The sequence below is a fragment of the Leptonychotes weddellii genome, chromosome 6 (genome assembly GCF_054177405.1).
Source record: "Leptonychotes weddellii isolate Sample4059 chromosome 6, ASM5417740v2, whole genome shotgun sequence".
Taxonomy (NCBI): Eukaryota; Metazoa; Chordata; class Mammalia; order Carnivora; family Phocidae; genus Leptonychotes; species Leptonychotes weddellii.
In genome coordinates, this window is record NC_138374.1 from 8,213,783 (window position 1) to 8,265,878 (window position 52,096).

The 52,096-nt window shown below is 45.9% G+C and overlaps 1 protein-coding gene across 1 annotated transcript; it reads right to left on the reverse strand.

Annotated features, from left to right (window-relative positions):
- Positions 1-849: 849 nt before the first annotated feature.
- LOC145722006 (uncharacterized) lies at positions 850-22,173 on the reverse strand. The gene is made up of 6 exons (XM_081823058.1): positions 22,112-22,173; positions 13,068-13,124; positions 12,647-12,706; positions 5,850-5,879; positions 2,553-2,600; positions 850-899 (listed from the first exon to the last, which is right to left on the reverse strand). The coding sequence occupies exons 1-6, from the start codon at positions 22,170-22,172 to the stop codon at positions 850-852; spliced, it is 306 nt and encodes a 101-aa protein (XP_081679184.1). The 5' UTR covers position 22,173.
- Between the last annotated feature and the right edge of the window lie 29,923 nt (positions 22,174-52,096).

Sequence of the window (52,096 nt, forward strand, 5' to 3'; positions counted from 1 at the left end):
TCACCACAGGTAAAGGAGCAGAGACATCTCAATCGGCTCAAGGCTAAGGACTTTCCAATGGAAAGAAGCACCCCATGACCTGGATGGAGGTGACGTGGTGGACAGGCCCAATCGACACTGGGCACACCCAGTACGGAGCTCTAAATCTACTGGTGCATGCCAAGACCCTTGCCTTCATTGGCAAATTATTGGCTTCTGTGGCAATTTGAGTTGGTTCTGCCAAAATCCAGGACATGGTGCACCTCGGCATGCAAGGTACAGTACCCCACATGTCCATCCTCTTCTCAGGTCTATACCCCATGGGGCTGGGATCCACAGGAGAAGCCTGGTCACAGCCCTTGAGAGGCCTCCAGGGCTTACACTGAGCACCTGGGTGAGGACCTTTCCTGAACATAAGCCCAGGATCCCAATGGAGTCAGCAGGCCACCCTCTAAGATCACACCCAGGATCTGATATTCAGAGAGTTCTCTCTCTATCCCCTAACTGTACACACACACACACAGGGACTAAGATAAGGAAAGACACCTGTCCCTTCCAAACCCAAACTTTATCTAGAAACTGAGAATGATCCTTTGAGGTTGGAATGAAATATTTATTTATCGGTTATGTTGAAATTGCAGAGGTGGGGATCCAGGTGATGGCTGGATATGTCAACAAATGCAGAGACCAGAGTTAGACATCATGGAAGACAGTGTTTGGAAACTGTTTTTGTCCGGGCCACATGGGATCTTCCTTTTTTCTATCTGCATACAACACCCTCTCACCCCAACCCCTAGAAATCTTCCTGAATAAGTGTGAAATCCATGTATACAGTTCCATCATTACCTACGGAGAAAGAATCAAATAAAATTATTCATTACCTATTGCACTAGTAGCCATCATATTCTCTGTAGTGCTGTCTGCATAGACAGATTGTAGAAGGAGGGGAAAAAAACAGAAAATGTATAGTTAAGTCCTCTCTGAGGAGAATCAAAGACTCAAATTAAATTAGAATCTGCTAAGAATATGTTTTCTGACCTGGATTTTATCTTGCTATGTGACTTTGGAAAAGGGAACAAACCTGTCTAGCTTCAAATTCTTTCATTCTACAAGGCTATTTTGGGGGAAATATCTCTTTATCAACCTACTGACCTTGATTCTGACCATTCCACATGTGACTTATGCAGAGCTCCACGGATAGATGCAAAAATAACTTTTCTAATCCTTATGCTTCCAATTGATTTCTCTTGTTTAATTGTATTGGTTAGTATCTCTAGTATACTGTTAAATGACAGCAGCCTGAAGGCCATTCTTGCCTTTTTACTTTAGTGATAATGTTTCTATGTTTACCCATTAAGTAAGATTGTAGCTTTAAACCTATGATTTTCAAACTGCTTCAAGAAACTGTGGTGCTTGCCCCAGTCCCCAGCAAGAGCCTACTGGGTGCTGGGGCTTTAAGAAAGAAGACCTGAGAGCTCCTCTTAGTCCACTGCCACCAGAGCATTCATTGCATTTCTGAAATCCCTATTGGGTTTCTACATGAGGTCTTTTTTGATCTAGAGGAAATGTGACCCCCACCTCTACCCCACAGTCGAGGTTCTGACAAGAGTAGCTCTAGGTAAGTCCTATCTGCAGTCCTGTGTCATAGTCAGATAGCCAGCCCCTGAGCCCATCGCTTGCACCCTGGATGGACTAGTTGTACCAAAGAACTTGTCAGGTTCTTTGACAGAACTAGCCATATCTATGGCTAAATTATAATAAAGTCAGTCTCAACCTCAGCTCTAGTGACATCTGTGGAAGAGAAAGTGGTAAAGTCAAACCTCACCCCATGGGCTTTAGGGACAGGAAATCATAACATCTGAGGAACGGAAATGCGTGACATATGTACCATTAAGATTCCCAACTGATCCATGCTGACTTCTGGTCAGGGGCCTTCATGGGGAGGTTATCCTTCTCTTGTCCTAGGGTCAAAGTTTCCCATGGGATATAAGTAGTGACTTTCCTTCCCAAAGCTCAGGTTGCCAAAAACTCGAGCTCTATTGACTACCTCCTAGCTCTCTCATTGGAGATGCCCCCAGGGGAGGTACATGGGACCTCTGATGTCCATAAGCTGAAGGACCATGGCTCCTCATATTGAGAAGAAACCAAGGTGGCCTGATATGGGCTCAGGAAAGGGCAAAGGCAGGCAAGTATGCTGCCCCATCAGGTTTGCTCCTGCCTTTCCAGGCCCTGCAGCCAGAGACCCGGCACCCCAGCCTGGCCAGGCATCAGCATGCAGTGGTGAGGACCACAAGGGTAGGCACTGAGCATGAGCAACAGGACCCCCCTGGAGACTGGACACCAAGATCCACCTTGGAACTCCTTGGAAGTACCTGTGCAGGTTGATCCCTCCCCAAACTCAGGGACATGGTCCATGGAAGGTTTACCCATTTAGGCCTGAGGCCTTATTCAGAGGTTCCCTCTTGGGAACTGAGCACCCCTATCTCTTATACCTTTTGCACCTCTTCTGGATCAGAGATGACCTTATGGGTGCAGGTAATGAGCCCATAAGGATCCCACATAAAAAATGTTACCTTCTGCCTCAATTGTTGCCAGGGATGCCTCTGTGGGAGACGAAGAAGCTACAGAGGGGAGAAAAAAAGAGGTCACTCAATGTTGTCCCTCATTTGAGAAGAGCCAGCCTTCTGCTTCCTCAGCTCTGAAACAAGGGCTGGATGCAGAGACCTGGAAACCCTACCTACTGCTAAAAGGTTGTGTTTCTTACTTACAAGACAGAATTCATCTCTCTGTCATTTTGCCAGCCCTTATTCAATACTGAAATGACATCAGAGATGTTCTTTGCTCCTGCCATCAACCTCCCACCCCTCTGCTTCCTCAGCCTCCAACCAAAAAATCACTCCATTGATTAACAGCCCCACCTGATCAACAAGATCACATTTCAAATACCAACTACCTATTTCTGTAGCTCACCCACACCCTCAAATGACAAATACCTACCATTGCTGAGATATTCCTTAGAAGGTGGCCCCAACGAAGAAGAAAGGCAGTTTTCAAAGATGCATCCCCAAATGCTAAAATAAACCCACTCCAAAGTGATTGCTTGGAGAGCCATACTCTCTAGGGGAAGCCATTCTCATGTGATAGTTGGATTATCAGGGTCACATCCCATGCATGGTGGCATGTGCACAAACCAATCCACATAACAAATGCCAGAGGTTACTCTAAAGAAGGACAATTTAGCCAGGAAACCCCCTTTGGGGGACACAATGATTGTTATCCTCAGAGTTTCTTTGTGGATTAAAAGAAGTTTTGGTACTTGAACACCTACCAGCCCTCTCTAAACAAAGGAGAAACTCAGCATTGGGTTTTGCTAAGTTGAGTCAGGGAGAATTTCTCTCTTCCACTGCGGGTGTAAATATCTTTAGCTGGTCATTTAATCCCCAATAAAGAGAACATACCGGTTACTTCTCTGCTTGATTTTTGTCTATATTTAAGTTTTAAGGACCAGAAGTCTCTGATCCTTCTCTCCTGACTGTAAAAGGAGGAGAAAATGCCACATAGGAAGGTATTTTGTCACCCCAGGGCAGGGATCATCAGAACAATACCACTGGGTGATTACATTGGCAAATTCTGGAGGAGGCTGAGATTGAAACCCACCTCCACCACTTCCCAGCTTTAGGATTCCAGGCAAGCTACTTGCCCTCTCTGAGCCTCCATTTATCTGAAAAGGGACCTGCCCTCTAACATCAAATAAGACATGACCTAGAGCAAAGCATGTAAGACGCAAAGCACTATGCCCATGCAAAGTGATGTAGAGGTCAGCAGGAGCCCCTCTCGTCCGAGTGGCACAGGTGAGGTGAGGTCATCTCTACCTGAGCACACAACTCCGGCATCTTCCCTGTGGCCACATTCGTGGTTGTACCACCCGCTGTGGGAGCAGCTCGACAGGTAGGGCTTCCATCCTGAGCAGTATACAAAGCCCAAGAGAATGTTCCCTGAGCCCTGACCAAAGTGGGCCCCTCCTGGTGCCGACACTGCAAGGCCACACCCAAGCTGCCGACAGACAGCAGATATCCATCCCACCATCCCAAACCCAACACAGTCTCTTTCTTCCACTTGAATCAAGCCGTGCTCCACAAGAACTGTGTTGGAAATCTGGTTGTTATATTTGATTCCTCCCCTTCTGTACCTCTTATATCCAACTTATCAACAAGATTGTCTTTCCTTTTATTCTCACCACCATTTTGCTAGGTTAGACTTTCCTTCTCTTGAATCTGGCCTACTCCAGGGGCCTGCCCGTGGATCTCCCTGCCCTGGCCCTTCCCTCTCTAATCCATCTACATTGATAGATTCAACAAGCATTTATGGAGTGGTTACTCTGTGCCCACTCCTATGCTGACAGGATTTATCTGTCTCCCCTAGAATGTCCCAAGTTTTATCTTTACAAAATGTGGATATATTCAACTCACTTCCCTGCTCAAAAGGCCTCAATGTACTCTCCACTGCCATCAGGGTCAAGTCTCAGGTGGCATTCATCCAAGAGTGGGCTTCAACTCACCTTTCAAGCCTCTTGTGAGGGCTGACAAAGCCTGAATGCCACCATAATGAGCAATATGTTCCAGCCTGACATGATCCTGCTAAACCACCTGCACTGATTTTGCAAAGAAAACAGGGAGCAGCTCCCGAGAGATCAAGCCAACATCATGATAGCAGGACCTGAGTCCTAGGTATGGCTTTTCAGTGGTTAGTTTGAGTTTATGAGAAATCTGTGGTCAGGCAGTGACCAGAGAGGTTGGAATAGGATGTAAGATCAGGGGGCAGGTGGTTTCTGTTGTTGTTGTAAGGGAAGGGTTCAAGGAAAGAGTGAGGAAAAGCCAATTGGGCTGTTTCTAGGGTGTTCCCAAGGACCTCCACAGCCCTTCCTGCTGCCCTCTTTGGTCACTCCTGTGAATGCCCCTGCAGAAGAGCTCTCAGTCTCCCTGCCTCAGCCTGCCCTTTGCTGGATGTCAATCACCAGAAAGCTCCACTAGAGCCCCTCCCAGGCCACTTCTGGACTCTCAGAGCATGCTCTGAAAGGGCAGGGATTGGCCTCAACAGAGCCAAGAACTCCATGGCAGGGTCCACTGTCCTAAGTGAGCACATCAAGGACTCTGACATATCAAATTCAGTGCAAAGTGTGTGCATTCACTCAGAGGTTGGGGAGAGATGGATAGATTTAGTAGGAATAGTGGACAGAGGCAAAGGTGCCTGTTCTTGGTTCAAATTTCTGCCCAGACACTTAGCCACCATGTGACCTGGGACATATAACTGTTGACAAGTGACCTAACTATGCCACAGTTTCCCCATCTGCAACTTGGGGGTAATAATATCACTTACCTCAAAATGTTGGAAAGATTTCATGATAATAGCGCATATTATGTACATTAGTTGAGCACTTATTATGCACCAAGCAGTATTTTAAATGATTTTTTTATACATTAACTCATTTGGTATATGAAAATAATTTTGTCCAGGGTACATAACAAGTGCTTGTGGGATGTTAGCTATCTTCAAGATAACTGTCACTAGCGGTAAGAAGAGGCACTGGCTTTTTGTCACCCATCTCTCCTGACACCAAGCTGAAGCTAATCCCATGCAACAAAGGACTGAGAGGCAGAGAGAGGAAGGAAGGAGAATGACAGATGAGACTGGCTGAGTGTGCATCTGATACATGCCTAAGGTCTCAGCATCCCCTGACCCCTTTCTTCCCATCCCTGCTTTCTAAAAGGCAGGCTGTACTCAGCCTCAACAAGCCAACAGCAGCAGAACAACTGGCTGGCCCAGCCAGTAAGCAAAACTCCAGGAAGACAAGTAAATAAAAAAGGTCTTACCATAGTCTGTAGTCGGGGAACTCCCCAGACCTAGGAAGAAACCAAATTCATCTTGGAATGGAGGTTCCACCGTTTGTAAATGATCTACAGTCACAGAAATTGGCTTGAGCATCACCTTACGATCATGCCAGCGGGCACTGTGGCTAACTCTTGGGTCTGTGTGCCTCCAGCATTCTTGCAAAGTGTTCTGGATTTTGCAATAGATTTCAAGTGGATTGGATGTGGGGTGTTGAATAATTTTGGATGTAATAAAGTACATGTTTCTTCACCCTGCCCCATAACGCTTACAGTTTATAGTTACAGGATGTAATCTGTGCTCAGAAGGGCTGGAAAAGAAAAGGCAGTTCTGACTAGCTGTCAAGGATTCCGGATGCCAGTTGAATGGTCCCTCCAGTTTGAAATTTGAGTGGAGTTAGCACTTGGAATAGACACTCAGAGGCCCCCTAAATAAGTATACATTTTGTCATCAGATATCCTGTGCCTTCTGATCCATACCCTGAGAAATTTTTAATCTATTTTGAACAAAACCAACATCTAGAGGACCCTGGGTCTTTATCATTGAGGCCACTCTAAAGCTCTCTAAGCCCCTCCACTTCAAGTTAACCCTTAGGACACCTTCAAGGTCCATCAGACTCAATTTTAGTTCTTGAGTTTCTTTTTTCAGCAGGCTTTACTCTATTTGTGAGGATTGATATTTCATGACTTTTACATGTTTTAAGAGGTCTTCCAAAGAACAAAAGGAATATTTATTTGTGAAAAGAAAATAGAATAAAAGTCATTCTATCTTATAGTCACTATATGGATTCATTGGATCTTTTTTTTTTTTTAAAGATTTTATTTATTTGAGAGCGAGAATGAGAGACAGCATGAGAGGGAGGAGGGTCAGAGGGAGAAGCAGGCTCCCTGCCGAGCAGGGAGCCCGATGTGGGACTCGATCCCGGGACTCCAGGATCATGATCTGAGCCGAAGGCAGTCGCTTAACCAACTGAGTCACCCAGGCACCCTCATTGGATCATTTTACAAATCCAAAATACATTACGGGCTCTCCGTGATCTCATTTTTTCCTATAGCTTGAAACATTTTGCTATTTCATCATTCAAAGAATTGGTTCATCATTACTTGTTAATTATTAACTATCATAAAAAAGAGTTATATAATAAGACAATGAGAGAATGGTGGCATTATCTAGAAGAAAGATGAAGTGGTAAGATACGTCATCATTCTTCAGTGCCCCAAATACTGCATTACCTTTCAAGAAGGTATTTTTTAAAAAGACTGGAGACACTGTCTTTGTAAGATGCTTTTAGCTTTCACTGAATGTAGTTAAAAATTTAGAAGTTTTCATTGTCTATTACCAATGACAAAGAGAAGAAAATTGACATTGAAGATGTTTCACAATAACTAGATGAATCAGAAGAGGAATGTAAAGAGATAGATAGTAGCCCCTAGATGCTAACAATAATGGTGAAATTGCTTGTACAATTGAAATCTTAGACTCTGGGCCTTCAAATGATGATATACTAGATGAATTTCCTCAAATTCAAAAATCAGGGAGTCAGTAATATAATTCTAAGTACAAAAATAAAATATAGTGCTCTCGGGGTGTCTGGGTGGCTTACTTGATTAAGCATCGGACTCTTGATTTCAGCTCAGGTCATCATCTCAGGGTTGTGAGACTGAGCCCCACATCAGGCTCCAAGGTGGGCATGGAGCCCGCTTAAGATTCTCTCTCTCCCTCTCCCTCTGCCCCTCCTCTCTCTCTCTCTTTTTCTCTCCACCCTCTCTAAAAAAATAAATAAAATATAGTGCTCTCACCTGACTTCAGTGGAAAGGATTTCACTGGTGATATTTTGCAGCAAGAATTCAGACCATCTCATTTTGCTAAAAGGACATATGATGGTTCACTTTTATTTTTTCTAATGCTTATATACCAAAATCTACTTGATAAAAGGAGATCTGCTATGTTTAAATTCTTATTAAAAATTCCAATGAGGTTGCTTTCATGATCCCGTTTTTCTTACTTCTTGGTATAAAGAAAGTTAAGGCATTCGATAAACTTCTCAGATTCCTTGTAAATGTGAGTGCTGCCAGGAACAGCAGTCAGAGGTTCAGAGATTGGAATCTCTCGAGCAAAACCAACAGGCCAGTGAGAGGCCTTGATGCCAGAGAACTACACCATTTGTCTCAACACCTTGAATGTGGGGTCCACAATGGACTTCTCCAGCTGCCCTGCTTTATGTTCTTGATGGCCCAGTAAGAAGGCAGGTGAAGCCATGGGCTGCACAGTCCTGAGGATGAAGAAGCAATTTGAAACAGAAATAGGCAGCTAGAGCATTCTTTCAACACAGGCCACAAACCTAGGAAATGTGTGCACCAGAACATCCCCACCTCATTTCTGACATACTATCCCTGCTCCCACACTCAAGAACACGCTGACAGACTTGCCTGAGAGAGTCCTTCATTCAAAACTTGGACATTTAAACACAGTACCAATGACACCACACAATTCCCATTGTCTGGTTCCAGGTATCTTGCTTAGTCACATGGTGGTCGATGTCAGAATCTACATCTAACCCAGAAGCTCTGAGCTCCAAAGTCCCAACAATACTCAGGCATAAAACCCCCAAACAGAACGTTGGAGTTATCTCTGGTTGTGCTGTGTCCACACAGTTTGAACAGACTCTTTTCACAAATTTATTGGGACCAACTTGCTTTCAAATTCCATCAATCAACCACATAGTTGTAGATGATGTCAGCTGTCATTTTGGGAATGATGTCTCAAGACAGTTGAGACATCAGAATGGTTCAACCAAGGAAAAGCCACAAAAAGATCTTGCAAGATATTTCCCCAAAGACCTGGTCACTTTCCAAGGGAGCTGGTCCCCTCCCATTTAGGCTAAAGCCATTGCCCCAAGTCTCCCAGAGTACCTATTGTGTACCTTTGCACATTGTATACATTATTGCTTTAGTGGGGAGAAAATTGAAGAAGAGCTTGAGTATTAAACCAAACAAGGCATCATCAAACTAGCCATATCTACTGGGTAGGCCACTCCAGTTATTCTAGAAGAGAAGCCTAAGGAGATTGTGTGGTGACTCCAATGGCACTCTGGAAAGTGCCCTGGACCTTAAACGAACATTTAATAAAAATGATTACATTTTCATGATTGATGACAATACCATGTTTTACTATTTACATGCACTACCTCAGTTCATCTTTACCCCAACCCAGTCATCCCCACTTATAGACAAGGACACTGAGGCACAGACATTGAACAAGTACATCCAAGGACATGCAGCCTCCTCCTCTACTGTCAGTGTTCTCAGCTATCATCCTGCTCTGCCTTTTGTCATAGTCACTGCCTGCCACCAACCCTTTCCTTGTGGTTCTTGCAAGGAAAGTGGTCCGTGCCAACTGACCTTCCATAAACCCACCAAAATGGGTTTTCAATATGAAGTCACCCAGTAGCTTTGACTGAGATTCAACATTGTTTTTGTGCATACAACACGACTCCAGGATAAGAATGCTTTTGATTATTGTGGTTTTCATCTTTAGGACTTTCATCTTAAATCTGTCACATGCACCCAGATTATTTCATCCTTTCAGGTACCATCTTCTCTGCCATATAGTCTGCATTTGTCTCAGTGGAGTTAAGGATGTTGTGGATGGGAGCCCTATATGAGTCCTCTTCATGGAGTCTCACTGTTGCCAAGCAAATGGCCATCCTAAGGTGTTGGTACAGAGGCATAGGATGCCACAAAGCAGAGATCGTGCTAGATTGTTCATTGTTTAATGTATCAGTTCAAGATATGACCAAATGATGAGCTTCCCAGAGGTTTGTTCACGGACACATCTCTGGATTTGCCTCCACCAACTCCATCTAGATTTAGACAAGAATTTAGAAGGCAAACAAGAACGAGGTCCAGCTGTAGCTCTTCACCCATTTGCCCCAAAAGACAAATGACATTCTACCACCAAGGGCAGGCAACACTTCAAAAACTCCATTAATCAGAAGTCTTTCTTTTTTCCCTAGAGCTTTGAAAAATGTGTCAAGGCCACAGTTTGGAAAATAGGACCTAGAGATAACCTCCCATCAGGGTACTACCCTGGCTAGATAAAGTATTAGCATAGCTAAGCATGGAGGAGGGGAGTATCTGAAGGCTGGGGCAGGGTAGCTAGAGTCAACATGAGTCTCTATCAGTTCCATTCCTGACAGCAGTGCCAGTGAAGAACAGAAAAACACTCTTCCTCTTTGCTCTGTCTGCCTAATTCCCACACCAGCTCTAGACCTCAGTTCACCTATGTCTTTCGTGGGGCTACTCTCTTTCTCATATCTTGGTCACACCTCTCATGCCATGTACCTCCTTTCTCCAGCACTTACCACAGCTGTAATTGTAACTATATATTAGTTGATTACTGTCTATCTTGCCATTAGACCATAAGTCCCTGAAAGCAGGGAACACATTCCCCTGAAACAATACAGAGAGAGCCCACACTGTAGTCTCCTGCACAGAAGGGTCTTGGTAGGGCTGGTTCTTGTCAAATGAGGTAGCAAGGACATTGAGGCCATTTTGCAAGGTGTGCAAAAGTTCAGTGTTAGCAATGTACTCATGGAAAAGTCTTTATATCTACAAGTCAGACTTATGATGTAGCCATGAACCATTTGGGAAAATGCTACAAACCTAAATTCACTTGACATTAAGCAAAATATAGACGTTAAGAAAAAATAAGTAAAAAGAGCACTTAAAAAATATATACATATCTCTGTCACTTTCTTTGGAAATTCTTAGCAAAGTTGTGATTCCATAATTACATTATAAACACAAAAAACTTGATTCAGGACTGGGCCATGCAGCATGGTTGCTCAAAGTGAGGTCCATATTTTCAGTTATATAAAAATTCAGATTCCTGGGCCTCAACCCAGACCCTCCAAATCAGGGTCTCTGAAGGAGAGGAAGATAAATCCCAAGGACCTGCATTCAAAAAAATACCCTCATTGATTCTGATGTACATGGAAGTTTGAGGCAAAGGCAAAATACAATTGAAGAAGAACATAACAAGGTAACTACAAGGTCCATTTATTCTATAATTGAAAGAAGTTTCTACTGCCTTTGTATTTATATAAAGGACACAAATCATGTTTTTGTGCAGACTTCATACCATTCACTAAAGGCAGTGTTTATGCTTAAGATATAAATAACTGCATAGGATAATAAATAGATTTTAAATCAAATTCAGGATATTGTTTTTAAAGTATTCACCAGTTGTTGTGACAGGATCTGATTGGGAAGCTATAAAAGAATAAAAGAAAAATCAGACACGTGTGTGTTTCATCCACAGGGATCCTCACCAAGAAATCCACCTTTGAACCATTGCTTTTTTTCTGGTTGACATTAAAGTAGAGGTACAACAATAGCATGTGGATCAACATCAACAGATCTGTAATCTGTCTTTGAAACTTAATTCAAATTGATAAAGATTTCTTGAGTCTCTGGTATGTGGAAAACAAAATGCTAAACTAGTCCCAAGAAACATGGTGATTAAAAAAGTGGCTTATTATATCTTAAGAATAAATTCAATGAAATACTCTTTAATTACTGGTGCATTTGTTTCTGTGTATTTACTGCTGCATATATGCCTTTATTTCATTACAATAGAAATTGACATTTCAGCACTGTAGAAAAGCAAATTAGGCTTGTACCTAATTTGGTACAAATGGGGACCCATTACTTTTCTTATTTCTTTGAGAAAATTTAGCCTAGCCAGTTTGTAGGAATGGGCATGAGGAGTTGAATGGGCATGAGGAGTTGAGATTGAGAGCTTTGACTTCCCAGTTCTCAACTAACTGAAATCACTAAAAGCATGGATTGGCAACAATTTGGTACAAAAAACAGTCAAGTGACTTTGTGTTGACAAAGGCAATAGGAGATGAAAATGCCTTTCCTTTCCCATAAAATGACAGATGTGGTCATTTACTGAGACTTACTGACCCTGGGTCAGTAAGGGCTATTGGGAAAATTAAATGAGAAATGTAGATCAAATGTGTATCAGACTGACTGGTGCGTTTTCAACATAACAACAGGTGTTAGCTATCGCAGCAATAAGAATCATGGTGATGACCATGATCATACAATTTCCAATACTCACTGTCTTAAGTGCTTCACCCACATTGTCCCCTTTGGTCCTCATGGCAACCCATAACGGTAGGGTTCCCTCCTCTTACAGAGAAGTAAACTGAAGCACTTAGAGGTAAAATAAGTTGGCCAAGGTACTACTATAATTTCCATTTTCCTGATGGAGAAATCAGTTTGTAGAACAGGGGACATGGCTATTATTACTCTGCCCTGAGCCATGTAATACGCATTATCTCCTGGAGCCAACCCCCGCCCCCCCCAGCAGATGACGCTGGTGTCTTCCCCATGGCCATAGGTAGGATTCATTTCCTGAGCAGCGCACGTCATCCAGGACAATCTGTCCTGAGCCCTTACCAAACTGTGACTTCCTCAGATCCTATTCAAGAGCTTTCCATGTATCATCCTAGTTAATCCTCAAAATAACCCGTGGGAAAACCAAGGCTCAGGAAGGTGACCCAAGACCAACCGACTGATAAGTGATAAAGGGCAGGACTTTGTACTCAGGCAGTTGCGCTAAACCATTTCACAGTTCTGCGTTTCAGTATATACCTATTTAACATTTGAACAATGTGGCCCAAATCATAAGGTTTGCACTCTTGCACAAGCAAACACATTCATGCACACACAGGACTATAATAAGATCAAGAAATGGCAGAAGAAGTTACCGCTTAAAGCATCGACGGCCGTAGAGGTTTCCACTGTTTTCCCAACATGTGATAAAAATCCTAGAAAAGAAGAGGAATAGTAACTGATTATATCCAGAGAGCCTTAGTTAGATGATCCTGTCCCCACCTGCCTCTGCTTCCCTGCTGAGTGGCTGCAGCCCCCGGGGGGATACCCTGGGGGACAGAGATCTTAGGAAAGAGGTGTGGCTGGGCACAGGCTGACATGGAGACTCAGGGCCTGTCTTCTGGTCAGTGTGGAAACTTGCGAGGAAGGGGCTGAGTGCCCAGGTGGACCCCATCAGAAGAGGTCCTTCCTTGTCCTACATCTAAAACCCAGTAAGATTCTCTGCAGCAGTCCCTCCTGAGTCCTTGCGGGTGGGGATGGGTCCCACAACCATCCAGTCCCAGAGTTTAGAGTTACCAGTTGGTGTATGTGTCTCCTCAAAAGTGGTTCCTTTGGTGGCTGACACTGACCTTGCTGAGAAAGACAAAGAAAAAGGGCCAAATGAGAGCTCTTCTGAAAACAAACATTAGATCTGACCTCCTTGCTAATTCAAACAGGGGAGGGGGCTGCATCAGACTTTACTTTGGAGGTTTAGCTGGGCCTCATTCATTAAATATTTCACTCAGCAAGTATGGACTAATCTCTGACTGCCCGGGGGCACTGCACTGAGAGTCAGGGAGGAGGGAGGAATCCATCAGAGAGGGCAAAGCTCAGTCCTCTGGAGCTCAGAGGCGACTCAGCAGCCAGACTTGGTAGCCAGTAATCCGGTCTTTCCCTGGGAGGAACACGGAGGGCAGGGGAGTGGGAATCTCAAAAGGAGAGCAATTCTTGGCTTTGGAAGAAAAGCAGGAGGATTCCAGACAGGGGCAGATATTTCCTCTAGACTTGAAAGAAGGCATAAACATATGTCAAAGAAAAAATGGAGCAAAAGGATTGCCAAATAAAATACAGGATGCCCAGCTAAATTGGGATTTCAAATAAACAAAGATATTTCTTAATATAAGTATATCCCAAATATTGTATGGGACATATTATACAAAAAAATTATCTTTTTATTTGAATTTCAGATAAACAATGAATACTTCTTTAGTATAAGTATGTCCCAAATATATTTGCATGGACACACTTACACACACACACACACACACATAAAAAACAAAACATGTTTTTACAAATCAAGTTGAACTGGGTGCGTTGTATTTTTATTTGCTGTACCTGAATATTCGAGTGGAAAGGCATCCAGTAGGTGGCAGTAAACAAGAAATTCTCTTCACTGATCTTTATTTAACCCCCTCGCCAGGTCAAATGATACCCTCCATCCTCCCTGTAAACCTACTGATCACTAGCACTGATAGGCTGTTTTCTAGCTTACCTGGCAACTTCCATTCCAACCAACTTCTTTGTTTGATCAACTAGAGGCAGGTATGAGCCCCGAACTTGCTTATGACAGTTGTCCTTGGCATTAGATTCAGTTAAATATTAAATAAATCAAAGAAATGTGGGTAAAAAAAGAAAGATGGTTTTCTATAAAATAAGGCTGAATGCTTTGGAAATAAAATCAAGTTGCTAAAAAAGAAACCAGGCAGGTGGGACAGTGAAGAGTGCCAGAAAGATGTACAACAACAGAACTTTGGGGCTCACACCACTTTGCAAGTATCTTTCATTTCATGCTCCCCTTTGGAGAAACAAAAACTAGAAATTACAGATATGCCAAATGGTTATGGTTTATGTAAGAAAGACATTGCGGAACCACAGAAGATCCCTCCCGGGAGAAAAGCCTATAGCAACAAATTGGTGAATCCAAGTGTATTGATGTGTCTTCAGTTAACAGGGAACACTTAAAATGTGTATGTATGTTCATGGTTCCCCATTTTAAGCAACATTTTTGAGTAACCAACAAACTATCTGTCCCAGTCACTTTAGAAAAATTTATTTTAGGGGCACCTGGGTGGCTCAGTCAGTTAAGCATCTGACTCTTGATTTCAGCTCAGGTCGTGATCTCAGGGTCCTGGGATCGAGCCCCACATCCTACTCCGCACTGGGCGTGGAGTCTGCTTGGGATTCTCTCTCTCTCTCTGCCCCTCCCCCCCCACACACTCTCTCTCTCTCTCTCTCTCAAAAAAAACAAAAAACAAAGTTATTTTAAAACAATGGTTCTCGGGGAGGGGGGCATGAATCAACAGCATCAGTTAGCACCCAGAACATGTTAAAACTGCAGATTCTTAGGGTTCCCCCAGACTTATGAATCAGGAGCTCTGGAGTGTTGTAAAAGCATTCCGGGTGATTCTGATTCTGATTGAAAATCATTGAGTTGCAGCATATGTAAAGGAAATGTAACAGTGATTTCAAGAGAGAGGTAAGATACACTTCCTTCAACACCCGAGCCCCTATGGGATGCTGGACATCTCAGCCAGGGGGAGTTCTGACACTGCACGATGCCTCCACCATCCTTCGTCCCTTCGAAAGTTGGCTCTAGCAGGTGACACGACCAGGTAACCAGCTGGGGGAGGGCAGGGAACTAAGGGCTTCAGTTGGGGGGTGTCCAGGGGTCTAGCGGAGATCCTAGGTGGTTCCCTGGTTCTACTCCGGGAACTACAGGCAGATGTGAGCCAGGCAGGGGGGAAGACGGGGCTTACAATGGGCTCTGAGGAAGTAAGGACACTATGAATAAAGTGCTCCTTTAAAACGGTCTTATAAGAATAAAAGTACAGGGGCGCCTGGCTGGCTCAGTTGGTACAGCATCCGACTCTTGATCGCAGGGTTGTGAGTTCAAGCCCCACGTTGGGCGTGTAGCCGACTTTAAAAAAATAAAAAGAATAAAAAACAAACACCATGCAAAGCTCCGTGGCCATCTCCTGCAGAGGAACAGAGAGATGAACCAGGTTTCTGAATGGAAGGACTGAATACAGAAATGTCAGTCATTATAAACCAATTCACAGGTTCACTATAATTCCCGTCTGAAGGTTTTTCTTTGATTGAGTGGTTCTTTAAAAAAGGGGTTCTGAAGTTCTTTAGGAAAAATTAACAGGCTAAAAATAAGTTCTTGAAAAGGAATAGATTCTGAAAGGGCAAATTGGGGTTGGTGGGAGCAGGACTTGTACACCCAGGAACTTGGGAGATGGGGCCACGGGTTCAAATTCTAGCTCTGCTGTTCATTCGTCCTCTAAACCCGAGCAAGTCATTAACCTCACTTGGCCTCCGTCTCCTTATCTGTAAAAGGGTGATTACAGGAACTGCTTCATAAGGTTATTGTGAAGACAAAACCAGGAAAAAATACATCAAGTGTTTAAGACAGTGTCTTCTCATGGCATTCAAAAAAATTATCATTAGCTCCAAAATATTCAAAATAAAGCAATATGAATTAAAATATAGAGAAAAGGGGCACCTGGGTGGTTCATGTCAAGCATCCGAGTCTTGACTTGATCTCAAGGTCGTGAGATGAGGCATGCATTGGGCTCCTTGCTGGGCATGGAGACTGCTTAAGATTCTCTCTCTCCCTCTCCCTGTGCCCCTTCCTGCCCCAACTTGCATCTCTCTCTCTCTAAAATATATATATAGAGAGAGAAAAAAATTATTTTAGAAATTGACTTCACACCAAATAATTTTCAGAACTAAAGAACTAGATATTTAAACACACAAAAATAAGAAACTAGTTAAATGTTTATCTGATTTCTGTAAGAAATTTCTAAATTTAAAATCAGTAGGAAATTACAAAGGAAAACAGCAATAAATTTAATTACATAAAAAATATAAAGTATTTGTTCAGGAAAAAAAATCAAAATCCAAAATTAAAGGCAAATAACAAACTGGGAAAATATCTGTCATTAATATGGTGGACAAAGTACTCATGACCAAATTATATAGAGAGTTTATATAAATCAATGAGGAAGACACGAACCTTCAAAAAATATTGGACAATATTTTTTAATATAAAGACAATTCAAAGAAAGAGAATATAAATGGCTTAAAAATGCTCACCTTGGCTGTAAGCGAATAAATGCAAACTTAAATACCTGTATACTATTTTTCACACAGCAATTCAGCCAAGATTTTTGAGCCATAATATTCAGATCTGGTCAAAGTGTAGAAAATTGCCACTTTTGTTTTTTACTGATAGGGGAAAGAATTGGTACACTTCTGGAAAAATTATTTATCAGTATGTTTTAGAAGCCTTAAAAGTAATCAACTGTTTGACTCAGTAATTCCACTTCTAAGAATATAGCCAAAGGAGGAGAGCCTGGGTCGCTCAGTTGGTTAAGTGTCTGCCTTCGATTCAGGACAGGATCCCCGGGGTTCTGGGATTGAGCCCTGCCTCAGGCTCCCCGCTCAGCCTGCTTCTCCCTCTCCCTCTGCCTCTCCCCATCCCCCTACCCCCACCGCTCATGCTCTCTCTCTCAAATAAATAAATAAATAAAATCTTTAAAAAAAAAAAGAATATAGCCAAAGGAAATAATCATAATTTCTACAATGTAGACAAAGATGTATGGGCATTCACAGTACTACCCATTACACAAAGAACTTGAAAGGGGTGCAGGAAAAAGCGAGAGGTTGGTAAAAGGGTACAAACTTTCTGCTATGAGTAAGTTCTGAAAATCTAATGTAAAACATGGCGATAGTTGATCACACTGTATTCAACAACTGAAATTTGCTAAGGGAGTAGAACTTAAATGTTCTCACCAAAAAAAAAGAAAATAAAATGGAGAGAGATAAATATGTGGGGTAATGCATGTGTTAACTCGATGGGTAACCTCTTTACAATGGATACTTCTATCTAATCACCACAGGTACACTTCAAATATTCTATAATTTTATTGATAATTATACCTCATTAAGCTGAAATTTTAGATTTTATTTATTCATTTGAGAGAGAGAGAAAGAGAACACAAGCAGGGGGAGAGGCAGAAGGGGAGGAAGAAGCAGGCTCCCCGCCGAGCTGGAAGCCTGACACAGGGCTCGATCCCAGGACCTGGAGATCACGACCTGAGCCGAAGGCAGATGCCCAGCCGACTGAGTCACCCAGGCGCCCCTAAAGCTGAAATTTTTAAAAAAGAAGAAAATCTAAAATAACCTCAATGTCCAAAACCTGTGAGGGGCATGTTAAAATGTTCAGAATATAAAGATAAATTATAGAAAAACTGTATGTTAAATTATATCACTTACATGTAACTTGAAAGAAATACATATTTTAACATTAACCATCTTGGGTGGTAGATTTGGGGTGTTTTTACTTCTCTCATTTTTCTCTAGTTCCTACATTTTCTGCACTAACCGTGCATTAGGAGCTGTGATTTGAAGCTGAAGGTGGAGATGGGGTGGCAAGTTATGTGGGAGGCAGTTTTTTAGGTGCAGAAGGAATTGGAAAGACAAAGGAAGATAATGAAGCTAATGGTAGAGAGATGCAGGGAAGGAAGAAGGGCAAAGGTAAGAAGGAGGAGAGGAAGTGCTAATATTTTTGAGCAAGTTCCACATTCCTGGCATTGAGCTAAGTGCTGGACACATAGTACCCATTTCACTTTCACAGAATCCATTATGGTAGAAGTGTTACGCACACTTATTTTATAGCTAAAAATCCAAGACTTAGAAGGTAAAACAACTTGTCAAAATTCACACAGCTACCAAGTAGGGAAACTCATGTCTGAAGTCAAGCGCCCAGAGCCCAGAGCAAGCATGCCACACAACTCCACTGGGTGCCTCCCCCAATTCAAATTAAAATGATGGGATTCCATTGCAATTTGTAAAAAAAGCAAAACATTTTGAAGTAATAATACACAGTAATGTGGGTAATAATATTCCTGACATAGCATGTAGCTCCCTATAAACTAGATATAAGGAAACAGAAATCCTGCTCGGGACCTGGCATGGGAGCATGTTTGGAGATGGCTTATGGGCACACGCTGTCTCGAGCCTAGCTGACCCCGCACTGGGGCATCCAGGCTGTCCCCTTATGTTCAGCATGAGCCAGGCACTCTGTAGGCTCTTAGCAATGCAAGGTGTTGTGCTGGGTACTAAATGAGCAAGACATGGTCCTTGCCCTCCATGTACTCCCAGCATAGCAGGATCCCTAGAAAAATCCACAGATAATTTGGTGCAGGAGTTAAGATGCCATGGGAGAATAAGAGTGATAACCATAAGATGACACAGTCCATGTGTGTAGTGTACGTATCTATATATGTGTCTGTGTTTTTGTGTGTGTTGGAGAGTGTGTGTGTGTGTGTGTGTGTGTGTGTGTGTGTGTTGAGAGTATATGTCAGGGAGGGAGAGATTCCTGGATGGGACGGCGTCCGTGTATTTAAAAATAGCAGCTAGATTTAGCCAGGTGAAGGCAAGGGAGAAGGGGAAGAAGACTGTTCCAGGTAAATGGAACAGCATGAGTGAAGTCAACATGGCAAAGAGGCAGCATTACTGGAGTGTGGGAGATAGGAAGTACAAGCTGCTTTGTATGAGACGGTGAGCTGCAAGGTATCCTGCAGAACAAATAAAATCACGGGGTAGAAAATAGCGTGGACCGTGTGGGGAATAGCAACATAGATGGGTGATGCCCAGCAAGGGGTGGAGAATGTGGGGCTGGAGAAGACAACTGAGCGGGACTGCAGGGTCCTGGATGCCAGGCCACCCCACCTGGACTCAGGCCGACACACCGCCATGGACTTTCTCCTCATTCCAGAACATTCAGCAGACTGAGCTCAGGCTGAGTCACATGATGCCCACTGGTGAGTTTGCACCATAAATGTGTGCCGAAGGAAAGAGAACTGCTCAGGAGGGTAATCCTCGTGGCCTGTTATTTAAGTGATTCAGAAGTGCCCCCCCCAAATGTCACCCACATGAAACACATCCTCACAACGTCTGAACGTCCCTTCATTCAATTTTCTCCTTATTTAAGGCATTAGTCATTGCCAAAACCCCTGCTAAGCTGTGGAAAGGGTACGTACAAGGTGGAACAATCTGTTAGGAATTCATTTGTAAGCAATTATTGCTTCCTCATTTTGCAGAACACTGGCCTTCAAGAAATGGGACCCAAGGAAGTGGTCTTAAAATTTTCTTGGGATAACTTCGCAGTGGGAGACAAGCTGCAGAGCTAATACAGAGAGGGAGACCCCATGCACGCTGCCCCCATCCCCCCGAGGTTATCTAGCGTTACCGTGGTGCTTTCATCATGGCAGCGAGACCAACACTGCACATTCCCCACTCACTGAACTCCAGCCTCTCCGTGCATTTGATCAGCTTTTCCCCTCTTCTGTTCCACCAGCCAATCCAAGACACCACCTTGCACTTAGGAAGTGAGGTTTGGATACAACGTTAAGACCTGGAGCAGTAACGGTGAGGGGCTCCCAGGCGCCCTCTCTCTGACCCTGCTTGCTGACCTCATGTCCACACCACCCAGGGAGGTTGGAATACAGTCCCAGGTTGCAGATGAGTAAACGGAGGCTTGCAGAGGCCCCAGAGCTGGTAAGTGGCAGCACCAAAGACGTGGCTAGGAGAGGCAGGGGGTTCACGGCCCCTCTAGCCCCGCACAAACCTGGGGGCACTGAGTTTTTTCTCAAGAGCTTGTGCAAGGACCAGAGCTGAGGCCACTTGCCATGGCCCTTCTGGCACCCAGCTCCACCACGGGGCTCCAGCGCTGAGCCAAATGCCGAGGGTCATCTCCTCGGCTCTCTGCGAGGAGCAGCAAGGGTCCTTGGGCCAAAACTGCTGCCTGAGTGGGGGGGGACCCCCTCTAGGTTCGAATCCTGGCCCAGCTGCTCACCTGCTGTTGACCTGGGACAAACCACGTACCCTTCCTGAGGCTGTTGCCTCATCTCCCATGTGGGAATGGTGACACCTAACTCTGGGGTGGTTAGCAGATTTATGAGACTGACGCGCTACCTACTGCGCTAACGAGGCACCTGGTTAGCAGATTTAGACAAGAGAACATGGGCACACTGTCCAGCAGAGCACTCTGTACAGAGGAAGCACTTTGCAGAGGTCAATTCCCACGAGCACTCTGTACAGAGGAAGCACTTTGCAGAGGTCAATTCCCACCTCTAAACTGCAAGCATAGGCACGCATGCGTGTGTGTGTGTGTGCGCGCGCGCGCGCGCACGTGCCCAGAAAGTCATGGAAAAACCACGAGTTCCCTCAATCCAAGCACACTGCTGCCTTAAGCCCCTCTGTAAATAAGAACAGGGCAACTCACATCCTGTCCCTCAGGGGCTGACTTAAATCCCACGTCACCTCTCAGAGCCAGGGCAAGTCCAGCGATTCATGTTCTAGAGATGAAAGCTAGCGTTAACAACACTGCCCCCATTTTCAAGACACGATTTCCAGCCCCCAGACTGATGTCCTCCCGACAAGAAAAGAAGGTGGGCATCCTCTGTCCGTTGGCCCACCTGCGTCACCAGGCCGGCCGCCCACATCACACAGTGTAGCCCTGCTCTCCATTGCCAGCACAGCGAGGGCTTCCTTATGGGGTGCTGCTTTCATGAAGGCAGTTTCCCAAATGAACCTGCATCTCTGGAGTTTCCCCTACAAAGCCTTTGGGGTAGGAGTGAGAGTTCTGGAAGTTCTCTAGAAATTAGGGTACTTTTGCCCTGTCTTCTGAAATTCATGAATGTAGCAAAAGGTGACACCAAAGAAAGCAGGAGGGAGGTAAAAGAGAAGGGAGGAAGAAAAGGATGAAGGGAGGGAGGGAGAGAAAGAAGGAGAAGAGGGAAGGAACGAAGAGAGAACAGAAGGGAGGAACCAAGGCAGAGACAGATAGCTCCTAGGCAGACTGGCTAACCAGCCAGCTCACGTAGTATCCCTATACATCGACGCTGAGATTCCACGGCCACACTGACTTGCCAATGGCTCTTTTGTATACATTTGATCGCTTCACACTCTAAGAACACCAAGGAACTCCCGTGAGTTATCGAGCTTCAAATCATTTATCTAAGGCAGAGTGACAGGCACAAACTTGGAGTCTTAATGATCTTGTCTGTGCTCAGCTCCTTGACCTGAGTTTGCTTGGTAAATATTATCAAGCCAGATACACCTGCAGAAAGAAGTCACTTAATGAGCGTTTTCAGGGGCGATCTTACTGCCCATTTTGAGAGTACACAAACCATGTCCTTAACCAATGATGTCAAAGTTTTAGAGCCTCTTAATAGTACACATGCACTTTTCCTTAACTTCAGGAATTTTTCTAAGGCCAATCAATCATTTCCTTAGTTGAGCTACTCACTGAAAACATTGACATAATGATTGACTTTTTCTAACTACAAACATTGTATTTCTCAGCCAGAAACAAAACAAACAAACAAACAAACAAAAAGCCATTCTTTCTCAATACTTGCAATGACAGTTATGAGCAAAGAATTTCCTCCTCCTCGATACAAAACTCCCCTTGAGATGGGAAGTCTAGCACCAGGGAATAAGTAGATATAATTTGCCATGACTAGGATTTGCAAGAGTGAAATTAATGAATATAATAATTAGATATATACCTGCAGATAGAACTGGATCCAGTAAAAGACATATTTTAAGGATGACTATGGAGATCCCCATTTTGCTGGGTCCTTCTCAATTAGAATAAAAATACCTTGACATTTATAGGTTCCCAGCTGAAAGGAGGTGTGTCCTCCGGGGTGGTATATTTCTATTGCTGCCATAAATCAGTGTAAAGGAAGTGAGGACTTTAGCTAACAGTCGATGGCTAATCAGTGGGAACAACTTAGGTGTGTTAGACTGATTGCTGCATGAATGATCTGGCAATTCTCCAGCGGCAAACACACGGACAGTGATACAGTTCCTCACTTCCTTTTAGGTGAAACTCAAAGACTCTCAGGTGCTCTCTGGATATAGGCTCAATTTTAATCTTGGAGAATTTGAATTAATTTGTGGGAAGTCAGAAGATTCAGGGCTGAGCAGGATGTGGGTTGCTGGGCAAACACAGGACATGGTGCCAAGGGGAAAAGCATCTCTTTGGGATGATTTGTCCTGGCAGTGCATCCTCTTATTGGCCCCTTGCCTTGGAGAAACAACATGATTGGAGAGTAGAAGGCATGAGGGGTGAGTCCATAGAGTCTGTGGGCTCAAATTAACTTCCACCATCTTCTGGATCTCACACTAATCCCGTAGCACAGGAGCTGAGAAACATGTGACCTCAAACTTAACCACCTCCAACCATTTCACAGGTTTGATTTCTTGGTCCTTGGCATTCACGTTGTATAACTGTTGAAGCTTGGCAAACCCACAAACCTTGACCTCTCCTTGGGTTTGTTATGTAGGTATCACTTTGCCCTTTATCACCAGGCTCTGGTAAACCCCCTACCATCTCCAAGAATGTTACCTGTCGTTTATTTTTATCAAAATGCTCTCGGGGGTTAGTAACCCCGGGGGAGAAGCGTATGGCTTTTCAGGATTTGCCTCTGTTATCCTGACCTGGAGGAGCAGTGTCCTGCCTCTCCGCTGACACACTATCAGACGATACCTTGGCTTTCTTGCCGTGAGCTGCTAACCTATCCTCTCCTGGTGCTTCATTCTGGAAGGATACCAGGAACCTGTGCCAATCAGGATTTAAGCGCTGGGCGTCTGCACTTGGCTTCATCCAGATGAAAGATACATTCAACCTGGGGATTTCAATTTTAATCCTGAAGCTCTTCCTGTTGTTCCCAAGTTCCACTTCTCCCCTTGATGAAAACAGGCACATTTCTGGAAGATAGCCTCATTGTTTTTCGTTCTCCAGCTGTCAGTCCAACAACAGGTAGGTATCAGGTGACAAGAGAGCAAGAATACACATCTGCTAAGGTAGCTAAGACCAGACAGCACATCAGATTCCTCTGCTGGAGGTTACGGTAGTTTGGTTCCTGGTGGGCTGAGCTGAAAATGATCTTGAAGCTGGGTCTGGGATCATCAAAACAAGGAAGCTGTGATAGCTTAGTAATGTCTGCCTTAAGCACAGCAGAGAGATGTGGTAGGAGTATGAAATATCTGTGAGGGAGAAGAGGGTTAATGTGTCTTTCCCTTACTGAAGCACACTGCCTGGTCTTAGAGACAGACCCACATGGTGACAATTACAACAGGGGCCAGTAAGTACTCATGCAAGTTGCATTGGGAACATGAATCAGATGGCAGAAGCAGTTTCTCAGAGAGGGGGACACCTAAACATAGTCTTGATATATAAACAGGGGTCATCCGGCGACCAGCAGTGGGAAGACCGGGTGGGGAACAAGGCATGACTCTCTGGACCGTGTGAGAAGGGAAGCAGGAGGGTGTCCTGCCAGGAGACTGGGGAGCAAACCCCATCGATAGCTCAGCTCAAACCAGGAACATCTTCTTGGGAACTTGGTATGATTTTCCCAACAGCACATCTCCCCCATTTTTGTTATTTCGGTGACCCCGTTCTTCCTCCTCTTTGGTCAGCAGTAAAGAGCCTAAGACCACAAGGGCTCGTGAGCTTTTTGTTCAAAAGACTCCAGGGAGAGAGAAGTGGAGGGAACCTGCCTGTTATTTCGAAGCCACTTGAGGCTGCGTCCCAGGTGGGAAAATGGGTGATGTCGGTGGAGCAGAAGGAAGGTGGACGTCCCGAACGAGCAGGAAGAACACAATGGGGCTGAGGGCACCTGCCGCCATCATGGAAGTCCTTCCTCACCTGGTCCCAAGGCCCTTTGTGGGTGATCAGACCCTATTCAGAGAGGTCTTCCTGTGTGGAGAGAAGGCTCTGTGGAGGACCCACCCCTCCAGCAGCATCTGCTCCCTTTCCGAGGGCCCGCCTGCCCCCTGCCCCCCGCCCCCTGCCTCAGAAGCACCTGCGTCAGCGGCATGGCTGGCTGGAAGACCAGAGCTACGGAGCTGCCAGTGAGAGCAACGGAATGGAGAAGCTCATCAAAGCTCTGAGGCTCAGCACCCGGGCCCCACGTGTGGAGGACCTTCCCCAGGCTAATATGATCCTGATGGCCGCCTGCTTGCACACTCTGGCGGTAGAACCAAGCTCCCCACCCCAATCCCGGAGGCATGGCCCACACTGGAACCCTATAGGTTTGCACACGGCTTTCACTTTTCCAGCAGCAGAAACCTTTCCTAAATTGAAATTCACGGGAAACCCCCGGAGATAAAACAGGGCAGTAGAGCCCTGCAGATTGTGGTAGGAGGAGCCCCCTGCTGGTTCAGCCAGCTTTTCCTCCTTTCTGTCCTCACCACCCTCTCACGGCCTCCCCCATTTTCTCCTATAGGGCAGCCTGTGGGAATTCCTTGAAGGAGTCCTGCCGCTCCTCTTACAGGATGGGCAACTGGAGGCCCAGCGAGGCTCCGGGGATTGCCAGAGGCACTGCCCCAGTGGTGAGCTGGGGTCCCAGGCAGACTCCCCAGAGCAGGCAACTGCCCTCAACTTAGGTGGCCTAGCCCCCTTTTTCCAGAGATTGGCTCTACCCACAGACAAGGGCCCGGCCGGCCACTTTCCGTGGGGTCTCTGATCTCTGAGCCCCGGAGCCCTGTGCCCTGGGGCCGGCCAGGGCCACTGAGCTGAGGGTGCCAGAGGGAGGCCCAGGAGCCTGCGTGGGAAGGGGTATTCTGCCATGCCTTCAGGCACCGCTTTGTGTTTCTGGTCACTGGGTCCCGGAAGTCTGTGTGATCGTGGCTCCCCTTCAGGTGTCAGGTTGACCTCTGAAATCTGATTTTACCGCTGCTGAGTAGCACACCAGGACTGCTAGCCATTGTTACCATTGTAACAACCCTTCGGGCACCGTGTCTGTGACGCTTACAGTGCCACCCAGCTTTGCTCTCAGAGAGCCCGTCTTCCCAACCAGGCTACAAGGGACCCCTGCCCCATGCAGCCCCGCCATGATCTGAAGACCAAGCTGTCTTACCATCCCTGCTGCTCTTCTGAAATCACAGTGCCTCAAGCAGAGCAGGGGCTCGACAGGCTTTGGGTCTCAGGAGCAGCCCCCGCTCCTGCTTTCCAGGGTCACCAACATGTAGCTTCGAGGTGGGGACACTGAGATCCAGAGAGGGGGGCATGACACAGAGCCAAGCCAGTGTCCAGGACAGCTCCCAGCAGAGACTGCCTCCCATCAGAAGGCTGGAGAGTAGGAGGATTGATACAGCTTGCTGTCCATCAGCATATAATCCAACTGCAGAATCTTCCAGAAATAAACTCTCTAATGACCTTTGAAATGTAGAAGTCTGATCATGTTCCTCCCATCTGTCTCAGGATAATGCTGGAAGCCCTGGCATGGTTTACAGGCCCCACAGAGCCAGCTCACTCCAGTGATAGTCCAGCCTCAGGGCCTTTGCATCTGCAGTCTCCTCTGCCTGCAAGAATTTGTCCCCGGAAATCTCTGAGTTCATTCCCTTCCCTCCTTCAGATTCTTTCTGATATATGTCTCCTCCTAGCAGACTTTCTTAACCACCCATCTTTAGCACTCCCTAACCCCTTCCTGGCTTACCACACTCCACAGTGCTCCTCCCGGCTGGCCTCCTTATAGTTTTTGTCTTTAGTCTTTTGCCTGTCTGTTCCCACTACAATACAAGCTCTACAAGGCAGGGACTTGTGTCTGTTTTGTTCACTGCTGTATCCCCAGAATCTAGAACAACGCTTAGCATATAGGAGGTGCCCAAGAGATATTTGCAGACTGAAGTGGCTGAATGGGTGTGAGGGCATCTGGAAGAAGGAGACCAGGACTGTTCACACAGAGTGAGTTCTACATTAACTGGGTACTGACCACATGTTCAAGATTATGCTATTTATTCATCTCTTCATTCAGCAAATATGTGCTAAGCACCTACGATGTGCCAGGCACTGCTCTAGGTAATGGGGCTAAAGTCCAAAGCCAGGTAGACATGATACCTGCCCTCACTGGCTTTATAAACTAGGGCAACACAGAGAACAGACAAGAAATAAACAAGTAAAGAGAAGCATTTCAGATTGTGGGAAGAATTATGAAGGAAGTGATCAAGGTGATAGAATAGAGTATCAGTGGCAAGAACTACTTTGGATGAGGTACCCCAAATATCACATTAGCTCAGTAACCGCTTTGGAGGAATCTGAGGCTCAGAGAGGGTAAGTAACTTACTAAAAATCACAGTTAGAAAGTGACAGAGCCAGAGTTGGAACCAAAAGTCTGACTCCAACCCCTGGTATTTTTCCACTAAACCCCAACACCTTCCCCATCCCACCCCTAAGAGACTGTATTTCCAATCCAATGGTGGGCCTTGGGTTTGGGTGCCGTCCACCAAAGGACATCGTGATATTCAGAAACATTCAAAGGAACGGGTAGAGAAAGAAAATAGTCTCTGAGGTCTTCAGAACAGGCGCTGAATTTTTTGACCTATGCCTTATGAAAGATTGCTAGGTCCCCAAAGGAGTGAAGGGAGAGTATTTTTAAGGACAACACTAGCTCTAGACCAACACAATTGGAAGCCACATCAGCAGCTGCAGTCCAGAGTTGGCTCACAACAAAATGGAAAAATAAAAGGAAATCAGAACTGTGGCTCCCAATCTCTCTCTGCTGCCTGTTTTCCCCTTTCTCTCCCTCCCCTCAGACACCTGGGAGCCATTTCTCCTTCACCAACCATCACCATTCTCGAAAGAGTTATTTACAATTCTTTCCCATAGAGGCACAGAAGGTTAGTGAAGCTCAGTGCACTGCCTCTCCAAGGAGGTTATTATAACTGAGCAGGGAGCCCCCGAGGGTGAAGGTCCAATGACGAAATGAAGCAATCAGGGGGAAGGAGTCTGGGGGACGGTGGGGGCACCCTCACATAGGATGGCAGCATCACAGAGTGTTAGCCTTTTCAAGTTCAATTCACCCCAGGGCGATCAGGTTCTAGGAAATCTAGTTACACTAATTATACTCACCAGACACTAATTGGTAAGCCAGGGAGCCAATTCATTCATTTACAATAGGAGTATACTTTGGCTCCAGAATTAGTCTGCTTGAAAGACCAAATTATATGCCAATCGTTTAGAGAGCAAAGAATAAGAACAAGGAAACTGGATGGTATCCAAAAGAAACTCTCATTAAGATAATGGAGCCTGTCATTGTCCTTTCTTGGAAGTCTCTGCATAAAGAACTATTCTGGGCACCTCTAAATGCCTGTGGTCGTGACAGCGCTCCCAATTCCCAGACGTGCAGCCCCTGCTACGGAAGAGACATGGGAGACTCTTAGGTAGGCCACTTCCAGCCAGAGCACGGGTGAACTTGAGCCACAGCCAGTGTGGTTCACTTCATAATTATTTGTGTTCTAGTTGTTTCAGAAGGATAATATTTGGTGGTTGTTTTGCTACATGAAGAGACTGAAGTTTAGTTATTTCAGGAGAAGTCTTGTGATCCAAAGGGGCTGATGATTGGTCAGTGTCTACCCAGAGGGCATCCTGAACCATAAGATGGTCCCTCATCCTCGTCCCCTACAATACCTTTCCCCATGACTGGGAAAAACAGAGAGAAGGATGAACAGAAACCAAAGATACCACCAGGATGCACAACAATTTAGAAAGACTAAACGTGCTGGCTAAACCAAACATACTAAATGCACCCCAAATCAAACTTGTCCTTGAGTCTAAAAATCGACTGCACCAGTCCTAGATGGTGGGATTTTCACCAAGCATCTGTAAAAACAACTGCAGGGTTAGAACCGACTGGAAAGGTAGTAGGAGTCCAGGGGAATAAGGCACCACTGACAGCAAATGCATCCAAGTGCATCCTCATTGCTGCACGAGGCCTTGAAAGAGGGAGCACCCAGTTCCCTCCAGATGGACCAGAACATACCTGAATATTAGCTTAGGTTCATCCAGACCTTTGATGCACTGAACCACTGGTTCTCAAAGCGAGGTTCCTGAACCCCCAGCATCAGCATCACCCGAAAACTTGTCAGAACTGAAACATCTTGGGCTGCAGAGCAGGCCCCAGCAATCCATGCTTTAATAAGCCCTCTGGGGAACCCCAAGGCTCGCTCACAGGACAGTGATACTAAACAAACCGCAGGGAGCACACCAATGTTCCTGGCTCATGTCCCCATCCAGGGGCATGCAGTCCAGTAAAGCGTGGACTGCAGGAATGCAGCAGGGCCAGTGGCAGTGGGGAAGATTTGGGGGTGGGGGAAGGGTGGAGATAATAACTGAAATCGGGGCCGTAAGCTGGGATCCAACTGGATGCCAGGGAGCAGGCAAAGTAGATGGGGGAGCCCAGAATGTCCAGCTCTGCTTTGAGTCATTGAGCCACCAACTAAAGGAGCCACCACCTAAGACAGGGAACTCAGGAGGAAGTAGGGGGGGGGGCCCTGGGGACAATGGGTGCTTTCCTGGGCTCTGCACCAGGCCCCTGCTCTTCCTCCTCCTGACAGACTCCATCTACCCCCATGGCTTTGCACCTCTGACCCCATTTCTCTACCCGGCCCCTGCTTCCCCTGTCTCTGGCTACCTGCTGGCCATCTCCACCTGCACAAAAGCCTAACCCACACATTCAGTTGATTTAAGCCTGGAAGGGATGGAAGAGGGCTCTGGGAAAGATGAACTGAAGGTCTAACAGGCAGCCAAGTGGCTGAGATTGGGCCACAAATCAGAGGGGCCCAGGCCCAGAGTAAGGTGGAGAAAACTGTCAGTGGGTCCAGAGGTCACGGGTGTGCTGAAAGACTGGGGGTGGGGTGGCTGATGAACTGGCGGGGAGGGGAACCGAGGCAACAGTGTGAGGCCTGGATCTGTCACCATCCATGTGCAGGCACTAAGGAAAGGAGAGGGTAGGGGCTCTGTGCCAGGACTGGGATCTGGCAACATCAGGCTGAGGTTCTGGAAGTTGCGAAGACCCGGGGCATGGCCGTGAGGGATAAAGGAAGGTCACTGGGAAGACGGTCCAAGAACTGAAGGGCTCTGGGGTGCCACACTCCAGGCAGGTGGTGGGTCTGTTGTTTCCAAAAATTTGTTGTTACAGACCCATTGATTTTCAAACAAATTTTATTTTGGGATTAACACAATGCTGCCATCTTTTGTTTGGTAAATGAAAATGTTTTTTTATTTTTTTAAAAGATTTTATTTATTTATATAAGAGATGGGGGGGGAAGGGGCAGAGGGAGAGGGAGAGAGAGAGAATCTCCAGCAGACTCTCCACTGAGCGTGGAGCCTGACATGGGGCTTCATCCCATGACTCATGATCATGACCTGAGCCAAAACCAAGAGTTGGACACTCAACCGACTGAGCCACTCAGATGCCCTGAAAATGTTTTTAAAGCCCAATTTTCATCACCACCATTTCATAAACTAATGGACATTAAAGCACAAAGAGACGGGAGTGACATAAGTTCAAAGTCACCTGGCTGGTGAGGGCTACTCCCCCTACTGCTCAGCCCCGGGGCCAGCTCCCCACCTCAAGCTTGGCCTGGCCTGGCCTCACAGCCCCTTTGCCCCTTACAATCTTGACTCCATCCAGCATCTACAGGAAACTTTAAAAAACATAGGATGGATCCCATTGTTCTGTTGAAGCCTCCAGGGGCAATCCTAGTGCACTCCACATAAAGACTAAGCTCCATAGCTGAGCCTCTGAGCAGGGACCACATGTCCAGGTGTCCTGAGACGGGTCTGCTTCTTACTCCTTATCCCAGGGCCTTGACTGCTGGCACCCACTTCCACTTCCACCAGTGTCCTGGTTGGGATGATTTTATGTAGGCATCTCCCCTCGGAACCTGGAACACTCTGTCCCTCTTGCTCTCTCATCTTTAACAAGGAGTGTGAGCCTTTCAAGCCAGTGAAGCAGCACCAGGGGCAGAGGAGGGAAAGGGAGCAAGGAAGAAAGCAGAGTTGGCTCACAGGACGGGGTGACGCTGGTGGTAAAGGATCCAGATTCAAACCCCGCCTGACCATCCCCAGTGCTGCTGATCTTTACACTTCTCTGTGCCCCAGGATTGGAGGTTACCACTCGGGGAGTCCAGTTGGGTGCCCATCAGGCCCTCACCACCTGCCCTACAGGCTCCGAGATGCTGCCTCTGTCCTGCTCTCATTCTGACTCTGAGGAAGGAGGCAGCGGCTCTAAACTCCGAGCGAAGTAGGCCAAAGGGAGCAGCCCGAAGGACACCCATCACCCAGAAGGAAAGCTTTTTATTTAAAAAGGGGGTCATCTGTTGCCCACATTGGCTGTAGTCCTAAGCAAGCTCAGGTGGCAGGTGTGGCCCTGGAGACAAGGACGCATCACCATGGCCCTTCCACTCTGGAGAACTGGTTGACCTTGGGTTTAAGGCAATGGTTCAAATCCACTGCTTTATTCATCAACAACCACCACGTCAGCCTTCGTCATGGCCTTGCCAGGTGGTGTTGAAAACCACAACAAATGCTATAACTCCAAGGAAATTCGAACAAAGGAAGAATTTTGAATCCTTCTGGGGAAATGACAAGCACGCAACACTCAGCCAAACCAAAGAAACAAATGTGCCACTGGTGTCACCAGAGTTTAAGGGCAGCCCATAATGGACTTCTTATGTGTATCCAGCGAAGAAGGAAACCACGATTGATGGCCTCCACAAAGCTGTCTCTGACTCTCAGGCTAGTTCCTTGAGTGAGAAATGTTTCAGTCATATTTCCTTCTTCCTTATTACAACACAAAGCCCCAAGAGCCAGCGCAAGTGTGTGTGTGTGTGTGTGTGTGTGCCCAGGCAATATTCCCCAGGAGATGCCTGACCCACCATCTCATTGGGTGTAATTGGGCGAACACATTTTTTTCCACGACCTTAAAGGGTGGTTTTGATCAGGCTGAGAGATTAGCACCCTGCAGGGAGCTGGCCCCAGGCCAGAGAGCGCTAGCCCTGTGGGAGGAGCCCCCCATATCCAAGGCTGGGCTGGAGCAGCTGAACCTTCCATCACCTCTGGGGTCACTCCCAGAGTGGCTTGGGCTCTGTGGACAGGGTCCAGACTGGGAGGCATGCCAGGGTTCAACCCTTTCCTCATGCCAAGAGTGCCAGGGCATGGGAAGGGCTTTAACGCTTTCTCATTCAACCAGGAGAGACTTATTCAAGGTCTCTTTCCTTCTCTGTCGTTGCCCGACCATGTCTCAGAAACCTGGATTAATCTGTCTTGCTTCCCTCCATGAAGACTTTTCTCTCTGACGGCCACCAGGGCCCACCCTCACCCTGGGTCTCCTCTAGCTCACATGTCATGTGGGGCTGGGCCCTTGCTCCAAAACAATTTCATGCAATTTTCAAAACCACATACAAAGCGACGGTAAAGAAAGAAATGTTTAATACCATGTATATGGAAAACTAATGGTGGGCTAGGAAAACAAAACCAGTGGGAAATTACAAACCAAACTGGAAATACCATAAGGCCCTCCACTAGAGGACCATAGCTGCTAGAGATCAACTGGAATTGTGGATCGCTGCTTCCTAGCATCCAGGCAAAGAAGGAAACAAGGTCACCATAAGATTTAACCCATCTGTTGTTCTTAGAGGTGTTACTTTTCTTGTTCCCCAGACCTGAAAAAAGCATCTCCCAAATGGCCTCATGGACAGATTACCTAGGTGAAGGCCAGTGACTTTCGAACCATATTCCCACATCCCAGAGTTGCCATGGGTGTGACGAAGAGGATGAGGGTTTGGTTGTGTTCCTGCGCCATCCTCCTCCCCACCAGCATCAGCTCCAGCAGACAGGCTCCTCTCTCTGGGTGGCCTTTGGAACGCTGAGGGCCACCCAGCATGTGGCCTGTGCAGCCCAGAGATAGGTACCTGCTGCTTTTCAGTTCTTGCCTGACAGGAATTTTGACTTTGACTTTATTAAAATCTTCCATCCTATCCTATCCCATCCCGTCCCACCCCAAACTCCTGGAAGACTTTCACTTTTCTATGCAGACAGATGTGCAAGAATCTCAATCCCATACACGAGGCCCCACATGTGGATCTCCTTCTCCCTTCCTCCTCCTCACTGCTAGCAGCCTGGGTGATGTGTTCGAGCCCTACTTGGGCTAAAAAGCCTCCAGGAAAGGTAGTTTCTCTTCTAACATTGTTATTCCCTCAAGAATTCTATAGAATTGTCTCTTCCCAGAAACCAAGGACAAGGGGAAAAAGGCCACACACTCAACAAAGACAAAGGCTGCATCCCTCACATAAAATACGCAGAAGGTCCTCGATCACAGCATGTCATGGGTTGTATATAAGTCTTGCCATTGGATCAAGTAGCCATGTTGAGGGAGGAAGAAGGATGAGACACATTAGAAGTGTGTCTCGACGAAATCAGAGAGGGAGACAAACCATAAAAGGCTCTTAACTCTAGGAAACAAACTGAGGGCTGCTGGAGGTGGGTGGAAGGCAGGGATGGGGTAACTGGGTGATCGGCATTCAGGATGGCACGTGATGGAATGAGCGCTGGGGGTTGTATGCAACTGATGAATCACTGACCTCTACCTCTGAAACCAATAATACACATATGTTAATTAATTGAATTTAAATTTTTTAAAAAGTATCTCTTAAGTAGAGATACTTCCCATCTGAGAAATGTTAAAGACAGAACAAAACACATATATGTTAGAATCAATAAAATAGACCGGTCAGAAAGACTGTTTTCTGAGATACCTTTCCGATACAAAAAGAGAATTTAGAGGTCACCTAATCAATGCCCCTTATTTTCCAAGGAGGAAATGTCCAGAAGGCGATGTGTCTTGCCCAGGCTTCCTGAATCTGGAACCCAGCTTCCTGACCCCCTAGTCAAGGGTCTTCCCGGTCCATCTGCAGCCTCCTTACAGATTTCTCATGGCTTGTCACCTTGCCACTCTTTGATAATGCACTCCCGATCCATAGCAAGCTATAAAGAAAGCTGCTAGGTAAAAGTAGAGATAAGAGAGCCAGATTTGTCCAAGTTGGCTTCCTGGTTGACCCAGAAACCACCTTGCCTCCCATCCCCACCCTGGGGATGGAGAAACCACGAGCTGCTTTCTCCAGGCCCTACTAGAAGCCATCTTCATTGACCATAGAAGCTTACACAGGGTCGGGGCTGGCTGGATTTCCGTTTTGTTTTTCAATAGAGCCACATGCAATGGCAGGCTGCCAGGGTTCCTCAGGACTCATTCTAAGATGGGGGTCACAGAGCTGTGCTGGGTCCTGTAGAAGAATCATCATGGAAACCAGTTTAAAATACAGATGCCTGGGCCCCACAGCCTGAGATTCTGATACACTGACTTTGGTGGAGGGCCTGGAGATTTTTCTGTTCAAACTTCCCAGATGGTTTTGGGGGCACCCCCAGAAAGATGCTGTGAGCATGGCTGGGAGGAAATTCAGAATGGGGCCGCAGCGGATTCATTTGAGAAGAACAGAAAAGTGGTTTGGGCTGCTGGTCTTCAGTAGCAATAGAGGACTCTGTATGTAATTCAGTGGCACATGGGGAGCCCTGGCAGGGTTTTGAGGAGGAGAGTGGTGAGAGATGAGTTTTATAAAGACAGATAGCAGAACAAGACATGACAGTGTGTGTGTATTGGGATGCATGGAGGCACACACATATTTCAAGAACACGGTCATACCCAACACACCGTGCCAGGGGTCTGGAAAGCTACTAGGAAGAAGAAAACAATCCCCGCCTGAAGGAACTTACAATCCAGTTGGAGAGAAAGGTCACTGGCGCATCGGAAAATAACCCATGAAAACCACTTGGCCCCTTAGAGACTTCTGAATCAGGACTGGCGCTAGAGACCTGTGCTGGAGACCTCAGGAGGCAAATGGCTTTAAGAAAACAGACTTCAGTGAAATCAAAGGCCTTTCTAAGCTTGGCTCCGGGGCACAGATAAGAGATCCATAATAGTAAAAGATTTATGAGGTGGTACCTGGCAGTGCTTAGACATTAACAAATCCTTATCTTCATCTACATTACCTATTAGCTTTTTATAAATAGAAAATCACTGGTTCTTGTGAACTATTATCTGCACAAATATTTTTTATTTAAAAAGTAAAAATGAAATCATGAACAGTACACAGATTGCCCATGCTGGAGCTGGTGGGTGGTATGTGCCAGGAGGCTCTGTGAAGCCAGTTCCAGGGCCTCGAGGAATCTACCCAGGCTTCAAAGAGCGGTTGAGGGCTCCGCGGATGCCGGCAAGAAGATCCTTGACATTTCTGGAAGAGATAGCCCCAGATCTCCTAAGTGTCTGATCACAAACCACTTCAGAAAATTCTAAGGTACTGACAGGACAGCAGGCAGAGGGAGTTAAAATGAGGTAAAGTTTGAGTCCTGAGTTATCATTTGTGCCCAGATTTAAAACAGTCTCCTCAAAAACAGAGACAAAAATGACAAACCAAAAAAAAACCCCAAACAGTCCTGTCAACAAAGTGGTGCAATAAGTGATCAAAATTTAATTTCCAGATCATTTGTAATTTCATAATGGAAGAAAACATCCAATTTTTTTAAAAAAGAGAAAATGTTTTGTTTTATTTAAAAGAGCAAAATATATCCCCATCTTTCACTTTATATTTGTAAAAAATACAACTCCCAAATAAATGTTTTTAAGACGGATAATACAGTTGTAGAGGCGCCTGGGTGGCTCAGTCGGTTAAGCATCCAACTCTTGCTTTTGGCTCAGGGCATGATCTTGGGGTCGTGGGATCGAGCCCCACACTGGGCTCCACGCTCAGTGGCGAGTCTGCTTGAGCTTCTCTCTCACTCCCCTCTGCCCCTTCCCCTGCTCATGCATACACCTGCGCACATGCTCTCTCTATAATAAATAAATAAATCTTTTTAAAAAAGGAGAATACATTTCTATCTTCAGCACACCCAATGGTGTGCTAAATTGGCCCATAATATTCAGATGGAAGAAATTCCACGGTAATTTTTCCTAATCAACTCCTGCCACAAGCCTCTCATTCACCAGTGCTGATGAGAAGGCCCACACCCACCATCCTTCAGGGGTCCTCCTGCCTCCTCCAATGATCCTAGGCACTCCCTCAGTGGTTAACGGACACTGTGCTAATGCTGGTCTTCCCATCCACCCACCACTGAAGCTGGTAGAGGCAGGTCTTGCTGCATCTGCTTCCTGCCCAGGCCAGCCGGCTCACAAAACAGTGGATGACGCTTGTGTCTGAGCCCAGGCCTTAGTGACCCCCAGGCCACCAGCCCAAACATGGCTTTGTGATTCAAAGCGACCATAGCACTTTATTTCTGAAGAAGGTCTAGCCCAAGTTTTCTTACAGGAATAGGGGAAGAGATCCCCACTGAATACATTTTTAAGGGAAAAAGACAAAAAGTAAACTTGTGTTTTAATGACATCATGGATTACGCTTATTTAATGGATCACTTATACTAGCAAATTTCTAAAGGATGAATACAATTGTTGAGTAAATTATAAAATAAGAAAATGAATGACTTCCCATCACACACAGGCTCCCACCTACCTATTCTTAAAGAATTTATGAGTCACAAACCAGCCCCAGAAAGAATCTTAATTACATTTTTCTTTACCCAACAGACCTGCTCTTCGAACTTCATGAGAAGCATTGCATGAATGGGACCCTATTTGTATGGCAACTGAGGAAGTTGGTTATTTGAAGGAATCCATCAGGACCCCCTCTAACACATTAAAATATCATTTCCTAGTGGTTTGGGGGTGGGGGGCAATCACACTCTTTTTTTCCAGTTTGAAATATCAGACATACTGCGCTTGTAAGTGTAGGGTATAGAGCATACCGATGTGAGTTACGTATCGCGTGGAAAGATGACTATAGTAAGTTTAGTTACTATCCAGCCTCTCATATATGATGAGAGGTGCAAAAACAGAAAGAAGAAGAAGAATGTGTTTTTTCCTTGTGATTAGAACCCTTAGGATCTACTCTCTGAACAGCCGTGGTGACTGTCGTGGTCATTCCATCCCTCCCAGCCCTGCTCCTTGTTTATCTCCTAACTGGAGCTGGGCTTCTTATGCATCAGGTCGCTCAAAGCTTTAGTTTATTTCTCTTTACTTTTTTAGCTTAAATTTTGCTTTCCTATTGGCTGAGAAAGGGAAATTAAAGAGGCCGATTGATGGGCCTTGTAACCGAAGAGCAGGAGCACACAAGTTTCCAGGACCCCTTCACTTCTCCACTTGGAAACTCCTGCACCTGCAGCTAACGGTGCCCCTAAGTCACCGGATCCAAGAACTAGCAAGGCCCCCAGTGAACATCCATGCCCAGTCCTCTCTCTCCTTCCCCCCATCTCACAGAGGAGACAACAGAGCTTCAGGGAGGTCCATGGAGTAGACCCAACCCCTCCTCCTCCCACTGGCCATGCTGCCTCCGGAAAGGCCTCCTGCGAAGGGCTGTTGCAGGCAGGGGCAGAGAGCTGCTGGTCCTCCAGATCAACTCAGCTGGGGGGCGCATGTGATGGGAAGGCCATCGCGGGGGGAAGGGGCAGCTCACGCCGCTTCTGCTCCACACAGGTGCCCTTGGCAGTTAGTGGGTTCTGGAAGAAGGACTGAGAAAACCGTCTATGAATGAGTATCCACCACAGCCCCCACGGTGCCCCAGAAGCCCTGGTACAAGGGGCAGATTATCTCAGTGCCCTTTGTGTGGCAACGCCTATGGCAGAGGCTGCCGAGGAATCGGGGGGGAGCTTCCTGTTCGTGCTGCCAATACGGATTGCCCAACTCCCCTCTATAACCTCAGCTCGGTCACCTTGTGTCTGTTGTTCCATACTGTGAGGCCTTAATCTTCTCCAACCTCTTCCTGGTCAGTCTCCCTCCTTCCGTTCGACATGCTCTTCTGGAACCACAGCAGCAGATGTCCTAGCTTCCCCTTTGCCTTGCCGGTTTTCAGGACCTTCTTCCGCACCTTCTCCCCAGCCCACTCCGTGTCTGGGCAGCCCCATCTCAGAACTCACACTTGGCCCTGCCGGAGAACCTGGGGTTTCTTGTCCCTGGCCTGGCTGCCAGGCCTGAGACTCTCCCACTGCGCTGGTACCTGCCCATCTCCCTCTTGATTGCTTTCCTGTTGGCATGTGCCTGGAACAGGTATCCCTCCCAGGTGTGTCTTCCAGAGCCTTACTCTACCAGTTGCTCTCTGTTTACCTTTGCCTCAGGATGTATCCAGAGTGTTGCAGCCATCTGTCATCATGAGCTTGTGAGCTAACACTCCAAGCGTCAGCATCTGCATTTAAGTGTCCTCTGTCAGGGCATCTGGCCAGGGCTTGCTGGCCACACCGTGTTCATCACAGAACACGCAGATGTAATATCTGGAGATCTCTGGACAAGAAGGGACTCGCTAAGAAGCCAACGTATCCACCCGTCTTCAGGTTAGAATATCTCTTTGAACCAGCCCCTGATAGTGAACCCTGCACATTGTGCAAGGTGTTCAGAAGCCAAGGCCCCACTACTCTCAGTCACCCTTTCTCGTGGAAAATAAAGTACAAAAGTCATGAGAATAAAAGTTGTTAAACACTGCCCAAAATAAGGAAGAGAAAACACCCATTTCCCTTTGTCCCAACACTGCTAGGGCAATAATATCCCCCCTGTCTTCCTGGGAGACCTGCACAAACAGGAATGAGCTGGACTGGCCCGTGTTCATGCCTCTCTACCTCCTACCTGGCTGGCACACATCCTCTGCCCTCTATAAGCAGGTGCACACGTGTGCATGCGCAGACCCGCACAGAGAACAAAAAAAATTCCGGTAGAAGTTGAGTATTGAACCAAGCCTGTCAGTCAGAATTTCTTCAGAATTCATCTGGAATGTTCTATTTTAGACAGCATCATCTCTCAGGTTCACATGGTATATAAGTTCACCTTCTAACACATAACATAGTTCATGGTCCCTTCCCTTACTCTGAATGGACCACTTCCATGGACTTCAAAGAGTAACTCCATTTTATCATTTCATCCTCCCTGATTCCATACACTTTTCTCTAATCCCACTCCAGCTTCCTCTTTCTATTCCAAAGCTCCTTCCTTCATCTTTTGTCAGGTGGTGGCGTATCGGTGTGCATGAACATCTTAGTTTCTTTCCACTATTCCCTCAAGGGCAATGATTACAATTCTGAAAGTCCTTTTTTTTTTTTTTTTTTAAAGATCTTCACAGAAAAGTTGATACCATTTGTACTTTAGGCATAAAGGGGCTTTCCTCCCTAAATGTAGGTGCTCCATTTGACCATCTAGGTCTTTCTGCATGCTGACAGCCTCCTGACAGTTCATGCATTTTTTCTTCTGCTTCTTTTCCTGAGGAGTCAAGTACCATTCAGTCATGTGCCTTTTGAAGGGGTTTTGCTGTTTCTTCATTCTCTTCCACTGAGGATTGGAAGACTAGTGCTCATGATACTCATGTCATACACGAGCCATCCCAGTGTCTATGGCTAGAGAGGACAAGCCCTCTTTTTTTCTGTTCCCATTCAAAAAAATCAGGAAAGGACCCTGATTGGCCTAATTGAGGTCAGATGCTCACCCTTCACCCAATCATCGAAGGGCAGTTGCTGAGGGCTCAAGAACATGGTAACTCCCACTCAAATGGATGAAGCAGTTTCCAAAAACAAAAGGAAGGCTATTTTCAAAAGAATTAAAGATGAAATACTCAAAACAATAGAAACCTGCAATAAAGTATTTGTAAGTCTGCATGTAGGTGTAATGAGTAATGATAACATCACTGCCTGAAGACATGTTCACACACAATAAATGCACTGGACAGGTGTTATCAAAATGCCAATAGCTATTACAAGATAGCAAACCATGGATATGAATAACTTTATACTGTGAAATTTAATGGCAAGAAGTAAAATAAGAAGGGCAAAATTCGGGGCATCTGGGTGGCTCAGTTGGTTAGGTGTCTGTCTTCGGCTCTGGTCATGATCCCGGGGTCCTGGGATCGAGCCCCGCATCGGGCTCCTTGCTCAGCGGGGAGCCTGCTTCTCCCTCTCCCTCTGCCTGCTGCTCCCCCTGCTTGTGCTCTCTCTCTCTCAAGTAAATACAATCTTAAAAAAAAAAAAAAGAAATGCAAAATTTATGCAGCAAAAGGCAGCAAAAGAGGAAAAGGAGGACATAACAAAATGTCATCAGTCTAAGTAAAGGCAGGAAGGAAAGGAAAAAAGATGCAAACAGAAAAGATGGTAAGCACAAAATATAAGAGAAGATCTTTAAAATCAGTTCAAATATAAGAGAAATCACAATAAATGTAAATAGGTTATGCTCGCTGTTCAAAAGAAACAGACTATCCATTTGTATTTTCTTAAAAAACCCAGCTATATCCTGTCTATAAAGTTATGCCTAAAACAAGATGACATAGAAAATATTGGGGAAAGCTGTCCATCCCATGTAGTGCTAAATCAAAATGGGCATGGTGACATTAATTTATAGCAAAATATGATATAACTTATGGTAAAAATCACTAACAGAAATAAAGAGGAATGCCAATAGTAATAAAAGAAACATTCCACCAAACTTTGGTCGCATCTGCCAAAGTAATCTTGAAACACACCAAGCAAAAACTGACACAATTGCAAAGAGAAATTCATAAAACCACAACCATGGTGGGGGTTTTAGCACGTTTTTCTCAGGCACTTACAGGTCAAGCAGGCATAGCATTGTTAAGCATATAAAAGAGATGCAGATGGAAAGGAGACATTAGTCACCATCCATGATAAAGAGCCAACCACTAACACAATTTCAGGAACATTGTAAAAGGTGTAAGTTTCCACACTGTGATTGTGAATGTCCTTTCTCTTAGCCTGAAAATCATCTGCCTGACTGAAAAATAATTGCTACTGGGAAATGGTTATATAACCTGGAATACAAGACCCATTTGCAGAACTTGCCAAAGGGAGACAATTTCATAAAAACAAGAGCAAGGCAGCCCTTGACTTTTAATCATTTCATTGGTTTGAAAAAATGGTGTCAGGCTTAGGGAACAAGAAGGCACTAACATCTCCCATGGTCTCCACCCTAAGACCTGTGACCTACTGAGTGGGGACCTAGTCAGCACTGAGGAACACTTTCTAGGGCAACGGTTCCCACCCAGAATATTGGCAGGAACCTGAAGAATATAAGATGCAAACAACATTAAAGATTACAACAGAATTCCCATGCTGTCTATAAAAGCATCCACTGTTAGTGAAATATTTACTCAATCACCCCTTTACCACCATATTTCTGTTTGATCGGGAACGTTTATTGCCGACCATATTCTCTTACATACTCACATCCTCCCCTCCAAGTCTCTCTGACCCAATTTCATGCTAAGCCTCCTCAAAGTAAGATCAGGGAAGAAACTCCCTCACTTCAAAGGCCCTGCTTAGTTCAGTGAGCCTACAATCAGCACCACGATAACAAGATATAATAACAATGTATTTTAAGTGTTTATCCACCTCTACCGACCCTTCTTGACAAGAGTTTGTAACACGATGAGGGGCCACGGCCCAACACTTGAGAACCACAGTCCTAGAGTCTCACTATCCTTACATCCTAGAAGTTTTCCCTTCATAATGTTTTGATAATGAAACAAGGGAGGCTATGTGGACACCTAGGAAAGGCTCCCTGCTGGAGAGAAGGGCACAGTGCAAGAGCATTAGTCATAATGGGGATATTTGAGCCAAGTCATGAAAGAAGAAGAGGCAGTGGGGAGGCAGGGGGAGGGATGGTGGGTGGGAAGGGCTTTCAGGGCAGGGGGATTATTATGTACAGGGCCATGAAGAAAAAAGAAAGCACAGACACGCTGGGAGAATTGAGAGTGAAGCATAATATCCAGGAAGGCAAGTGGTGAGAGCTGGGGCTTCAGAAGCATGCAGGAGCCAGATCATGGTGGACCTTGTGTGTGCACCTGATCCAGGAGAGATGGTGCATCTGGGGCTGTAGAATGAGGCTCAGCTTTATCTGTACAGAAATTCTGAATGAATCTAGAGGCCTGTAAAATCCATCTCTATGCTTTGGGCTTTTTCTTTCGGCTTTGAATCAATCTTTAGCCTTTTGCCCTGTTTCCAGCTGCTATCAGACAATCTTCTAGAAGCCTTCAGTGCCCACTGTCTACAAGACAGACTTCCAAGTTTGACACTCAAGGCGCTCCACTATCTCCATTCAATCTACCAGCGTCTACACAAACTTTTCTCCTGGCTGACCCATGTCCCAGCAACAGACTTATCCTGCTTCAATTCATCTCATTTGCTTACAACAGCTCAGATCCTTCTGCAACCTTATTCACCCCCCGAGACCCACCTTGAGCCGTCACCTTTGATAGAGCATGAGAAAATATCTGCCCACTGATGGGGCATTTCATATATGCATCTAGCACTGTCAGATTTCTTATATGTCTATTTCTCATCTCCTGAGCTAAACTGGGAGCTCCTGGAGGTAAAGGAATGTGCTCATTAGGACACATTGCTTTTCAAAATATGGATTGGGTTAACATGGATCAGACCCCGAGGTTTGTTATCATCGTGAAAAGAGAGATCCATGCTTGTGATGGGAATGCTAAAGCCTAGTACCAACCTAAGACATCTTGACTTAACAAGAGTGCAAAAGACCGGACAAGGACCCATATTTTCACTATGAGGTTTCAGACTATTTCATACTGGTTCCTGCATTGCCAAAGTCATCTCCCGGCCCTCCAGTCGTATCAGTAAATGCTAACATCCATAGAGGTCTGGATCACCAAAAAGCAAGATATGAAAAATATTTGCCTCTGAAAGTGGCAATGTAAATTTATGGGGGACTTTCCCCTCCTTTTACTGTGTAAACTTTGACATCTTTAAATCTGTTGCACATACATAAACTATATTAATAATAAAACCAACTACCAAAGTTTTAATGCAAAATGACCAAAAAGCTTATAAAAACAATATCATATTTAGATGTTGTGTTCCTTGCCAAAAACTCAAGAACAAATTAGTCACAGATTCAGCAAATGTTACTAAAGCGAAGATGACCATAACAACCATGAAGGAAACGTTTTAATTAGCATAAAGTGTGTCAGCCTTGTTCAAATTTATAAGAACCACAGGAAAGATGTACTGGATGGCTCAGTGCTCTATATGAGCCCATGATTTTTCTCTTAATACATTTTTCTACCACAAATAGAGAAGCCAAAACCATTCCATGGATCTTTAGAACACCCATGGAAGCACTTATGCTGGATGATGGAGTTTCTGCCACAGAACAGCAGTTTGAGAATCAGAGATCATCATTTACTCCACGAATGTTTATTGGGTCTACTATGTGCCAGGCACTCATTGTGCAGTGAGCCGAGAACACAGGGGCCCTGCCTACCTGGGGCTTCTAGACTAGAGGAGGAACAATAAATAAGCAAACATGTAGGTAAAGAGGGACTGAACCAACATTTAGTCCCTTTTATCCACCTCCTAGTTTATTTTAGTCACCCAAGTAGCTTATTCCGTAACTTACTTAATGACCACCAGAAAAGAACCATGTGATCTGTTCAAGATTTGCCTCATCCCTTCGCCTAAAGAGTTTACTCAGACAACTTGCTTGAACTTGACCATAAAAATACTTTTAACTTGAGTTAAGAGCCATAAAGGCAATTCTCATTAGTGTGGGTATTCTAATCTGAGCAACTAGACCTTTCCCTAGGAAAGACATTTCCTCCATGGAGACCCAGATTCTGACCTTGGCCAAATTTGTGATTCAAGGAAGAAGACTGGGGTCAGCCCACTGGACACTCAGCTTCAAAAAGAGGAAAGGGCTGGTGAAAAGTAGTAAATGCCATTGCCATTTTGCATCCTGCTGGACTTCAAGGATAGTTCACTGTAAGTGCTCCATGCTTTTACTGGTTATTTCCTTTGAGCCACATGTTCCAAAATCCAGTTCCACAGACTTATGGAATTGAGGGCCCCATGGACACTTAACGTGCAGTGTGTATGTGCATTTTCCAGACATGGGTAGAGTGCATGGCTTGCCTATAATTCTCAGGAGAGTCTGAGCTGTGCAGGTTGATGCTCAAAGTACAGGAATCCATGCTCTGCAGTCGTGGTCACCCACAGGAGGGCACGCAACCTGCCCCGGAAGACCAGACGTTGTGACAGCAGTAAGCTCTACCAGGCTCTGTGTGTCGTGCCGAGAACTGAGGCAGCATTTATGTCATATATCTTCACGCAGTTTATAAGACAAGTACTGATATGATCACACCCACTTTACAGAATAATTAAGTGGTTCCGGGACTTCATGCTTAACTACTACCTTACATTGGCTCTTCCTATGGTCAGAAACGCTTGCCACCTCCCATGGGAGCCAAGGAGCACTATGATTACAAAGAGCCTCTAGCTTATTCCCTTTGCTGTTAAAACTGGATCCAGAGCCAGGTGCCAGAGGCCTCAAATGTGTCTCTGGCAAAATGATTCAGAAAAAAAAGAAATCCAGACAGGTTCCCAAGATCTCACAGTGCTAGGAGCTGTGACGCCCAGTGCACACGTATTTCAAAGAACCATTGTTCATCTTAATTACAGGTAAATAGATGGACATAATAGTCTCTGTTGACTCTTTTCAGGGCTAGCCACTTAATTATGGTCTGCTCACAAGATGAAAAACACAAGTTCCACCCCCTGTCAAGACTGTTTTGCCAAAACTTGTACTTGAAGTGGTACTTAACAAGGCAATAGGCCCCAGGTAACTGTGGGAGGGAAGGCAATCACGAAGATGAATAAAACATTTCATATATCCCTCTTGGCAGAAAATAATGTTGCAGGATACATTTTCTGTAATCAATACGGTTCTAAAAATTAGACACAAATCATTGTTTTACATGTTTTAAAGGGTCAAACTGAAGAGTGATAATGGGGATGAAGATCACCACTGTCACCCCCATTTAACAAGGACCAACCTCAGGGTTGCCGTGTTGTATGAAGTGTCTCAAAACCCCATCACAATTCTATAAGGTAGATTTTATTCGCCCGTTTTAGAGATGAAATAAAGTTGAGAAAAATACCCAGTGACACAGAGCTAATAACTAAGCAGCTGAGCAACAGCTAAACCCTAATTCTATCCACCTCCAGAGCCCTGCTTGCTTTCCACTGGCTCCTGCTGCAAAACTTTTGCTGTAATGTGAATACTCTCTCTGGCTCATCTGTTCTATATCTTTGATTTTCCAAGAAGCATATTCAAATTAGCAATTTAAAAAATACGGTGTAGGGGCACCTGGGTGGCTCAGTCGGTTAAGCGTCTGCCTTTACCTCGGGGCATGATCCCAGGGTCCTGCTGGTCCTGAGCTCCCTGCTCAGTGGGGAGCCTGCTTCTCCTTCTCCCACTCCCCCGGCTTGTGTTCTCTCTTGCTCTCTCTCTCTGTCAAATAAATAAATAAAATCTTAAAATAAAATAAATAAAATAAAATAAAAAATACAGTGTAGGGGTGCCTGGATGGCTCAGTTGGTTAAGTGTCTGACTCCTGATTTCAGCTCAGGTCATGATTTCAGGGTCATGAGTTCAAGTCCCACATCAGGCTCCATGCTGGGCGTGGAGCCTGCTTAAGATTCTCTCTCTCCCTCTCCCCCCATCCCCCCTCTAAAAAAAAATGCAGTGTAATTCTAGACTTGAGCACCACACAACATGGATCCATGACCTAGGAAGAGTTAAAGCCTTTGTGCTGACCTTCCTATTCAATGCCATTTTTAAGAAATCTACCATTCACCATTTTCCATTCATTTTATCATGAGTAACTCACATCTTCAACCACAAGCCCAGGGCTGGTGTCCAGAAGCTAGGGAGCTGCCCGACCTCAGCTGATCAAGCTGGTTCCTTGTGCATAAAAATGAGCACAAGGAATCATACCAGCCTCCTAACATTCAATGCAGGGACATTATCCAGTGTGTCCATCTCTACACGGCCGTTAATCATTTACAGTATTTCTTCACAGCTTAGATAATGCCAGTAATGAACAGTCATGAAATAATCTGCCAGAAAGATTAGTTTTCATTGCTCCATCATGTTATAAAACAATCAAATTCCTGACATCCATGTTATCAAAAGCTTGGAGTGTGGGAATACAGTTTTTCCCGACAGCGGCTTTATGATTATGGATAACTCTGATTCCCAAAAGTTTTCTAGGCAAAGTCCACCACCCTCTATTCTTCAAGCATCAGGTTTCTAAGAGCCATATAGCAAACTATTGAGTAGTATACTGATCTGCCTGACGTGATGTATCAAACGGGTAGAATAATAAATTTTTATTTCGTGCAACTGGAAATGGCCATAAAATGTCTACTGTTGTTATTCCTAATAATGGTTTAATAGAGGGCAGTTATGAGATATGGTTTATCCAAACTGTCCAGTTCTCTAGGAACTAAAAGGAAAATCAATCACAAAAATCAGTTGGTCCAGCCCAAGTGTAGTAAGGCCTCAAACTTCATGCTAATGGAGCTCATAAAGTTGTTAAGATTGTTAATATTTTGAAAAGTTGCACTGTTCTCAAATCTTAGGTAACATCAGAATCAAGAGGTCTGGGGGTGCTTGGGTGGCTCAGTTGGTTAAGCGTCCAAGTCTTGGTTTCAGCTCAGGACATGATCTCATGGGTCCTGAGATCAAGTCCCATGTTGGGCTTCACGCTCAGCGGGGAGTCTGCTTGAGGATTCTGTCCCTACGTCCCTCCCCCACTCTCTCTCTCTCTAATAAATAAATTAATTTAAAAAAAAGAAAGAATCAAGTGGTCTGGTAAGCGTTTAGGAACCCTAATAAGAATCAGGTAATTCTGATACAGGTGATCTTTGAGAATTGCACATTGAAGCAGTTGACCTATCTGGGTACAGGGCTGTCCCCCCTGGCAGGATGCCCATCACTGACACTGGGGTCGAGGCACACCTGGTGCAGGGAGCAGAAGCTAACAGATCAAGTTCTTGCTCTCCACTATTCTTTTCAGAGGTAAGAGCTAAGGTGTAAAGATAAAGGCCACTTTAACCTTGGGCAAGCTGGCTAATTAGTTAGCAGTTCAAAGGCAAGGATAAGCGGTTATAAGTCATAGAAGCCGACTTAATTAGAGGAGTTTACCAAGCCCCTCCTCTTTCCAGAACCTCCCAGCCCCTTGACCTTCACAGCCTTCAGCTAATTTCCACCAGTCCCTCACCAATTCTGCCTCTCCTTCACATCCCCGAGGCTCCAGCTGTCTCCCCTTCTCCTTGTTCTTCATCATTTGGAATTAAATTAAGCTTAAAGTCATTTTTATTTTCACGGCTGTTAATTTAAAAATCAGAGGACCCCTATTTCTAGTTTCATTTATAAAGGCTTACTAAATATATTTGTATTTTCTATCATATTATCAAAATTTTTTCTTTGTATGATGGGGACCCCCAGTCACTAGCTAATTACTGCTCATCTCCTTTGTGCAAGGTTTTGAGTGGGACCTCTAAAAATACAAAGTTTGTATTTTTCCAAACCTCTCTCTCTTGAGGACAGAGACCTGTATCACTCACATCTGCCTTGCTTTCCAGTGTGCTCAAAAATAGAGCGATTGCTCAAAAAACAGTTACTGAATTAAGTGATTCCAGCCTTCAGAAACTTACATCCTGACCGGGAGGTGGATATGAGTGCAGGGAGAAGAAATCCCGACACAGACTGTATTCATTTCTGATTGTTCCCATAACAAAGTACCACAGACTGGGTAATTTAAAACAACACAAAGTTATTATCTTACAATTTGGGAGGGCAGAAGAACAAAATGGGCTTCACAGCTTAAGATCACGGTGTCGGCTGGGCTGTGTTCCTTCTAGAGGCGCTAGGGGAGGAGCCATTTCCTTGCGTTTCCCAGTTTCTAGAGGTGCTCAGACTCCTTGGCTCGTGGCCCCTCCTCCGCCTTCAAAGTGCATCCCTGTAACCTCGGCCTATGTAGTGACATCTTCTTTCTTTCCTTCTGACCGTCCTGCCTCCCTCTTATGAGGACCCTTGTGATCATACTGGGCCCACCCAGATAGTCCAGGATAATCCTCAGAGCTCAAGATACTTAATTTAATCACACCTGCAAAATCCCTTTTGCCGTTGAGGGTAGCATATTGACAAGTTTCAGGGACTGGGATGAGGACATGGGGGTGGCGTGTGTAGGCGTGCTCAGCCGACATCAGACAGGCACAGATCTAGGAATCCAGGAAGCGGGGTTGGGGCAGGGGAGCTCCCCAAGGTGGGAGTGGTAAGGACTGGCTTTCTAGAACAAAAGACTTTTCAGCTGAGCCACGAAGGATAGGTCAGGTCGGGGGATAAGGGCAGAGTTTTGGAGCCAGGCAAAACTGAAACTTCAGTTTTCTTCTATGTAGACTAAAATAATACCCATTTCATTTATGGTAAGATTAAAGAAGTGTACGCAAAGGGCCTGGCTACGCTATGTAACTAATCTATAGAACATTTGCAAACATCCGGAGACGACGTCCACCTTAACTCATTACGGACTGGTGCCCCTCGAGGCTGAAAGGACACAATGAAAGAGAAACTGTCAGTGAAAAACGTAGCATCCTAAGAGTGACCACGTAAACATCTTATGGTGCTACTCTCTTTCCCAGAAGTTACGAATTCCACATCCAGTGGTCAAGGTGTCCTGCCAAATTACTTGGCTATTTTCATCCAAAATAAAAAGAAGCTGAGGGTGTGGTCAAGCCAAAGGAAATGCCCTTGGCCCCAGTCAGGAAACCATTTCCATAACAACCCAGCACCACACTACAGCTGGGCAGCGCCATCTTGGGCTGTGCCTGAGTGTTGGCTATTGTCCGCACCCACCAAGGGAAATGCTCCGTCCTTGGCTTTCCTCAGACAAGGTTTTCTTTTAAAGCACTGGGTTGGGTTTGTGAGCAAACAGATCAGTCTGATGGGGACTGTTGGTGATGATCCTGGCAGTGAGCAGCTGACTGCCGTGCTGCTTGAGGACTCCTAAATGTGCAGAGCCAGTGAGTTTGGAGCATGGGAAGCTCACATTCTTCCTCTCTGCATGCCAGAACCCTCGCTCAGGGAGGGAATAAAATCACAGGAACAAGAAAGTCAGAGATAGATAGATACCCAGTGTCGTCTGGAGTGCTATGGAGAGGTGACATCAGAACACAGGAGGGGAAGTAGAAAGCAGAGGTGACACCTCATGAAGGTGTTGGGTGCCCATGACTCTTCAAGGCCTTCTGCTTTATAGTCGCCCAGGTCTGTAAGTTTTGCGTATAAAGGGCTCACACTCCTCTGCCACCTGTTGAGGGCATCAGCACAATCCCCATGATTTCTGTAGCTCATACTCAAAGTCACCGTAGGCTCCAGCTTCCTGTGCCCACTGAGCTCCACAGCTGGTCTCACGATGGTATTGCCACCTCCCCCATTTGCTCCTCTCTGCCAAGCATTGACCGAAAGTTTCATGAGCAACTCTGCACTGAAGTTTGGGGACAATGAGGGGAGTTTGCAGCAGAGCAAGGACATCTAGGAGAAGTACTTCCTTCAGTTCTTTACACCTTCAAGAATTTCCCATTGGCTTTCTATCACGTTCTGCGCCTCTTTCCCCCTCTGCCTTTGGTTTCTCCAAGCCTATTAACTTTTCTTTCAGGGTTGCCCAGAAAAAGTCCAAATCCATCTCATCTTCTTCGACAAAGAAGTCCAGCCATCTCCTCTCCTTTTTTCTTCTTTTAGATCAGGATTTTTGCCTTTTCAACCCCAACGGCCTTCAGAGTCTACCCCAAAACAAAGAACCATCTGCTGTGGTACAGAGCAGCCCCAGACAGCTCTAGGTTCAGACAGCAGCATCCTCTGTTCCCTCCAGAGCTCTAAAAACCCACTTGCTCTGAGTCTTGGGTAGCATCTTAAAGAGCGTGCCCGCACACTGGTGAGCCAGCGCGATGCTGCCCTCCGGCCGAACAGTGAGTGCCTCCAGGAAGATGAGAAGCATGTGTCTCCTACACCTTGAAGTCAGAAAAGGCCTGGAGTCAACTCCCTGCTCTTCGTAGCAGAGCACCCACCCTGGGCCAAGCCAGTTAGTGTATCTGAGGCTCACGGGGCTCATCTCTGAAAAGGGGGTGATAACACCTACTCTGCATCCTTATAAGGATGAAATATGAGAGTCAACACACTTCTATGTTCAGTAGATATGGTAGCCATTCTTGTCATGATTACCACCTCTTGGCAAAAACTCTTTCACTCATTATTCTTACCATTTTATCCTCTCAAAGCTCTATGAAATAAGTGCGCCAAGATACATTAGACCCATGAAAAAACCCACAGAAGTGAAGGTTCCCCTGGCCAAGGTGGCCCAGCTGAGTGGCTGAGCTCAGACCAGAACCAAGGCGCCCCCACTCTTTCCAGCAGATCTGCTCTGGAACTGCCAGCCTCCAAGCTGCCACGCTGGGTGGCTGGAAGTGGGCCAGGGAGGGGAGCTGACTTTCTCCTCAGGTAATGCGATTTTTCTAGCAACTTGGTGTGACTGATGTTGAACCAGGCCCAGACAGCAGCACGTTTCCTGCAGCCTCGGCCTGGACGGTTCTGCTCTCGTGAACTGAAAGATCCGTTCTAAGCACAGGTGTTTTCCATCTGGGAGCTGTTTTCCTCTCTCTAGGCCAGATGAAGTGGGAGAACGGGTTCCCTAACAAAGTCCAGATTGACCCTTTTAGAAGGAGTTTCCTCTTGTGTTCCCACGTTTTATTAATTCCAGTGCTGTGTCCTCCCACCATCCAAGGCAATAGACACCGCTCACGATAGAAACACATTGCGAAAGTGGACATGGGAGGACAGCAGCCTAAAGGCCATGGGGACAGGGCCAGGGAGGGGGCAGGTGTGGCTCTGGAGTAGGCCAGGTGGCCAGTTTGGGCAAGAGGGTTGTCTCGGCTTCGTGTTCGCATAAATCAAGGCTCACACGGTTGCAAGAAACAGACACTGAGCAGGTTCGGAACCGGCTCGTGCCAAAGGAAGATTCATTATGAGCACCCAGGGCATCTGGTGGGCCACAGGAGTGGGTGGGAACCAGGGCTTGGACTCGCTAGGACCCCTCCTTCACTCTGCCCCATCCATGCCCTTGTCTTCTCTTGCTCTCACTACCTTTCCTCTCTCTCTTGCTGCATTTTCTCTGCTTCTCAAGAAAACCTCAGGCTGCCAACAGCTCTCTCATTTGAATGTGCTCCTTCCAAGAGACCCACACCCGGAGCCTAGAATCTCTTAGTTCTGACCGAAGAGGCCAAGCGAAAAGGCAGCATTCGACACTGCTTTTAAGTGCAAGTTACCCAAGGTCGAGTGTCAGTTGTCTTCATCAAAAAATGGGTGCCCATGGGAGTGGGGTTCAGAGGCCCAGGAAGGAGGGGTCTGGACTCACAGAGCTGCCAGGCCCCTGGTCCCCTCACGGTGCCAGGAGACAGGCCGCACTGATTAAGAGGCTACCTGGACGCCTATCCCAGTTTCCATGTGAACTGGGTGAAGGGACAGTTCCAAGCAAAGTGATGAATGGGGAGAAGACGTGAGGACAGAAAAGCCAGCCGGCGTTCAGTACAATGTTGTTTGTACAAAGGCAAAAAGTAGCCACAGAGGGCGCCTCACATCGTTCCTGGTATATTCTGCAGGCCCAAACATTTCAGCTGGTGCTCAACTCAGCCAGGAATTTACCACCTAAGACTGGGAACAGGAACACATTCAGAGGACGACCAGGAGGCAAGGAGGTGAGAGAACATATCCTAGGAGTGACGCATTTCCTTTCTAAATTGTGGTGTTAGCCTACAGAACGAAAGACAGGAGTAGGGATGGGCATACCAGCCACCGTTAAATACGCAACGTGCTGTGGAGCCCCAGCAAAAAAAGTGGAACTCACCAGGACACATATTTTTTTTTTTAAACTCCCCCCCCCTTTTTTTTTTAAGATCTTTATTTATTTGACAGAGAGAGACACAGCAAGAGAGGGAACACAAGCAGGGGGAGTGGGAGAGGGAGAAGCAGGCGCCCCGCGGAGCAGGGAGCCCGATGTGGGGCTCGATCCCAGGACCCTGGGATCATGACCTGAGCCGAAGGCAGACGCTTAACGCCTGAGCCACCCAGGCGCCCCAGGACACATATTTTTGACCCAATACAAGCCCGAGCTGCCTTTGGGGCTGGGGGCTCCCCATTCCTGGAAGCGTGCACGCAAGGGGTGGACAGCCCATGGGGGTCATTTGTGGAGGAGATTGGGTTGCCTGACTCCTAACATTTCTTCCAGTGTCAGGTGGAGCCCAGTGTTGACCTTATTCGCTGGCTCACAAGCCCTCCTTTTATGGGGCCGACCTGATGGGCTCCCATCGCTGGACGTTGGAGAAGACACGGGACATAGTGTGTCCGGCCCCAGTACTTACCCTGGGGGCTGGAAAACCACTCCCTCTCGTAGGTCTTGAGAAGTCTCTGTGGCCAATCGCTATGCAAGGTACTCTCACCTGTGCTCCCCTCACATAGGCTCCGCGTGACAGAGGCGTAACAATTCCCACTTTACAAATCAAGAGGCTGAACCCCGTCGCCATAAAGGTCCATCATTCAGGAAATCGAAAAATTAATTGGGACAGGTCCATATGATGGAATACTAACATGGAGCGAAATAGAAATATGTGTATGGAGAAAGACATGTATCATATGACCTCACTGATACGAGGAATTCTTTTTTTTTTTTTTAAGATTTTTATTTATTTTTTAGAGAGCGAG

Bases quoted from the DNA above. Each gene is read 5' to 3' on its own strand.
- LOC145722006 (XM_081823058.1), bottom strand. From the start codon at position 22,172: ATGGGGATCTCCATAGTCATCCTTAAAATATGTCTTTTACTGGATCCA. The intron at 5,880-12,646 runs GTAACTTCTTCT...GTTTCTTCCTAG, and splicing joins GGCCGTCGATGCTTTAAGCG to GTCTGGGGAGTTCCCCGACT. The intron at 900-2,552 runs GTAACATTTTTT...CTGTCTATGCAG, and splicing joins GGCAACAATTGAGGCAGAAG to ACAGCACTACAGAGAATATG.